General features: G+C 34.7%; 2 protein-coding genes across 2 annotated transcripts; both read right to left on the bottom strand.

Annotated features, from left to right (window-relative positions):
• Nucleotides 1–16610: 16610 nt before the first annotated feature.
• Nucleotides 16611–46237, bottom strand: LOC149419683 (uncharacterized). The gene is made up of 4 exons (XM_089636987.1): nucleotides 46080–46237; nucleotides 42680–42791; nucleotides 26977–27170; nucleotides 16611–17129 (listed from the first exon to the last, which is right to left on the bottom strand). Exons 1-4 carry the CDS (start codon nucleotides 46117–46119, stop codon nucleotides 17086–17088), a joined length of 390 nt encoding a protein of 129 aa, XP_089493113.1. The 5' UTR covers nucleotides 46120–46237; the 3' UTR covers nucleotides 16611–17085.
• An 8620-nt stretch (nucleotides 46238–54857) lies between these two features.
• LOC149419682 (uncharacterized) lies at nucleotides 54858–69172 on the bottom strand. Its single transcript, XM_089636985.1, has 4 exons — nucleotides 69033–69172; nucleotides 65167–65287; nucleotides 58120–58253; nucleotides 54858–55088 (listed from the first exon to the last, which is right to left on the bottom strand). The coding sequence occupies exons 1-4, from the start codon at nucleotides 69061–69063 to the stop codon at nucleotides 55009–55011; spliced, it is 366 nt and encodes a 121-aa protein (XP_089493111.1). The 5' UTR covers nucleotides 69064–69172; the 3' UTR covers nucleotides 54858–55008.
• Nucleotides 69173–72089: the final 2917 nt, after the last annotated feature.

Genomic DNA, 72089 nt, shown 5'->3' with positions numbered 1-72089 from the left:
AACTGTTTTTCTAAACTGTCTGCGAAAGATTCGGCTTTGTCGAGTGCGTCAAAAACTAGTCCGTTTTCACCGTGTATTGGGTGGTTTGGGGTCGGTGTAGATTTTAATTGTCTTGATAAGCGCCAGAGGGAGCCGTCCTTTGGGTTAATTTCTTGTATTTTTTTGTTCCAGGATAAGTTTGTGTTTTCGGAGAGTCTTTGTCTAATTTGTTTTTGTAGTCTATTAATGGCAGTCTTTATTCTAGGGTCTGGAGTTCTAGTGAAGCGTCGTTTGAGAAAGTTTTTGTTGGAGATGAGGTCGGTTATGTCTTTTGGTAAGTCGTCGGTCGGGCTGTAGGGGAGGCGTACGGGTAAAGGTTTGGATGCGTCATTTATGGCGGTGCGTATTTTGAGGGCTAGATTGTCAACCGCAGAGTCAAGTTCGTCGGTGCTATTAATGTTTGATTTTATAGTGATGTTTTCGTCTACTTTCTGCATAAAGGCCGTCCAATCAGTTTTTTGTTTGGCTTTTGAGGGGGGGGGGGGTTGGTGAATTTATGTAGGGTTAACAGCACGGGGTTGTGGTCGGAGGAGAGTTCGTTAATGGTTTGTATGCTGTACGCCCAGGATGATTTGTGTATGAGGGCGATATCTAGTACGTCTGGGGTGTGGCCGTGTGACGGGAAATGTATGGGAGTCACGGGGCCGGCGACTACTAGATCGGGATGGGAAGCGGCGAATTTGTGAAGGATTCTTCCGTTTTTGTTGGTGCGCCTACTATTCCAGTCTGAGTGCTTCGAGTTGAAGTCTCCGGCTAGAATAGTAGGGGTTGGGCCATCAAGAAGCAACTCGAGGTCTTTAGGATCAATTTTTTTTTGGGGAGGGTTGTATATTGAGTTGATTCTTAATGGACCGGAAGATTTTGTGAAGATGGTAATGGAGGTGCTCTCTAGTGTAGAGAGGGTAGGTGTAGTATTGTGTTGGTGTGTGATTTTATTGTTCACGTAGATGGCTGTGCCACCACCTCGTGAGTGTAACCGGTCATTTTTGTACAGTGTGAAGTTGGCAATTTTTGGTGCTTGTGCGGCTGTGAAGTGTGTTTCGTTTATGAGTAGTATGTCTAATTTGTGTGTGTTGGTGAATAGGCGAGCTTCGAGCAGGTTTTTGTCGAAACCATTGGCATTCCAGAATGCCAAACGGAGCGCGTGGGGCTGGGTGGTGGTGTTAGCCATAATTTAATTTGAAAAAAGGGCAATAATCTGGGGGGCTGCAGAGAGCAGTATACTGATATAATCTGATGGATTTTGAGCTGAGAGAAATTTTGGTAAGAGGTCTGCGAGGAGTTCGCCGATTTTTTGTAAGTTTAATTTTTTAAGGAAATCTGTAAATGAGAAGGGTGCTGAGTTTATTGGGGGGGGGTGTTTGAAGAACCTGAGGGGTTGCGGGTGGGGGGCGGGTTCATGGACTGGGCGTAGGAGATGGAGGGGTTTGTGGGCTTGGATGTAAAGGTGACTTGTGGGTTTACCTCAGGTCGGCGAGCGTGGCGGGTGGAGGGTGCGGGGCGCTTTGGGCAGCCCTGGTAGTTAGCGGGGTGGGGTCCGCCGCAGTTTGTGCAAGTGGCGTCACCGTCCTCCCGCTTGTGGGAGCAGGTGGCTGAAAGGTGATTTTCGGGGCACTTAACGCAGCGGGGGGGCAGGTGACAGCCCCTCGCGGAGTGCCCGAAAAGCTGGCAGCGGTGGCACTGGGAGGGGGCGGTTTTCGGGTTTAGGTATTCCACCTTGATGCGTAGCTGGAAGAGTGTTTCCAGCTCGAATATTTTTCGTCCAGCTTCGCCGTGGTTTAACTGAACGAGGACCAAGGGGGCCGCAACTCTGTTGGGTCCTGAGCGCATGCGGGTGACGCTGATGACAGGGAGGTTGAGCTCTTCTAGCTCCTCTTTTATTTCCTCCGTGGGGGTAGACGGGGGTATCCCGCGCAGGACTGCTTTCGTCGTCTTGTCTTCATAGAGTTGGAAAGTGTGGAAGGGCACTTGGGATTCTTCGGGGAGGCGGGTGGCTGTGCGAAAGCTTGTGGAGTCTTCTGTGTTTAGAACGTAGCCTGTAGGGATTGCCTTCGAGTTGGCGACTTTCACACCGGCTGCCTGAAGTTTTTGGCGCATCGAGTTCCAGTTGGTAGTGGTTCTGATGATGATTGGAGGGATTTTTGCCTTGAAAACTTTCGGGGCGGCCGCGGCGGTGGGGTCTGAGTCTGTGGACTTTGAGCCTGCAGTCGTGATCGTGTCGCTTGTCGTTGAGGCTGGGGGTGCGAGGGCCTCAAAACGGTTTTAAGAAACGGATGCGACGGGAGAGATGGGGCGAGGGGAGTTTGCCTTCCTCCTTTTGTTATTTGTTTTCCCGTAGGGAGTGATCCAGGGTGGCGGCGGGAAGTTTGGATCCTGTTCGTAATCCTCCTGGGTGGTGACGGGCGAGGCCTGGGACGGGAAGAGGGAAGCTACGTCCCCGATGTTGAAGTCGTCTGCATTATTTTGATATATTGACGAGCTGGCGGTGGAGCGGGGGTCTTTTTGCGAGTAAGTAGTTTGTGTAACCCTTGTATTTGGCATTGAATTGAGGTACTCGATGAGAGTCTCCCTGGATGGGTTGAGATTCCTCAGGTCGGCCATTGTCTCTTCCATTATATTGAATTGTTGTTTATTTCACTTTTAAAGAAGAAAAATGATTCATGTAGCAACTAGAAATTTAAACTTTGTCTGATGACTCACTTATGGAAATAATAAAAAACATGTAACAATAATAATTCCTTTGAAAATTTCACTTAAAAACTGTTTTGTGGCACGGCCGCCGCGCGGTGGGCCGCGCGGTCGATTTTGTTTGGTTTCACTTGTTAATTGTTTGTATGGCACTTTATTGTTTTACACTAAATCACATGCCCTGCGGAACATGTAGACGGGGCACAAATACTTAAACTCTGCGTTTAAAGCGGCACAAACCACGAGAAAACTGTTGTCACTAATTTTATTTTATTATGTGGCTGCTTATATGCAATAAGCATGACTCGCACCCGACATTGGGCTGTGAGTAGAAAAGTGGTGGGGGATTCTATCCGCGCCAGTAATGTGTTTATATGCCCCGGCAAAATGTTGCATATTCATTTTGCCGGCAGCATGGTCGAAGGTAGTCGCTTGAATTTGCGAGTTAGAAAAGATTTTGAAGGCTTACAAGAATAACAATTACATAGTTTAAATGCATAGTAGTTATAAGAATGTGTATCTTGACAACTAGATTTTTTGTTTGTCAAGATACGATAAAAAATAAGAAAAAGTTTGTAAATAAAAGTGTAAAAATGATCTTGAGCGATCAAATTTGTAAAATATTGTAAAGTTAGCATTTTTCCCAGGTCCCCCGTAACATAGCGCTCAGAAAGAGATAAGATTCACTATGCTACGAGGTTCCTGGATTTTTGTACACGCAAAAAAGGTAAAAAACATTGTTCAAAAATGGTTATACATATATGTGAAAAACAGCTTTTTTTAGTATCTCCTCAGCGGTAATACATAGCAAATAGTGTTTATTTAACTACCGCCGAGGGGATGTACACGTAAAATACAGACATTTGCAATATTTAAAAATTGATTTTTTCTAGTAAATTTTACATAGAAAAAATGGAACATCGATCCGCTCGGCAATGGTAGACGCGCGATGCGGTATCAATGCCGTTCGGGGTCAAAGTTTTCAGGCCGCCTGGGCCGAAAATTGGAACAAAATGACCAGTGGCGGGGAGTGGTGATTTTGCCAGTGGCGTGGGGTAGGCACATTTTATAAATGTAAAACATTTTGTTATGAAATAAAATAATGTGGCCAACTACGTCCGTTACAAATATCAAGGATATTACAAAGTTATTTTTATAATGTAAAAAAATTAATCATGATTAAAAACGCCTCCATGGTCGAGGGGTAAAGCTCCCAACTAGCAAGCTGGATGTTGCGAGTTCAAATCCCGGGATGCGCAAGCAAATTTTATTTGATTACTATGTTTTATTTCACAAAAAATATAATTTGCAGCACGTTCCAGAGTGGATGATGCCATCAGTATCGCTCTGATGTAAGACTAAAATTCTAAATTGAAACGTTTCTTGAAATGGCTTTGGCCGTGTTTAGTGACCAGATCTGAGTAGCCAGATTTCTCCCTATCTTCCTGTTCCCATTCTCCTATCTCTTTCCACTACTTTCAGCCTAATAACATGCCCCAATTCGGGAAGCCGTTCTACTGGTTCCAGATGGTTAGGAGCCGTAGGCAGTCTTGTACAGTTTTACACAAAGAATAATTAATAATAATTACTATCATACTAACTAACCATCTCGCCGTTTCCCCACTTGGGTATGCAAAGAGGATGGACCGCCAAACAACTCGGTCTTGGCACACACTCCTTGCCTCATTCACATTCGTACATCACTAATTTTATGCTCTCCTGAATTATGAAAATACGTAGTAAGTATCCTTCGTACCATGGATATCACGTAACAAGTACCCACCTATTTTCGCCATGGTAAAAGACACAATTCGGAATCAGACCGTTGCTTTGAATGACTTAATCCGTATTTGGTGCAGATCTGAACAGCTAGGTATTCCCCACCTTCCTCTTCCCCAACTCCTTCCCCTCTACATATTCTTCAGTCTCACAAAACACCCCAATCGGTATGGGTTAGCAGGGAGCAGTTTGAACTCTATTTGAAGCATCTGAATTTCCGAACAATTTAAAAATTATCCACAGGTCAGGATTTAGGTGCACATTTTTTGGCACCCATTGTGACTAAATAAACAAGTTAGTGTGAAAATATAAGTGCTGCCAAAAATTCACTTTACGAATTCTACAGCACTGCAACCAACGACACACTGAATTGTAATAGAATGAAGGTTTTACGTACATTTTCGTAGATAGAAATTATATAATATGTGATCTTGCTATCGTGACTGTAACGTATGTGAATCAGAATGGAATGAATACAAAATATTCATCATAATATGTACAATATTTCGTCAACAGGTCTTTTATCGATATATTATGTTTGGTAAAATTCTAAATGATTGGCTCTGTTTTGGGGGTTCCATCAAAGCCAGAGGTAGGTCAGCCTTTTAGAACCTGGTCGTACCGTAGAGGGCCCACAGATGCATTAATAGTAAACGTTACTTGAAAACGCTTTAGCCGTGTTAAGTAACCAGGTCTGAATAGCCAAGTACTTCTCCACCTTCCTCTCTTCATCTCCTACCATGCCCAATACCTTCTACCTTACAACATTCTCCGAATGGGGATTTCATAGTCTCACTGGCTCCAGATGGTTGGGAGCGTTTAGAACCTGGAAAAAAAAACCTAACCTTACCCTGTGAAATTGCAAGGGCGCCCTACGGTTGAATTAGACAGCCACCTCTGGTCTGAACTAACTAAACAAAATACCTGAAAAACCCCCGACTCCGTGCAGAAACAGGCAGTCCTTTTTATGGATTCTCTTATCTTTAAAAAACGGAGAGGAATCTTTGAGCACCAGGCGTTGCGTCGGGTTGGAATGCTGTCCTTGTTCTACGTGTATTTCAATGAAAGATGCTTCGAGGAACTAGCGTCATTGTTGCAGAGTCAGGAAATATGCCAAACGCTTGCCCAACATGTGTATTCAGTTGACATCTGTCACATGAGAACGCTTTGTTTCTTCGACTCGTTCATGAGTTCAACAGCTCAGATCTGGAATGATTTGCCGGCGTCTGTGCTTCCTCCCTCATACATCATGGGTCTCTTTAAAACCTAGGTTCACTTTTTCATTGCCATGAAAGGCCATGAAAGAAAATATTTTACTAGGTCCTCCTGCATGGATTTGAATGATTACCAATATGGTGCCAATTTATAAATAATGGGCTCTTCATGTATGATTATCCAACGCTGATCAATATTAATATTAGAATTTCACTCGACATGCGAAATTCACATTTCTATGCGGATATACCTCAGATAACAATAATATTAATACTAGCGCGGAACTTTAAAAAATAACGGGGTATCATAATTTTACGATTTGTGAAGAAGAAATTATTTAAATCATTGATTTTCAAAAGAAGAAATTTAAATTTCGAATGTTGAAAAATTACAACATCTCTCAAAAATTTCAACGAAAGAAATACACATTTCAGAAAAATATATATTAATTAAAAATAATCATGCTACCTACTTTATAGCTTGTCTGATATGATTATATTTATCAGTTCCAATTTTGAAATATATTTTTTTCTTTCTTTTATATTTATATTCCACTAGCGACCCGCTCTGGCTTCACACGGGTGCAATGTACTAATGTGGCTTCATCGGTGTGCGAGTGATTTACGCACATGAACTATCCGCTCCTTTTTTGGCGCTTTGACATTGACAGATTATGATTTCAAAAAGTGTGTCAATAAATAATTTTACTCTACATAATGCAATTTTTTTTTTTTATTACTATTTAACAGTAAACTTTTTTACACAGCTTAGCGATTTAGCGACTTTATTAGATAATATTAGCTGTAAATATATGTCAAATTTGTTTCTTGAATACGACTACACTTCCAGAATGTCTTTATGTAAAATGTTTACAGCTTTTTTTTTTCATAGACAGCATGAACAGATTTTAATTAGAAGTTACACGCAAAAAGGCTACATATAGTCGTCCGTGTGTGTTGTGTTCCCATAAACAGTTCTTCAACTCGTCGTGGAAGGAGATTATAAGTGGTTCCATGATAACTCAACATAGTAACATTTAACACAACTTTAAAAAGTGATGTACCTAAAGTCATTAAAAGCGATGAAATTTGTTTAAATTTTAACCTAACCCATAAATATACCACTCTCTAGATCGATATCTTCCGGCTTTTTGTATCCAACAGAATTATACAGTACTTAACCACAGATATACAAGCAGTACCTACCGTGCGGAGCAGAGCAGTAGACAAGGTAGAGGAAACTCAAGGCCATTTAAAAAAAGATGCGACCATAGACAACATAATTGCTCTCAGCCTACTCTATTCACTAACTAGCCCAAAAAAACTATTATAAAAATAAAAATGTCCTTGAAGCAGAAAAATGTCGAAATGTTTTCCAAGGGCAAGGTTCATCTGACTAAGAAAATAAACTTTTACAGTGCATTTCCTTAAGATGAAACTTGTTAATCTGAGAAGAAGACACCCAAAATGACAAGAAATTTGCAAAAACACTGAAGAAAATTTCCAAAACATGATTGTCCGACAGTACGACGAAACATTCCGACATTTTTCAGCCTCATGAACTCATGGTTACATATGTTTAAAAATCTTTAATTTCACCAAAACAATAAGATAATACAGGATAACACTAATCAATAACATGAATAAGTTTATCGATATAATAAATAACATTTATACGTTGTGGAGGAAGACATATGTCAAGTATCAAGCATTGTTCAAAAAACCGAACGAATAACCTAAAACTGTTAATTCACTTTAAACTTGAACTTACGTAGGTAGGTTGAATATAATATGTTTATAACTCGCTAACACTATACTGGCTTATATTGTATTTTTATCACGAACAACTTTAACACGCAATATTTTCGACGGAAATGATAGTATTTCGGCAGCAAATGACAACCCGCGTGTATAAATAAACCACTGTCATAGTGTCATTTTGTTTGAATGATTTGAAAACTGTCAAACGGCATAATTCCGTCATCTCTTTCTGTTACACGAGTCATTATGGTAGAGAGCGAGAGATCAAACCAATCCTTCTGTTCTCACCAATGAGATCTGAGCTTTTAGCCATATTATTCGTTTTCTATAAGAATTTTGAGGTGGGCGTGGCGGTTTCAAATGAGTTTCATGGCCAAAGCTTAGTTAAATGCCCCTGACCTAACCTAACCTAACCTAGCCTAGCCTACTTAACCCGATAATAAAGTTTTTGTTTCATCACTTTCCATGACTTTATAAAACTTTTAAAGATTTGATGAATTATCATTTTGATGATTTATCCGGTCTCCCCGGTCAGTATTGTACACTCTCTTTGTAGCCTTAAAAAATCGTTTATAATGCCAAATCAATAGTTATATAAACAATCAAGATGTTTTATATTTTACACATTAGTTCGCTTCTCCGGTGACTGAAATAGTTGTTCGTCATTGTAATCAATCTGACACGAAGTGTTTTTACATAATGTATGCATGAATTGGAATAGTGAATTGGGTAGTTACGTTAAAAAGAAAACATTTTTATTGTATTTTTTTTTTTTAGTTTAACATATTTATGTTTTTATATAAAAGAAATATATTTAAAAAAAAATAAAATAAAAAATGAAGGATTAACAGGGTATCTGGATATTTACCAATTTATACTTACTTTTCAATCTCTTGTGAATTTTCGCTTTAAACAAATCGTTTCTCAGGAAAATTTATAGGACACCTTGACCAGATATTATTAAAATTATTCAAAAATATTCATTGAGTTCGCACGGCATAATGTATGCTGTGACCATTCACATTGTAGTAAAGTGTAAAATAATGTAGTTATCTACGACACTGAATTTATATAACCCCTTTATTAGAGTTCGAGACAGCAATTTTCCTTTACGAGGTATGTACTTTATTTAAATTTCATTTCAGTTACATAATTTCGGCATGTAAAGAAATGACAAAACTAATCAACACTCAGCATAGGTCAGCTCAGTATCGATGGACAGACTTAAGAAGATAAAATCACAAGCTGAAAAAAATGCTACTTTACGTAGATACATACCCTGTTTTATAAAAATATTTAAATTATTAATTATCTTTGAAGAATAAAAAGAAAATACTTATTAATCTAAACGAAACATGAAACAGAACAAGACAAATAAAATACGGTCTTAACTGGGAATCGAACACAGAATCTCTGTCTTACCGGGGCAACGCCCTTACTAACTTGACCACTAGGACATAAATATTTTTAGTCATTTTTGTCGATTTCATATTTCAAAATTAGAATTTACAATAATATCTTCAACCATTTTTTTCCATATGTTCTGGGTGCTATTTTTATGAATGTTTACAAATTTCTAACGAATTTATTTCTAAGCTAGATAGTATCCATAAAAAATATCCTATTTTTATACCTATTGACTTTTTAAGACAGTCTAAATGTTTAAACTTTTAATATTTAAATAATGTTATTTCCAATAAAATTGAATATTTGTTATCCATTTTTTTAATCATAAATCTTATAAACATCATTAAAAAATAATAATATTTGACAAGTCAAAAATATTTCTCCAATAAATGAAAATATTGTACCTATGTCTCGACGCCATCTAGCGAGAAATTTAGCACTAACAAAGCCTTCCCTACAAAAATAAAGTTGGTTGTTTACAGGTGGAAAAAATATAATAAGCATTAATTGTTGATTGAGGTACAAGTACATATTGAATCATTTGGCGGGTTGGAAATAAGCCGACATATATCAGTGGTTTCAGAGCACCTGACCGGACATCAGAAGGTACGGGTTCAATTCCCGTTGTCGGCATTTATTTTTACTCGGGAGATATTTTCAATTTGTATTGATATTTCAGGCGACTAATTATTGCTTATAATTATTTGTTATCATTTATTATCTGCTTCGTACATTCGTTTTTTTAAGGACACTAGGATGTTTTCTGATATATGATAGTAGGTATATTGGTTAATTCAAATAAAGTCAGTTTGAGGTAAGCGGAAGCCACCAAGTGAAAAGTCGCAATTTCCAAGGTTTATGCATAATTCATTCGCCGTTGCTTTCCGACACTTCCATATAGTGCACCGATAAATCGTGACTTTTACTTCTGCACACAAAGTGGGTACTTTGAATTCTGTTCAGGGCCCGTTTACAGATTTAATTTTGGTTTTAATATCGAGCTTTTACAAGTAATAAAAACTCAGTATCCAATTAATTTTACAATCTTAACAAAACTGTTTACAATACTTACCACAAATCTATGTTTGAGACTAAAATTAAAAATCTTATTTTTGGGATAATTTCGTCGAAAACTTCCAGAAAAAACATTAATAGCTATATACAATTACATTTTTGCTCCACATCTTCAGTACTGCTCAATGAATATTTTCAGGTGTAACGTCAAAGAAACAAATAAGTTACAAATTCACCAAACTAGAAAAATACTTTGCAAAAACAATTACATCTTCAATAAGGACTCACAAACATAACAAAAGGACGATCAATGAAATCAGGCTATCACAAAAGAAGAACGCGAATATGCAAAATGGTTTATTTTCACGGTGGTTAATATAAATTTTGAAAACTGATGAATGGTATACAATATCTGACAGGCACTTACATTACTAGTTAATAAGAATGATCACAGACTCGATTGAATTCATCACTAAACATAAAATTCACCTTTTCAGACAGTCATATCTGAAAAATCAGAAACCTTACACCTTCCACGTTTTTGTAAAAAATATAAACGTCTAAGAATTTTGAAGGCTTTTAAGGTCATTTCTTACAAAAATCTATAGTCCTTATGATTACAAAATTCTCCAGTCTTTTAAAATAAATATATTCTCTACTTTTGCCACTAATATCCCAATAAATGTAATAACGGTAATTATTCGGAATCGCTAGCCAAGGATAATACGAAATATTTTTTAAATAAAACCTTCTGATTTACCAAAATTTGGGAAATTTTTTACTTTTTATTAAATGATAAAAATTCGCTTTCTCTATGTGGGATGACAGCCAGAATAATTTCTGTTGATGACATTTTCTTATGTTGGTATTTATCGCTGATACCATATGAGGGGCTAGAATTTTTACCATTTACTCTATGCAAATACTAGGTAGGTCACAGACATAGGAATTAATAGACGAGAAGATAATGGCGAGGGGTAAAATCAACTGTTGAAGAACGAAGGGAGTGAAGCTGACTGTGATTCGTCAATAAATCAATCTGACAGTAAATAGGCATCTCGCATTATAATATCACCATTTACTTCTTAAAAGTAAAATCTGCTTTTGAATGAATAGACATTTTTACATGGGAGCGCAAATTACTCGCCGCATTATGAACAAATTTGCGAAGTCCAAATTCGGCAAAAAAATTCGGTTGTATTTTCAGAGTCGAATATTTCGTTTAAGTATTTAGTTAAGACACTTTTAAAAATGTTCATAATTTACTTCCCAGCAACCAACCAGCTTTGTGTTTCGCGTCCAGACGTTTCTCGATGTGATAGTAACAACTGATTCATATTATACGATGTGAATATGCTTAAAATAAAGTAAAATAATGCTTATATATGGAATGTAATACGACAATTGGGTTTATTCTCTTTTTCACATCTATTTTTACAAGTTTTCATAGTACAAGTCAACATTTTGCCGTGTTATTTCGTAAAATGAACCGATGATGCCTCGACCATAGTTCGCACAAGAATGATGACGTCACGTTTTCAAATTTCACTTGAGGCCATACGCGAGCACAGCCGGCTCCAATGGAACCGGTATGGGGAGTGGGGATAATACGCTTTTAATCACTTAGGGCAGGTCTACTAATATTCATATGTCTATGAGGTAGGTACTATTTTGACCGAACTCGAAAAATTAAATAAAGGTACTTAGCCTTGTTTTATAAATAAAGTTTTTTTTAAAGGTTAAGTTTATAAAGGTAAGGTAAAGCTAGGTTATTATATGTTAGGTTAGGTTATTATAGGTGGCCAGCGATCCCAAGTATTTACCGTAATATCAATAACAATGAAGAGTAAAATAGCAAATACAAAATCAATGTCTATTGTTTTTACTTTATTTCCTTTGCGGGAAAAGTCCTAAACACTTAATCAAAAATATGTTTATCTGAAGAGAACTGCCAGGTTAGTATGTGTTTTTTATATCTGTTTGTAAATAATACAATTACAGTAAGCCTAGAAACTCGTAATAAATTGTAAATCGCCTTGAGGTGATTTTTCATAAAAACAGTGCTTTACGAATTATACAAATATTATTATTATTATTGAATATCACACACCCAAGTTCTTGCTTCTTTCGTAAAAAATACTATTTTGAAAATTATATATAAAATACACCACACACAGTTTTCGCCAAACAATGTGATGTCACTTCTAAGAAATCAGAGCTGAATATCCTAGCACAATAAATTCATGGCAGCAGCTTGAGGGTAAGCTACAAGCCAAAAATGTGTATATTATTGCTATGCCTTATATTGTTACAAATATAGGTAATAGCCATTAAAATCACTTGGCAAACGTAGTTAAGAAATGCTCGATTTCAAGCAAAAAAGTGGATTTTATTTATTTTGCAAACAATTTTATAAGAAAGCAAATAAGTTAATCAAGGGAAACTGTCACAAATAATCTTAGCCATAATATTGTATTTTATTTAACTTGTTTATTTTATGTGTTCATATGTATCTTTTTAAAAAATAAAATAATAATGTAAACCAATTTGTTATAAATATTAAACGAAAATGATTTAGATAAGTGATTTAGCATTAAGCCTCGCCATTTACACGCAACTTCGGGTCCATTTTATGTGGAACAAGTCATCAACACAAAAACATAATTAACTTGAAGAAAAGTCATGAGCAATTGGGTACTTATACATAACTTAGATAATTACTCAATGTTACCTGTACAAGTACAAAAATCGTAACATGATACTTTCCGAGGTCTTTGTTGATTTGCTGAAAACAAACTATTTCTTTAATTCCCCAGATAAAAAACTTTTTGGAATAGGTCCCGTTGATTTTTTAATTTATTTATTCCATATTAAAATTTAACATTTTGTTTCACTAACAAAATCTGTTACTCAATTTTAAATTGATTTTTAACCCTTTCCCTTAAATCAAATTGAATGCTGATTTTTGCTTGGTTTAGGTACCTTATTAATACTTATTTTCTCATTTCTCTTATTATTTTAAGCTACGCACACTTCCTTTACGTTAATTTAATTAATAATTTTATAATGTAAAAGCCCTAAGGATGTAAATAAAAATAAAAATGATCAATTAATTCATTATTAAAAATGGTATGCGCAAAAAATTGGCGAATTGTAATCAAAGGTCGTTCTAGTTATTCAATCGTTGTTATAGCGATAAAAAACCCTTATTAAAACAACAATACTGACCAAATTTGCAATCAACAAAGGTTTTATTAAATTGGCTTCCGTTCATCCTGTAACGCGGTTGAAAGTTGAAAACCTTGATTTAAAAGCTGGGCTCAATATATTTATGTATTCCAAGATGTAAATTTCTTACATTTTTCAATGCCGCTGTAAAAAGCAGCTGTTTTTTAGTTTATTTCCCGTGAAAATTTTGTTACTGGAGAGGTTTTAGTAGTTATATACGAGTTTTTTTAATAATGTGGGCTATTATGTTTAAAATAAATTTTTAATTTTACAACGTCTATTTATGAGTGAAAATCTATACTTACCTTTTTGTTTTGTCCTGAATAATCTTTTTGCTGACAAAAAGAAACTATCGGTTGAAAAAAATGGTACGAGATTATAATTATAGTAAAGTTACCTACTGTCTATTTAGAATACCAAACATGCATATCTATTGACATATAATATGACTGAATTAATTTTCAAATAAAGCATTTAATTTTTTTTTTAAATTTGAAATACCGCAATTTTATTTATTTATTTACTTGTTGTACCTTGCTTCTCGTTGCTGTGGCACAGTACGTCTGTGCAGATAGAGAAACAATAGCGCGTGTTGCTTTCAGGTCCAACAGATGGCGCTATTTTTTCTGTCATAGGCGACATCTATTCAATATAGGTGTATAAAAACACACTCATATTCGAATGCGTTGTGCCAAATTACAAAGCAATCGGTGAAGAATTTTCGGAGATTTAAGATTTTAAACAAAAATACATTAATATTTGTATTTATATAGACTAGCTGTAGAACAAGCCAGTTTGCAGATAGAGAAACAATGGCGTGTGTTGCTTTTACGTCCAACAGATGGTGCTGTTTTTTTTTAAATTCATGTTTGTCCAACAGATGGCGCTATTTTTCAAGAAAGCACTTTTTTAACTCTTTCAGGGGACATATATTTATTACAGGTGAATAAAAACACACGCGTATTGGAATGCAACGTTACGTCAAAATTTCAAAGCAATCGAGGAAGAAAATTTGGAGACTTAAATTTTAAACAAACGAACATTCACATTTTTGTGTATAAATACAGTAGGCTACAGTTTTTACATACTATTTTCATACGAACATCAGTTAGATATTAGTATTATAATATGCTTCTCAGTTAGATCAGATTATCAAAACAGTAGAAATGAACGAAGAGAATTGTAAGTACATAGCTACACCTCAATCCTTTTAACAACTCTGCCATTTAATTTGTATGCAAATCTTTGATTTTTCTAATTTACTTCGCCAAACATATTCTTATGGTATAAATAATTTTGTGGAGTACATGGCGCAAGTCACGCATCCCCGTACTGCTAGAACTAAATGCTATGAAATAGTTAGTACTATTACTAGTAATTTTTGCACAATTAAAAAAATGTACGTTTGCAATTACGGACATCATGTTATACCTCTAATCAAGGTTTAAACCTTTTCATAAATGGCTTTTTTTAGTTTCCAAAACTACCGTAAGGTTATCGGCTAACATGAAAAAAGTTTTTTGCCGTGCCGCCATCTCTGGAAAAAACAATGAATTAACAAATCTTTGAATGAAGTAAAATATTACCTACTTTAAATCTCGAATTCACATAATAATGTTTTGATGCAAAAACAATATTGCCATTGATTGTATTTTCTGAGTATGTCCTACTACTTTAAAATTCCCGAGGTTTATAATTACATAGATATGTAATATGTATGTAATTATTATAATTATATACACACTAGTCCTAAGTGTACTTGAATCAAACTCGATCATCTGTGCTCCACATGAATTAACATACACTTTACGCATTGAAAGAGTCCATAAAATTTTTTTAAGGTTTTTATTCTCGCGGCTCTATGGACGTTACCCTTGGCTTTACCCATCGATTTATATATTAGGCATGACCAATTGCCACTCCCTAGAGACACGTAGAGGTATTGCTTTGCTTAAATATTTTTTTAAACTAATAAACGGTCACTTATCTAATAATGAGATACTAGCCCAATTAAATTTTTTTGTACCAGAGTCTCACTCTCGAGGACGTCATCACAATCTTCTATATAGTAGAGCAAGCCACACTAATTTATTTATAAACTCACCTGTGGGGAGAGCTACGTGCTTTTTGAATGCGGTAGATAAAAAAATAGATTTATTTTTTGTGTCCTATAGCGCATTTGCGAGATTTTTGGCATTGCATATACACTGCATAAATGGTACAATTATAACGTCTTAGGTTATATTACCTGTAATTGTTATAAATAAATGTACAAAATATATAAATAAATAAAATAAATAAATGTATTGCAATATATCCAATTAAAATATTTTAACCCGAGTTTTGAAAAATTGTGACAGTTCGAATAAAAAAAACCGTCATAAAACTACACCTAAACCTTAGTCATTGAGAAATGTACGCCACTGCTATTTTGCAATCCATTTTCAAATATATATGGTAGGCGTAGGGTAGGTACCTACTGATGTCTCTTTTCTAGGGAAATATTCCAAGGAAAACATTTTATTTACGTATTTAAATACCACGCTATCTTCCTACCCTAACACTTAGTGCGGTGGGCATTAGGTACCTTCCATTAGATAAGATATACATTTTCTCTGCATTACGGTTAACATTCTGTTTGCTTGGAGCGATAAGAAACTCGTTTGCAAAGGGTTGAATTATCCTCTCCATTAGCAAACACTTCTGAGGAATAGTTGTTGTTAACGTATGTTTAACCCTTCCGCCGCTAAAGACAGCGTTAATAAATATATTATGCTTTGATAAATGGGGCTCAAAAATTCATTATAAGTAAATCAAAACGATGTAAACAAAGTGAAATAATTGAAAAATGTGAGGTGTTCGTTGGAAAGGATATTTTTAACTTGTATTGTTAACTTGGAGTTAATCGCAGTTACCGTAGCTGATAAAACCGTTCTTGTCAAAATATTAGTTATTTAAAAAAATAACATTAATTACAACAAGCATTATAATTGCGTTCATTTTAAATTTTGATTTTTTCAAATGATAAACTAATTTTTAAAAGACACGGTTTTTTACAAAAGATAATCAATTATTATAAGCAATAAGTGGCCCGAAATATCTTCTGATATCCGGTCAGGTGGGCTGGACTACTGAGCTACGTTGTCTTAATTCCAACAGCCAAATAATTCAATATGTACTAGTACTTCAATCAACAATTACTGCTGACTATATTTTTTTCACCTGTAAACAAAAAACTTCATTTTTGTAGGAAAGGATTTGTAAGTGCTAAATTTCCTACTAGATGGCGTCGAGACATATTATATCTACATTTGTAGGTGAAATATTTTGACTTGTCAAATATTATTATAATTATTTTTATTTTATTTTATTTTAATGATTAACTAATGTTTATAAGACAAGGTTTTTTATGTATAGCATAAAGAATAAAAAAATATTATAAGCAATAATTAGTGGCCCGAAATATCCATTCAAATTGAAAATATCTGCTCCATTAGTCGGCGGCATTTATTTTTACTTGGGAGATATTTTCAATTTGTATGAATATTTCGGGCGACTAATTATTGCTTATAATAATTTGTTAAAATTAGTTGTATATTTATAAAAATAATTTGTTGTTTGAAGTGTGTAAATTATTTGCACATGTCGAATAATCATTGGTGAGCATAATTAGTTTTGAGTTTTCAAGTATGTAGGCAGATAGGTACCTACGGAAGTCACCCTATATTAGGGACATAATATCCTACTCAGAGAATTCTCATTCGGTCGTTGCTTTGAGAACATTGTCAATGCGCAGCTATATCTTCTATATAAGAAAAATGTTTGTTTTATCTTTATCTCATCCCTTTATTCTAAATATTTACTATATTTATTACTAAAAGATAAGTTGTATTTGAATTTTTAAATGTGTTTTTTTTGCCACAGTTATGAAGTTGGGGGTTTTATCTTCATTGAATCACACTGCTTCTGGACATCTTCCTCTGCGTCGAATTGTGAGATCTGAAAAAAAGAAAAAAATATTTGAGTCGCTTAGTTACTTTACACTCTAATGGGATAAGCAATTACCTTTAAAATGTACACACATAGTAAGAAATAGACAGAGCTGCTAAGGGCGAGAGGAACAAACCAAATTGGGCGGAGCAGGGGGATTGCTTGAGCATCTTCCTGTCGGTGATTTGTCAATAAATGAATCTGACAGTATATAATTTTCCCACCGCACTCATTTTAAAACGAAAATTCAGATCCTGCGTAGAAAAGTCCCACAATGGCCTGCGCTGCAAACCGTTGCCTTACTTAAGGGAACTTTTCTTCGCATGGCCTGGTTATTGCGCGCTCTTCGGCGTTCACATACGACTGATGTAGTAGATTATTTAAAGCATTCTCGAACCCTCATGGTGCCAATAATATGTTCACGTGGTTTGTCTCCAGCTGGTCAAAACGATACCCAGATTTAATTTTTATCCCACAATCAATAATTATGCTTTTGAAATCATCCGTATTTTTGTATATCATATAAGTTTTATAACGACATATTTTTACTGAGCGACATCTGTATATTTTAAGCAGAAACTTTTCTGGTTTATGCAACCCAGTAAAAATGCGTTTTTTTAATAAAATAAACATGTTGAACTGTCTTTTTTGCAAATACAGATAATAAAAATTAATCACACGTTAATTATGCGAGGCAATTTGATTTGAAAGGTGTTTAGGGTATTCAATATTTTCCTAATTAGTTGTCCTACCTACAATAAATGTGAAATAAATTCCAAAAAATTAAAAGCTACAAAAAATTAGATTATTTTGTATATTTTTTTGAAAAACTATATAATAATTAGTAAAATAAAGTAAATAACTTCAAAAATGCAAAACTAAATTTAAGCCTCTTTTACTGTCCCTTTTCCAACAGTAGAAAATATGTTAATGTCTGACAAAGCCTCCCTTAAAACACGATCCCCCAACCCCACCAAGAGTGTTAAACTATGCGAAAGCTCAAACTTAATAACTCGAATTCTGAACGCTTCAAATTTCAATAACACCCTTGCTGAAAACTACCCCCAAGTCTATAGCATTCTACGAATATCCTACTGTTCTAGTCTCAATTTGAATTTAGTAGAATTACCTAACACTTGGAGCCAATGGTTGAATAATAATTACTTTATATAATGTGTCCCGTTCATGTACGACCAAACTTCTGGGCTTGGATTTAGGGTTATTTTCAATGTTTTGTGAAGTGAACGAGTTGTCGGACACGTTTTAATTTTTTATATATATATATATATATATATATAGACCGGTCAGTGGTTGAGTGGGCATAGCGCTTTGGTCTCACCCGAGCGTCGCGTGTTCGATTCCTCGGCTGGCTAAGTCCTCCATCACAACACAAGCAACATTTTCGGCTTTCTGTGGTGGTAGTAGGAGATTTTCAAACATTTTTGGGTTATTCGTGACCCGGGAATGTTTGTCTTTCTTTTAAAAAAAAAATATATATATATATATATATATTATAGGACCATTTGCTTTTTTTACAAAAATGTACATAATACTCAGTGGAACAAAAGTTGTAGTAAAAGTTTCTTTAATTTTATATAGATCTTATCCAGAAGAAAAGTATTTTATTTATTTATTTATTCGCTAACCTTAATTGAAATCATTACTGAGATATGTCATTATAGCCTTCTTGAAACTATATTCGTGCAGTATCTTTTATTATTTACTACACATCTATAATTTCTGCGAAAGTTTTGCCAACTGCACGCGATCTACGTTAAAGTGCTTATCTAAATGACTCAGTACTGATATTATTGTTGCAATTAAATAAATTTTCGGTCAGATAATTCTAGTTGGTATGTTGAAGGTGATTAGACTCAATAGGTTTTAAAAATAAAAGTCAAGTTGGAAATAACTCTTCCGTCTTGAGAGTTTCAATAATTTTAATTCTTTCATCAAGTGGTACTTCAATTTATAGTTTCTATTGGTAGACCGCGTTTATAGGGGATTTTAAAGTGATGGAAAAATTATACTCTACTTGATTTCGAACTTAAAAAGAGTACAAAATTTTTAAAGTTCTAATATTTTTAAAGTCTTCACCATTACGGAGAATGAAGCCACGCATTCTTAATCCTTTGTTTGTTTCTGTATTGTTGTGAGAAACATAATAATATTTAAAATTTCAATTGCTGTCACTTTATTGATATTGTGCATTTTTTTAAAGTTTGTTTTTAGTTCGATAATGAACCTCTTGATCCCGAAAATCCGTAATAAAATTACACCACTAAACCACATAACGCGTTAACCTTATTCATACACGAATATGACTTAAATTCACAAATGTTACTTTGATAGTGATAACAGAGGCCTATCTCTAATTATTTGGCTTACTACCTATGCCTCTGTGATCGTGAGCCCAATTGGTTAGTTGCATTTGTGACTCTAATTCTAACTCAGATGGCTATCGGTAAATTGCTTCCATATATCTGTCTGAATTGATCGTATCCAAGGCGCACATCGTACTGAGTTGTTTGCGTTATTTCTAAACGAAAATCCCTTAATTTAAAGTGGCAAATACTCTCAGTAACACCCTGGTAAAAGATCGCCATTTGAATCGAAGCTTTCCTTCAAAAAGGAAGTACGGACGACATCTGATGAATCAGATACCTCCCAACCCTCCCTATTCCAGTCTTATTTCCATCCCTACACCCACCAGCATCTCAATATACCACAATTAGGGATGTCATAGTTACATTGACTTCAAGCTGTTGACAGTCTATGCGTTTTTAATGAATTAATTCACAATTTTTCATTTCTAGGAATTTATTTCTGGCACACAGGAAGTTATTCTACATTAAAATGATAGTAAAAAAGATAAATGACAACATTCTAAATTCATATATTCGACTTTTTATACTGAAAACTATTCTATGATGTTTCAAATTTCTAAAAAATATTTTTTTACTTGTACTATGATGTTCTAACACCTCCTATTAGTTAGTGGACTTCACCCCTGGACACCTTGTAAACGGTTCCATGATAAATCAACACATCGACAATTCAACACACCTTTAAAAAGTGATATAAAGTAATTAATTCTAATTAGAAACGATGAAAAAACATTTTTTTTAACCTAACCTAACCTAACCTACTCAACCCTGTAAATAAAATTGTTTGTTTCATCACTTTCCATGACTTTATATAACTTTTTAAAGATGTGATGAATTATCATTTTAATGATTTATCCGGTCACCCTTTTATACAAAAGTCACAAGAATAGTCAAACAGATACATAAAAAAAAGGTCAGAAATTTTCGGCGAAAAGACCAATTTTAAAACGTTGATTTATAATGCAGAATCCGAATAAGCTTTGACAGCCTCTAAAAGATAGATAGCCCTTTACAATGGATGCCGATGATTTTTGGCAATGCACCATTAAATATTTTGAAAAGTAACTTAATCCATTTTTACATTACTTCTTGTTGTTGAAATGGTTTCTTTGATTAGAGATTTTGTGCTTCGGAAATTAAGCATCTGTTTGCAAGAAAACCACTTATTTTCTGTTGACGTAAGTGACATAAAACTATCAAAGTATATTTTTCTTGTTTGTCACTGAAAATGAGATATAAAGTAAGATAATGTAAGAGACAAAATGAACTCTGTATTTTAGAAAGCTCCGGATATTGATTGCTCGGAGCATGCAGTGTAAGGAAGTTTATTGTTAGAGAGAAGAAAACGTATATTCTTAGAGAGACAAGGAATAATTGGGAGTATATTATGCACGAGGAAAATGCTAATCCAAGATTCATAGAGTCTGTAAACACCATCCGTATTACATTGTATCATTAAATGTATGTGCAGTTTAGAATTTGAGCGTATTATACGAAATAAAACTTGTTTATACCTTTTGTAACTTTGTAGTATGGTGAGTTAACGGAATTAGTTGTTAATTTGGGAGGTGGGTGTGGGTACCGCCGCCCCAGGAATGATTAATTGGCTAACCAACACGTCTGCCATAGGTCACTCCAAGTGATTTGCTACATTTGGTAACTTTGCAGGGTTTCCCGGGTTAATGATAATGTTAATGATAATGTTGGTGACCGCAGCCTACCAGCACCAAGCGCCACTCCTGAGTGAGCGCTGGGCCCAAGCGCACTCAAGACCACACTCTGAATAGATGTCCTTATTTGTTAATTTTCATGAATTCATTGACGATTTTTTATTTTTGTCACACAGGAAGTTATTCTTTATTATAATGATAGTAAAAAAGATAAATGAAAACATTCTAAATTCATATATTCGACTTTTGAAACTGAAAACTATACTATGATGATTCAAATTTCGAAAAAATAAATTCTTACTTGTACTATCATGTTCAAACACCTCCTATTAGTTAGTGGACTTCACCCCTGGACACCTTGTAAACGGTTCCATGATAAATCAACAAGAAAAAAATAAATCAATAAGCATCAAGAAGAATCCAGATTAATTCATTTATAATAAGCAGCTCGAAGCTACTTAGGTACGTACTTGCAGGTACATACTTGCAGCCGAAATCAAAAACAAAGCAACCTACCTGCTTCAAGTATCTACCCGCGACAAAACGATCGCAGTCCGTCTGGCACATTATGAGAACTCGCCAGAAGGTTTGAGTCTACCGCCTATGCATAATTTCCGCGCTGTCGAAGATTCCCGAAAGGCCCAGACTGTGCGAGTGCCTCGAATTCAGTTGCCATTCATCTACCTACTGATGCCACCGGCCGAACAGTATAAATAAGCCCGACGCAGCGAGTCAGTCAGTCAGTCATCAATCTGCCGCCAGTGGATAAATCTCACGAGTGATAATCCGCGCGCTTTTGCGCGAAGGACAATATACCCGGCTTCGCACGTACACATCACGGACTCCATCGGGACATCATCATAGCGCTTTGGCCCAGATCGCCATCCCTGGCCAGCGCTACACGGATTACAGCGCCCTGGTTCCAGCGTCTCTGACCAGTGCTTCATCCACGCATCATAATCACCACGAGGACACGCAGCATTCTCACTGGTCTACGCAGCTCCCGTTCAACCGCCTACAAATCAGCACTGGAGTATTGATTCCCCAGATCGCCAGTGCCTGACAGTCATCGAGTCCCGATCACCAGCGCCCGGCGTCGACTCACTGACTCGCGCTTGACCTGCCAACACAGCCAGCATCCGGTGAACACATCTGTCCTACGTCATCTCTTCATCACGTCTCAAACTGACTCACCAATAAACACAGTGACCTTCACGACACGCCTTTCATTTCGTGCCTCACCATTGATCCCAAAATATCTATTATACAAAAAAAATGTATATCTATATGGGACGTGTGGGATTGCACTAACCTCCACACATTCTGGAATAAAATTATATTATTATTATTAATTGGGTGAGAATTGTCTAGTTCTTGGTAACGTCCGTCACTCCTGGACAGACTGATCCTCAAGTTCCCACCCACCCCTTATACCCTTTTCCTTCCCAGATCTTCCTCTCTTTCATTCCTCAAAAAAACGTTACACACGGCATTCCCAAAGATGACAGGCCCAGAGAGAAATTATTTTCGTCAGTTATTTACTTCGATTTACTTTAAATTAAAAACAACAAATAATTAATTTGTTGCCAGTGAAACTCTCGAGAAGTTAATCCAACGAAGTTTTATAACCCGGATTTCGGAAGTGCCATTTCCGCTGATCGGTCCAATAATTTGACCATCGGAGCACTAACCAATAAAGTTAGGATTTTACTTCAAGTAATCCTATTTTCTCTAGCCGAGCACTTAATGTTGTAATACACGTAGCCAGTATATTTCCTGAGAGTAAACCAGTACTTGTTATACTCGTATATTGCTCGTTGTCGATATCTACGCTTTTGGACCAATATAATTTGATAGGTCTGCTTCAGATGATTATAAATTATTAGATCTTTTTTATAATTAACCCTTCAAACCTCGGAAGGACATTACTAACCACAATCATCATATTCGATTGGAGGACAGATCTGACCGTGGCGTCCATAAATCATAAAAATATCTTTATTTAAAAATTATTTTTTTCTATAATTCGTAGATATGTGATTTTTCGATAGTTTATCTCAACAATTTATACACAATTACATGGATAAAATCCAAAAAATTGTCAAAGTGAATGCTGCGCATGTATACAAATTAATGATGTATATATTACCTTCATTCTTGCAAGCGGCTAACCGACCCGTGAAGGAATGGATTAACTTCTGTCAGAACTCGCCGACCAATCACAGGGCGTTTGGTTTTAACCACTTCATAACATCGAATTAAACAATAATCAATTTTGTAAGTTTAAGAAAAAAAAACAACTGATATAAAAAACTATTTAATTCTTAATTATTATCGTGCGAATCAATATTTGTTACTCCATGTGATTTTTTTAGGCAATAATGTTTTCAAATTATTGCTTATAATAATTTGTTATCCTTTGTGCTATGCATAAAAAACCTTGCCTTATAAACATTACTTTATCATTAAAAAATAATAATAACATTTTCACTGAAGTTCCTTATTGTATCCTTAAAATCATTTGATAACACAAATCGTTCTCACCTAAGTATATTTTTTTTAAGATCATCCTTAATGATTTATGGGTCGGGGCATGAAGACAAAGATAAGCCAAAAATTCAAAATTAAGTTTTTGGTCTCTCAATGGGAGGATGTAGAAAAACTAAAAAAATACGTGGTTTCAAAAGAAATACACCTTTCTGTGCACAGAAACCTTCACAACATCCTTATGAAAACAGAAGTTGTTTTCAAATTGATTGATTTTAAACAATTCCGCTTTTCTCTGATTTGTTTTCACACCCCGACCGTCGAATTTTCCTGTTCGTTCTGTAGGATCTCATTTTAATTTTTATAACGTAAAGGCCATAAATAAATATTACACTTAATATTTATAATATCGGCACATCTAAACGAACAACATACTTTACCATTCCTATGCTGTTAACACCTAGGCATTCCTTGACACCGCAAGAATTTAATAAAGGGGGTTCGCTCGAAATTCACATTTTAATTAATTCTGACGACTTCGGGCATCTTTTTAATCAGACAGATGCCCACGGAACGTAAGTTATTTGTATTCAAGATTAATAAGAACAGTATGTAACTCACCTTTTTTAACTACAAAATTAGCGGTGAGCCCCAGATTTTATTTTTCTAGATGATGAATTAGTTACTTCGTGAGGCATTCAGTCAGAAACATTTGATTTTAGTTATGTTTTACAGAATTAATAAAAATATGCCGTTAAGACAAATTCGACCATAAATCAGTCCACTACGCTGGGGTTGCACGCCGTTATTTTTATACACGCCTTCTTCACTTACGTCGTTAAGATTCCAACTCTATTCTAGATACTTGGAATTATCACGCTCGGCCTTGTATTCTTTTTGGAACTTCACATTTATAATTCAGTCAACCCGCCTATCGAGGGTATCTATTTACTAATGCATTCGACCTAGTTTCATTCTTCCGCTACCAGTTCATTTAATATTGCTACTCTCGTTTCCTTTCACAAAATTTAATTAGCGACTACTAGAGTCATTTTTGTTAGTTAAATTTTCCACAATTACCCCTTTAACTTCATCTTTGTTAACCCTCCGGTAGAAGATATATAATTTTGTTTTTTAAAGTTATACATTTCCGGGTTACGAATAACCAGACAATATAAAAAAAATTCCTACTACCATCACAGTAAGCGAAAAATATAACGTGTATCGTGATAAAGGACTTAGCCAGCCAAGGACTTGAACTCACGACGCTTAGGTGGGACGACAGACGCGATGCCAACATATCGTGCAAAATTTGAAATAAGGCCGTTAACCATAACACTCCTTATGAAGATAAGGATACCTTTGCCTTTTCTAAATTATGCAAAAAAAATCGCAAAAAATTGTATTTTATTTTATTTCAGGCAAAAATATTAAAACATTTTAATAAAATGAAAATCACGATAATTTTCTAAAGAACTTCATTTTCCACATTGTACAATAAAATCACAGCCTAAAATAGGTTCTTAAGTAGGAGACTTTGATCTTTAAAGCAGTTTTTTAAGGCCCAATACTTTATTTTTTTGAGCATAATCCTTTTTATAAACAAAACGCTGAATTATTTCAAAGGTCGAGGTGTGTTCTATTTGCACTATTTGATTAAATAATCTAAAATTTTCTAACCAACACACGATTTTCATTACTTCGTAGTTCTTCATCTTAATGCTAAAAGTCAGTAATAATCAATTCTTGTTAACGAATGCATATTAGGGCCTATTTCAAAAGTCGAAATTTTCGTGAAAAACGGGTATAAAACAAATCCAATTCATCTTGAAGTCAGAATCTCTTGAATCTCAGTTTCGTAATCCTACTATTTACATACCATTTGCATCGTTGATCACTACTTTATCGTTAGAGCGGAATAATCCAAAAAGTGAAAATATCGGTCGAATAAATAATTTATTTTTATTTTATTGACTCAACACGACAAAACTAGGATGCTGTGAGGAGACAAAAAATAAACAACTGTTTGTCACGCGCAAAGTGTTAGGAATCAACTTTCTTGATGTTTTCATTTATTCGCCAGGGCCAAAGTGGTCAACGTCACTAACTTGTTATTTGTTGAAATTTCCTAACTTAATATATTTTAAATAATGTACACATTGTTGTCTTTGTTCCAAAGAATGTCAATTAACTCGAGGAATTAGATTAATTAGTTTTATCGCAGAGCCGGGGGTAAAACAGGCAATTCACATTCACTGGCATTCTTATTCTAGAAGCCATATACTGGCGATGCATACAAAATTTAGTAGAATATATTTACAATAACTTGTAAAGTTTGGAGCCCCCAGGTTATGCGCCAATGTAAAAGGCGCCAGTGTAGTGTTTGGAGCCACGTAGGGTTTTGGTGCCCGCTGTACAGCTTCAGAGGTAGAATCATGAGACTCTAATTATTAGCTCAGGTAGGGTTGGCAGATTATACCTTTACACGGGGGACATTCACCAATTCAAGACTCCATTCGCTCGTATTAATAATAATAATCTTTCTAATTAAAAACTATTTGATAATAGACGAATAAATTAAACTAATAGATAAGCTAGCGAAACGTATCACTCAGACCACAAAACGAAACGAATTTAGCTTGATCTCACTGTCAAAATTGACCCAGTTCCAGCCGCCCACACGAGCGCGGTTTATCATTTGGGTATTAGAATTTGTGATTAATAATTCAGTACTTAAACCGATGAACTTTCATTAACACTACAAAATGTAATACGTCACGGGTAGCTCTCATTTTCATAAATGATCCCATTGGAAAGTACTATGGATAGGAATATCGACTTCGAAGCTCGATTAAATCTGGCTTCCAAACAACTGGGCGTCTTGTAGAGGACTAGCAGATTCTTTAGTAGTGACCAGCTGCTAACCCTATACAAATCTCAAGAGCCTCACAATTATACTTGATTCTGTGTTAAGAAGGGCCGTGCGTCTGAGTGACAATTCATTGTTAACAGACCGATTGCCACCTCCAATGTACAGACGTAATTTGAGCTTGATGAATCTGTTCTACAGTGATTATAATGGAGCTTGCTCTAAGGATCTAGCAACTTGATTGAAACGTACCGGAGAACTTATTACTCACTCTTATGTGGAACGAGCTACCGACATCTGTTTTTCGTCCTTCATCTAATCCATTATAGTAATAAATCCATTCCTAGGAGGTCCAGCTCTCAAGGAGTAACATAAAATTGGGTTAGGGGCTATTGTGGTCACTGTTATTGGTATGTTATAATTGATTGAATCGTATAGCTCACCGCTTAGACCGCAGACCACAGCACAGTTCAGAATACTCTCATTGTTGTAAGTGATTCCGTCAGTGCCGCACACGGGGCTGTATTGGGGTAAGTTGACACACCTCCTCACACAAGCGGGGTCGGGTTCTCGAGGGGTGGTGGCCAATGGGGCTACCGTGGTTGATCTGATTTGAATCGTTGTTGAAGTTGGAGTCCTGAAAATATTATATATATTATAAAAACAATGCTGCAGGTAGACGGAGAAAAATGATCCTCTTAAACGAGTGAAAGCATGCTAACTTCCGGATAAAATTTGATTCATTCCGAACGTATTGAGAATAGGTGTTCTTTTCCAAATATATATCAAATGCTACAAAATAAGCATGTCAGTATCAATAGCAGTATTTGTATAAACACGTGTTCCCCCATCCTCGTAAGATACTTTGTTAGGAACTCTTTCAATTTATTTATTATAGGCCATTTTTAACAGGAAAAGAATATTTTTACTACAATTAAAAAAAAATTAACAGTATTTTAGGTATTATTTTCAACTGATTATGTAATGATTTTCAAGGCTTTAGAGAAATAGATTGTAGATAATTATAATAAGATACTAAAAATAATTGTGGGTATAACAATTTAGCAGGGGTGCCCCAGTTTAACGGGTGAGGTGTGTTCAGGATTCAGGTGTGCCCGCCAGCTGTTAGAGGCTGGTTTGGGAAGACCAAAATATACACATTTTGGCTTGTAGCTTCCTCTTAAAAAAGACCATACAGCATCTTAAAATGTAAGGTAAATATAAAAAAAGATGATACCATAGTCCCACTGACTTCGGGTACGTCAAACTGTTCTGTGGTGTGTACAAAAAAGATGCAGCGAGCCTTTGTAAGGGGTTTGTGCCTTGGTGGAAAAATTTGTGTCAAATATGAACTGAAGTAGATGATTTTTAACGTAAATAAAAAGTATTAAATTAAATTATAATTTTATTTGTATAATTAATACGCATACTTGGTGTCGTTAACACATCAGTGCAATGAAGATAAACAGTTTTTTTTTCTAAATTAATCTTAAACATACAAATTACATGTAATTTGAAAGTTTTTTTGTTTATTTTATAAAACGAAAATCGTGATCAAACCTTTATAATGAGCAAACCCCGTGTTTAAAAGGCGAATTAACTTAGAAAGGTTAAATATGTCTCAACATAATTTTTTAAAGAAACTTTTCAGAAAAGCTTTAACAAAAACGAAAATATAACAGATATTAGAAATTAAAATAATAGACACGAAGGTAAAAAGTGAAAAGAAGAATAGAAAATTTAAGAAAATGTCTAAAATTTTGTAAATTTGTTTATTGAATATTTTGATAAATTTTGATTATTTTCAAAAATACCTAATCTTTTCGTAGTACGATTATGATTATTTCTGTACAGAGTTTATTTTTTAATCATAGCCCTGTCGGGCTTTTACAGATAAAATTGACAATTTATGTATGTAAGTGTAACATAATACATGGATAATAGCATAACGATATACAAAAAAATAAAAATTAAATTCTAATACTAAGATTACCATCAAATCCAAATAAATAACACCTAATATTGTAAATAAAGCCAAATATAAAGTAAGTATACGCATATAATTATTCATGTTTGTTGCAAACCAGTAAAACTGAAAACAGGAAAATAATTTACTCGTAAGGTAATTAAAAAAATAAATATTTATAAAATACTGATTTGTATTATAAAACAAATGTTTAAAAAAAAGAAAAAAAATAATGTCTGGTGCATCTGTAGAAAAAAACCAAATAAGTAATGGCAAAATACCAACGCCGTAATTAATATCGAATTTAAATAATAGTACCTACTTGAAAAAGTAAAGTAAATCAAAGTATAATATACTATTATTATTTTATATATTATGCAAAAATTAAAATGATTAGGGAGCGTTGCTTTCAAAATATTTTTTAAACAAAAAACTGCATTAAATCGGGTGAAAACAATTCATTTTAGCATTAAAATAGTTGATTTTACGATAGTCTCCTTTATCAAGAGGCCATCAGAGAGGGACTCGAGCCAGGCAGCCATGCCATAACAAAATAATGTCGTTGGATTTCCGTTGTTTGTCCCATTTGCCCTATTTGTTGTGGGAAACGTGCTCTAAAATGGGGCACTCATCCTTCCATTCATGTTTCAGTTGATGCCATTATTTAACTAGTTAATTTTGATTGCACCGCATGCAATAATCACCACTCTAAATGGTTAAACCCGCGAAATGTGTGCTGTTAGTGCAATGAAGTATTTTCGGTATGCAAACAATTTCAAAATGCTAAAGCCGACGGAATTAATTTGATTACTTGTCTATAATGTTGAAATATTAAATTATTTATTAAATTGACTGTCAATACTTATTTCGGCGATTTGATTAACCATTCCATAATAGTTATTTCAAAAAAATAATAATTCGCTTGTTTCCACCATAGATGAATTAAAAGAGAAGATCAGGGTTACTGGTTGTGATATGATGCACTTTTACTGAGATAATACAGGCGGAGACCTCTAGCGGCAGAGTCGAAAAATAGGTAATTACAATCAAATGGATGGGTGGATGAAGCTTTACAGGATCGAAGGCAGATGTCTCTGTGAGGTAGAGAGATGGACCAATCGTAGGCCTCGATTTAATCTCCCACCAATCAAGAGGATCTAGAGGATGCGGGGCGGCAAGTGGGAGTGGTTTACCGAAGCAGACAAAAGAATGGACTTTGAACCGGGAGGGGCTATCTCGATTTATTACAGGAAAAAAACGGAACCTTGGTAGAGGGTAGTGCGATGACGTCATGGGTTTGGAATGCAAGGGTGTGGCGGAAACGGGATCGTAAACCATCGACGAACGAGGGGGACGTGTTTCAAGAAGGGTAAGGGACATAACGCGAAACGAACTGGGGACTGAGAGAAATTGGTAGAATCCTACGTTAAGACATACCGGGAGTGGAAATCATTGGGGGAGAGGGCAGTTACACGCGTCAATTAAAAGAAAACAACAGAAATAAGGGAAAAACAGGCAAATTACGTAAGAAAAGTGGAAAAAAAAAGCAAACATTGAACTTCTATCGTAAGCATGACGTGGAACCGCAAAGAAACGGCGTTGAGGTTACAGGAGAATGATGGCGCGAAGTTAGTTGCGAGAGGGATACCAAGGGAAAAAAGGTTGGCGATGTCAGACACTTGAAAGCACTGATTTTGAAAAAAAATACGGACATGATTTTGGGCCATTAGGACGCTAATAACGATCCAACGAGGTGATAAAATTAACCCGCGTCTTATGGAGACGAAAATACATTAAAATTAATGTATAAACAATTAGTGGGGAAATTATGAGAGAGTACGTTCGGGTTTGTTGTGACAGGAGATTAAGGCCTATGATCGATGCGAGATGAAGTAGGAGAAAAGGACAGGAGATGGGCGTTTGGAGGTACCACCCGAAGTTACACCCAGAATTACAGAGAGGGGTTGTAAGAATCCAGTAATAATTCTTGGGATAAAGTTGGTCGAAGGAATAGGCAGGGTATCAAACCGATGCGGACTAAAACGTGGAATAAAAATATAAACGAGATGATGTAAACTGGGACGTCTCAACTAAAAGCAAGTATCGATGGGAGCCTTAAATAGAAATAATCGAAAAAAAAATAGGATAGCTATATTAGACCGTTTGTAAGGGAAGAGAACTAAATGTTAGAAGTGGGAGACGATCGTACGCGGGAGATTTAACACACTGAGAGGGGGAAACGGACGTGTACACCGTTTGAATTGTCGGGAGGAATTGGTTTGGAAGGTAGAGGGGGAAACGGACGTGTACACCGTTTAAATTGTCGAAGGCATAGGGAAGAAGACCAAAACTAAGTTCGTGAAAGCGTTAAGGACAAAGCGTATCACACCATAAACGACGGCCATTAAATAAATTGTGTGGACACGGTAGCATTTAAAAATAAAAGGCCGGAATTCACATTACAAAAAGACAGTTCGCACTAGAGCGTAATATAGAAAACGCCGTATGGGAATACGGGACCGCTTCCTAGTCCGCGTCTGATCTTTCTGTCACATGAGACGAATGCCAAGGTGTTAACTTTCTTGGAATGATCAGAATGGCCTAATTAGCATGATGCGACTATGGACGAAATAGAAAAGAACATACGAGTCGATAAAGGTTAGAATAGCATGTATTTGACGTGATTAATGAGGAAACGGGACTATAAAAGGGCTGATTTTAGAAAAAACGGGAAGTCCTTTCGTGAATTTTGAGAGAGTTGAAAATCGCCGGGAACCGTTCAAACACGTCGCGCTGCTTGGTAATTATTTGTGGACTTAGGAAAATTCTCTAGTCAAAAACGTACAGTTAGATTCAGTTTTTGGAAAAAAAAAAATAATATTAGCATCGGACCTTAGAGGATTTTAGAATTTCAAAGAAATAGTTAAACACAGTATTTGGCGTAATAATAAATTAAGGTTGAAAAAATTTAATTAATTTAAATTCAGTGAAAAAAAAAAATTAGAAACGACACTACGGTGTCGCGTTATAAGCCGAGTTGTTAATACGAAGTGTTGAAAGGGAGAGGGGAGACGGCTATAATTCGAGGTTAACGCGATCTTTCGTTGCCAGAAATTTAAGCTAGGAAAATGATAACAACAATAATTAAAGATAAAATAATCAATATCGGATTCAGAGAATTTCGGACCTCGGAGAATTATTCAGATTCAGTGTTCACGCCAACCCGCGAATTCAATCGAAAATGATAGAAATAATAATAATACTTTAGTACTGGTATGAAAAGGGAAAATTAAATCGCGTACTCCACTTCGTGCGCTAAATAATAACCATACCTCGTTATAGCAAATAGTAAGAACAAAAAAAAGTTATTACTGAGATTAGAGGACTCAATTCAGTGAGATAATCAGGGCGCGCGTTTAAATTAGGCATTTACAATCTGATAGAGGAATTATTGATAGGCGGATGGAAGTATAAGAACAGGTTGTTTTGCCGTCGCTATCCCGGTGGATTAGAGGAGAGGGGCTCAGGTAAGTAAATTGCACGAATATAATATATTTGCAGGACAAAGATGGAGGCTGCTAATCCGGCAGTTATTTTGAAGGCGCCAGTTGGGACCGTAATTATGTACGTATTATCAAATAACATATGTATGTGTATGTACGAATGAATGCATAAGCTGATAAAATAAATATCATTTATTCCATGACAAAACAATTATCAATTATTCTATGGACTAGGGACGTAACCGGAATTTGTCATTATAGTTCATTGTAGGTAAAGTACCTATTTATCGTGGGGATAATTCAAATAAGTGGGTCGACCGAACCGGCTTTAAAATGGATAGGGCATTGACTCGAGTTGTGCTGAAAAACAGGTTGATTTATTAGGGTCTGCAGGGGCAGACGGCCTTGAAGATTAACTGAGACATTAGAAACAGCACTGGAATGCGGAGTTGGTTTCAAAAAAAAAATACGGCGGCTGAATGAATGGCCACTTGGGTAATAAAAGGTTTGCTTCGAGGATACGTACATAACTAAAGTCATTCAACGGGAGGATCAAAAAAAAAATCAGCTAGTGTCTGAGAATAATTGAAGTAATTATGAGCAGCAATTGAAAGTCTACGAACATAGCTAAATTCATTCAACGGGAGGATCAAAAAAAAATAAGCTAGTGTCTGAGAATAATTGAAGTAATTTTGAGCAGCAATCGAGGGTCTACGAACATAGCTAAATTCATTCAACGGGAGGATCAAAAAAAAAATAAGCTAGTGTCTGAGAATAATTGAAGTAATTTTGAGCAGCAATCGAGGGTCTACGAACATAGCTAAATTCATTTGACGGGAGTATCCCAAAATCAGACAGTGCCTGAGGGATAATCGAAGTAAATTTTGAGTTGCGATTGGAAGTCTACGAACATAGCTAAATTCACTTAGCGGGAGGATCCCAAGATCAGGTGGTGCCTGTGGGAAAATTTGAATAAGCAGGGTGGCAGCCAGGAGAAAGGGGAGACTGGGGACATGGCCAAAGGTCATATCTGAGTTGGTGATCTCTATAAATAAAATCATCAAACAAACAAAACCGTAATATATTATGTGTATCGTAATTATTAGCATTTATATTAGTATTTATGTATCAAGCGAACTGGTTGGAATTCACAACTCCTTCTCGGCGATGCTTGGTCTGGAATGTACTGTATAAATAGTACATTGCAGATTATAAAAACAAAACAAAGTAAATTTATATATATTTCTTGATATGTACTGTCTGCAGGGGGGATGTATGTGGTCTGGTAACTATCGCGATGATACACTACGGCTGCATACACGCCCTCTCAGAGGATGGGAAGCAGCCTAGGAAACTGCTCTCCACAAAGACCGCAAGTATATTTTTGCATATAGAACGAAACCGGTTCGTACTAAGTAGACGTAATTCTCGGAGGAGTTGGAATCTGGGAGCGTGAGACCCTGTTGAGATTTGGACGTAGTATGTGACGACCACAGGAATGGTCAACTAGGACACGGTGACTTAGGCACCAACTAGGAGATTGGGTCGAGTGATCATGCCAAACCCAGATCGATACGGATCATTTTCACGTCTTGCAGGAGGAAGGGGCCAGATTTTTGCTAGCAAAGTAATATTCCGAGTTCGTCATATATGCAATAACCGAATCGTACTAACACGCTGAAAATTAGTCCCATGTTATCCCATCTAGTAGGAGAGGTCGGCGATCCAGAGGTCCCGGAGGACAAATTATGATTGTAATGTACTAACAAATTATGTTTGACTTTCGTTTTGTGTATTAAGGTTTTATGGCAGGTCGGGAGGACGGCTTAGATGAACTTCTAAGGAGATCAGATTAGGGAAGGTAGACAGTATGGAGAAAGCGGGGGTTTCAGGTATTTTGATCCAATTTCGATTCGTTAACTTTGAAATTAACAACTCTGACTTCATCCCTGTCCTAAAGAGAACTAGGGGTTACCAAACAAAGTAATTAAAAACCCGATACCATAAAGCAAAAAATCACACAACGTTTGGTGGGATTTAATTACAACTAAATACGAGGGAGTTACGTTGAAGGTCGTAACCGGCGTATTAATTAACTAAGTACATTTGTCTTTATATAAATGTATATATATATTACTTGAGAACCATGAGTAGCCTTCGTAGCTACCGAAGGGAGAAAGAGTTCTAGGGATATTTTAATGCCAGTGGCCTAAGGTCACTTAGGTATTACAAAAAAAATTAAATTCAAAGGATGAAAGGAAGAGTCATCTCAACTGCGGCCAACATGACCAGGAGAATGGATAGGCATACCTAGAGTGGGGAAAGAGTTGTTAATGAAAAAAAAATAACGAAAAGAAAGAGTTCTAAATATTACGAAACAGAAAATAAATCACTGACAGCGGTACAAGTCTAGACAAAAGCGGCCGGGCTGCGAAAAGTATAAGCAAACCATAAATTAAGTTTAGGGCCCAATCGTAACAACCATAAGCGTGCGTACCTGCTTAAGAAAAAAATAGGGTTTCGCAATACACAAGGAAAGAATGTTAGGACGTCTTACGAACACTGAAAAATAATTTTTGCAAATTCAAGATAGAAATCGCGCAAATATCATGATAGGGATACGCCTATTAAAAGAAAGACGTTAAATCGTAGATAAGGAATTGTTAGTGTTCAAACGGTAAATCACGGGATATTCGTTAGCATCGCGGCAACAACAATCATTAATAATAATAATAATAATTGGATAATTTGTGGGGCGTCGTTTTTGTGAAAAATCACCTCAAGGGCGCTGTACAATTTATTTCCTAGGATTGCGAGTTGTATCAAAGAAGATTAGATACATTCATTCGGAATTTAAAATACCTAAATAGAGAGATAGACTATTTAGGAATACGGTCGAAATTCGGATTGATTAGGTATCGTTAAATAGAAATATAACGTGGTTATCGGGGAAGAGCTTCCCCTTCATATAACTGTGTAAAAATAATTATATATGTGTATAGATATATATATGTATGTGCACATACATATGTATGTCCTGTATACGAAATCTTAACATCACTTATCATCATTTGAAAAAAAAGGAATATATAAATAAATAAATAAGAAAGAAAAAAAAAATAGTATTAGAAAGGCAACATACATAAAATAACTAAGTAAATTTATAACATCACAGAGCGGGTGAACAAAGAGCTAGGTCGCATTTTTCGTATATACTGCCACGAGAGTCACACGACGTGGGGGCACTTTATAAATGATATTGAACAGACATATAACAATACTGTACATTGCTCTACGGGTTTTTCTCCGAACGAGGTGGCCTTTGGGAAGGTTCCAAAATATAGTTTAGACAAATATACGAAGGAATGCAATCGGCCGGCGCGAACAAAGGAAGAGGTGCGAGAAGCAGTCCGGAAGAACTTAGTGAAAAATGCGGAGAGACGGCAACATTATTATAATCTAAACAAACGATTAGTGACTTACGAGATAGGCACCTTGGTAAAACTCAAGAAGATTACGCAATCAAGTCTACTGAAGAGGCAAATAAAGAAATTCGCATTATTATATGAAGGGCCGTATGTGATAGCCGCGGTGAGGTATAGTAACACATACACATTGGCGGACCCGATAACCCGAGAAATAAGAGGAGATTACAATGCAATCCATCTGGCGAGATATTACATAGAGAAAGAGGCGCGTAGTCCGGGGGTGATAATCACCGAGATGCATGAATAAATGGAAAAAAAACGGGAACACCCCCTGTTCAAGAAAACAAAAAATTTTTTGAAAAATTTCTCCTGATGCCTCAAGCATGCTAGGTAAGGATGCGACAAATTAAGTTCAGTAAGAAAAAAAATTCTAACGTCGGGAGAAAAAAAAATAAAAAAATAAAGAGATAAATAAATCCTTAGTTAAGAGAGTTTAGAGCTATCTAGATGTAGGGAGTTTGTAGGGATACTGTTAAGAAGTTAATGCGTTTCATTAGGAATAGAGATTATAGAAATTAGAGAAAAAAAAAAAAATGTTACAATATAGGCAGATCCAGGGGGGAGGAGATGCTCAGGTAAAAATTTAGAGGTGGATGGTTATCCGACTAGGTTTAGCAAAAAAAAATGTGTTACCAATGCAGTGTTTAGAAAGTCTTTTTTTAGTTTATGGATTGCAAACGTAGGGTTAAGAAAAGCTGCTGCAACTAGGATTTAGGAGAATTTAACAAAAAGAGGGCGGGGCATGATTGAGTGAATGAACGATTAGTTTAAGAAAATGAAAAAAAAAAAAAAACAAAGCTAGACTCAACCATGTACACCGATTGTGTGACGGGAGGGCGCGGTTTGTACGAACTAAACATTCATGACAAATTTAAATTCAAAGTAAATGTGTGTGGGAATACACTTATATACCATCAATAGGTTGTACACCAACGCCACCCGTCATCCAAATGGTCAGATAGGAACCGCGAGATTGAATATCAATCTTTTGATTTGAACCATTTGTAAGGGAGATCTCGGTTCAACCAGGTTGGAGATCACCACAACACGCGAGTCGAGGGAGGTGTTCTCAAAAAAAAAAAAAAAATTTTTTTTTTGATTTGCAATGGGAGAAGGGTGTCTCCTTGCGTTCATGAGGGCCTGAAAAAGGTTGCATTGGCCAACAAACGAAAATAACGTTAGAATCAACGCGAAAAGAAAAAAAAAAAAAGACAATAAGGTTCAAATTCAGAGATTGCGATCAGTCCAGAGGAATGAGGAGGGGGAACAGGGGAAGAGGGCGTAGGTGAGGACAGGAAAAGGGGATGAGGAGGGGGAACAGGGGAAGAGAGGTGAGAGGGCGTAGATGAGGACAGGAAAGGGGATGAGGAGGGGGAGTTTAGTTTTCTCTAGATGTTGTCCCAGTTTCAGTGTCTACCACGAAAAAAAAAAGGGGAGAGGAGAAAGAAAAACATAATAGAAAAAAAAAATTTTAAGAGAGAGGAAAAATGGTGAGAGGAAAGCGAAAGAAAAGTGGTATACACGGCAAACTGCGACAAGAGGAGGGTGTGATATGATGCACTTTTACTGAGATAATACAGGCGGAGACCTCTAGCGGCAGAGTCGAAAAATAGGTAATTACAATCAAATGGATGGGTGGATGAAGCTTTACAGGATCGAAGGCAGATGTCTCTGTGAGGTAGAGAGATGGACCAATCGTAGGCCTCGATTTAATCTCCCACCAATCAAGAGGATCTAGAGGATGCGGGGCGGCAAGTGGGAGTGGTTTACCGAAGCAGACAAAGGAATGGACTTTGAACCGGGAGGGGCTATCTCGATTTATTACAGGAAAAAAACGGAACCTTGGTAGAGGGTAGTGCGATGACGTCATGGGTTTGGAATGCAAGGGTGTGGCGGAAACGGGATCGTAAACCATCGACGAACGAGGGGGACGTGTTTCAAGAAGGGTAAGGGACATAACGCGAAACGAACTGGGGACTGAGAGAAATTGGTAGAATCCTACGTTAAGACATACCGGGAGTGGAAATCATTGGGGGAGAGGGCAGTTACACGCGTCAATTAAAAGAAAACAACAGAAATAAGGGAAAAACAGGCAAATTACGTAAGAAAAGTGGAAAAAAAAAGCAAACATTGAACTTCTATCGTAAGCATGACGTGGAACCGCAAAGAAACAGCGTTGAGGTTACAGGAGAATGATGGCGCGAAGTTAGTTGCGAGAGGGATACCAAGGGAAAAAAGGTTGGCGATGTCAGACACTTGAAAGCACTGATTTTGAAAAAAAATACGGACATGATTTTGGGCCATTAGGACGCTAATAACGATCCAACGAGGTGATAAAATTAACCCGCGTCTTATGGAGACGAAAATACATTAAAATTAATGTATAAACAATTAGTGGGGAAATTATGAGAGAGTACGTTCGGGTTTGTTGTGACAGGAGATTAAGGCCTATGATCGATGCGAGATGAAGTAGGAGAAAAGGACAGGAGATGGGCGTTTGGAGGTACCACCCGAAGTTACACCCAGAATTACAGAGAGGGGTTGTAAGAATCCAGTAATAATTCTTGGGATAAAGTTGGTCGAAGGAACAGGCAGGGTATCAAACCGATGCGGACTAAAACGTGGAATAAAAATATAAACGAGATGATGTAAACTGGGACGTCTCAACTAAAAGCAAGTATCGATGGGAGCCTTAAATAGAAATAATCGAAAAAAAAATAGGATAGCTATATTAGACCGTTTGTAAGGGAAGAGAACTAAATGTTAGAAGTGGGAGACGATCGTACGCGGGAGATTTAACACACTGAGAGGGGGAAACGGACGTGTACACCGTTTGAATTGTCGGGAGGAATTGGTTTGGAAGGTAGAGGGGGAAACGGACGTGTACACCGTTTAAATTGTCGAAGGCATAGGGAAGAAGACCAAAACTAAGTTCGTGAAAGCGTTAAGGACAAAGCGTATCACACCATAAACGACGGCCATTAAATAAATTGTGTGGACACGGTAGCATTTAAAAATAAAAGGCCGGAATTCACATTACAAAAAGACAGTTCGCACTAGAGCGTAATATAGAAAACGCCGTATGGGAATACGGGACCGCTTCCTAGTCCGCGTCTGATCTTTCTGTCACATGAGACGAATGCCAAGGTGTTAACTTTCTTGGAATGATCAGAATGGCCTAATTAGCATGATGCGACTATGGACGAAATAGAAAAGAACATACGAGTCGATAAAGGTTAGAATAGCATGTATTTGACGTGATTAATGAGGAAACGGGACTATAAAAGGGCTGATTTTAGAAAAAACGGGAAGTCCTTTCGTGAATTTTGAGAGAGTTGAAAATCGCCGGGAACCGTTCAAACACGTCGCGCTGCTTGGTAATTATTTGTGGACTTAGGAAAATTCTCTAGTCAAAAACGTACAGTTAGATTCAGTGTTTGGAAAAAAAAAATAATATTAGCATCGGACCTTAGAGGATTTTAGAATTTCAAAGAAATAGTTAAACACAGTATTTGGCGTAATAATAAATTAAGGTTGAAAAAATTTAATTAATTTAAATTCAGTGAAAAAAAAAGATTAGAAACGACACTACGGTGTCGCGTTATAAGCCGAGTTGTTAATACGAAGTGTTGAAAGGGAGAGGGGAGACGGCTATAATTCGAGGTTAACGCGATCTTTCGTTGCCAGAAATTTAAGCTAGGAAAATGATAACAACAATAATTAAAGATAAAATAATCAATATCGGATTCAGAGAATTTCGGACCTCGGAGAATTATTCAGATTCAGTGTTCACGCCAACCCGCGAATTCAATCGAAAATGATAGAAATAATAATAATACTTTAGTACTGGTATGAAAAGGGAAAATTAAATCGCGTACTCCACTTCGTGCGCTAAATAATAACCATACCTCGTTATAGCAAATAGTAAGAACAAAAAAAAGTTATTACTGAGATTAGAGGACTCAATTCAGTGAGATAATCAGGGCGCGCGTTTAAATTAGGCATTTACAATCTGATAGAGGAATTATTGATAGGCGGATGGAAGTATAAGAACAGGTTGTTTTGCCGTCGCTATCCCGGTGGATTAGAGGAGAGGGGCTCAGGTAAGTAAATTGCACGAATATAATATATTTGCAGGACAAAGATGGAGGCTGCTAATCCGGCAGTTATTTTGAAGGCGCCAGTTGGGACCGTAATTATGTACGTATTATCAAATAACATATGTATGTGTATGTACGAATGAATGCATAAGCTGATAAAATAAATATCATTTATTCCATGACAAAACAATTATCAATTATTCTATGGACTAGGGACGTAACCGGAATTTGTCATTATAGTTCATTGTAGGTAAAGTACCTATTTATCGTGGGGATAATTCAAATAAGTGGGTCGACCGAACCGGCTTTAAAATGGATAGGGCATTGACTCGAGTTGTGCTGAAAAACAGGTTGATTTATTAGGGTCTGCAGGGGCAGACGGCCTTGAAGATTAACTGAGACATTAGAAACAGCACTGGAATGCGGAGTTGGTTTCAAAAAAAAAATACGGCGGCTGAATGAATGGCCACTTGGGTAATAAAAGGTTTGCTTCGAGGATACGTACATAACTAAAGTCATTCAACGGGAGGATCAAAAAAAAAATCAGCTAGTGTCTGAGAATAATTGAAGTAATTATGAGCAGCAATTGAAAGTCTACGAACATAGCTAAATTCATTCAACGGGAGGATCAAAAAAAAATAAGCTAGTGTCTGAGAATAATTGAAGTAATTTTGAGCAGCAATCGAGGGTCTACGAACATAGCTAAATTCATTCAACGGGAGGATCAAAAAAAAAATAAGCTAGTGTCTGAGAATAATTGAAGTAATTTTGAGCAGCAATCGAGGGTCTACGAACATAGCTAAATTCATTTGACGGGAGTATCCCAAAATCAGACAGTGCCTGAGGGATAATCGAAGTAAATTTTGAGTTGCGATTGGAAGTCTACGAACATAGCTAAATTCACTTAGCGGGAGGATCCCAAGATCAGGTGGTGCCTGTGGGAAAATTTGAATAAGCAGGGTGGCAGCCAGGAGAAAGGGGAGACTGGGGACATGGCCAAAGGTCATATCTGAGTTGGTGATCTCTATAAATAAAATCATCAAACAAACAAAACCGTAATATATTATGTGTATCGTAATTATTAGCATTTATATTAGTATTTATGTATCAAGCGAACTGGTTGGAATTCACAACTCCTTCTCGGCGATGCTTGGTCTGGAATGTACTGTATAAATAGTACATTGCAGATTATAAAAACAAAACAAAGTAAATTTATATATATTTCTTGATATGTACTGTCTGCAGGGGGGATGTATGTGGTCTGGTAACTATCGGGATGATACACTACGGCTGCATACACGCCCTCTCAGAGGATGGGAAGCAGCCTAGGAAACTGCTCTCCACAAAGACCGCAAGTATATTTTTGCATATAGAACGAAACCGGTTCGTACTAAGTAGACGTAATTCTCGGAGGAGTTGGAATCTGGGAGCGTGAGACCCTGTTGAGATTTGGACGTAGTATGTGACGACCACAGGAATGGTCAACTAGGACACGGTGACTTAGGCACCAACTAGGAGATTGGGTCGAGTGATCATGCCAAACCCAGATCGATACGGATCATTTTCACGTCTTGCAGGAGGAAGGGGCCAGATTTTTGCTAGCAAAGTAATATTCCGAGTTCGTCATATATGCAATAACCGAATCGTACTAACACGCTGAAAATTAGTCCCATGTTATCCCATCTAGTAGGAGAGGTCGGCGATCCAGAGGTCCCGGAGGACAAATTATGATTGTAATGTACTAACAAATTATGTTTGACTTTCGTTTTGTGTATTAAGGTTTTATGGCAGGTCGGGAGGACGGCTTAGATGAACTTCTAAGGAGATCAGATTAGGGAAGGTAGACAGTATGGAGAAAGCGGGGGTTTCAGGTATTTTGATCCAATTTCGATTCGTTAACTTTGAAATTAACAACTCTGACTTCATCCCTGTCCTAAAGAGAACTAGGGGTTACCAAACAAAGTAATTAAAAACCCGATACCATAAAGCAAAAAATCACACAACGTTTGGTGGGATTTAATTACAACTAAATACGAGGGAGTTACGTTGAAGGTCGTAACCGGCGTATTAATTAACTAAGTACATTTGTCTTTATATAAATGTATATATATATTACTTGAGAACCATGAGTAGCCTTCGTAGCTACCGAAGGGAGAAAGAGTTCTAGGGATATTTTAATGCCAGTGGCCTAAGGTCACTTAGGTATTACAAAAAAAATTAAATTCAAAGGATGAAAGGAAGAGTCATCTCATGGTACAATACGCGTGGTTTCACTGAACTGGGTCCCGTGGACATACTTGAGATTTACTGCGTTTAGTATTGCATATAAATTCGTTGTTCAGATAAGCTGTCACCGGCTGCCACGAACACGTCACTCTAGGCTCTTTTTGTGAAAAAAATCCTTTCTGTGCTTTTTGAAAGGTGCACAAATCATTCACGAGCAAAAACCAAATCTAATGGAGTTTCTTTCCATTTACACGTGCTCAAAAATCGTTTAAAAAACAAATATTCACATGGATTTTTGCTGCATGCTCGCCCTTTAGTGGGCCGCCATACGGAAACGACGGGTGTTCTTTAATATAGCTTTTTCATCTGTTCATTCATTTCTCTTTGTAATGCGTTCCGTTCCATTCTAGGTAGGCAGTTATATGTAGATATTTTTTTGCTTATTTTGATAAGTTTGTGATAACGCGTATTTGTATTTATGTCAATGGCTTCTACTGACATAATATATATGTATTACACGAAGAATTTTTATGGAATTTAGTAAAAATAAACAAATATTTGCTTTAAGACTATAAATATATAACTACCCATATTAATTCATTGGTTTTAAGAAAAAATAATAATTGTGCGTGCTTGTGAATTAATAAAATAGTCAGAATACAAAATCATTACTTTTACAACATTCCTCGAAATAAGTATTTTGTGGCTTACGTACTCTGATTAGATTAAATTAAATAAATACCTTTATGCAAGAAGGATGCTTTCGACATTAATTATTATTGTACAGTCATCAGTTGCAACGTACAAAAATTGTGGTTATGACAAAACAATTGGAAAATTTAAGAAAAATATAAAAGACATACGATCTTGTCTCGCCAAAGAGATCTTCAAGAAGTTGTTCAAAGTCGTCCTGTCGTTTGACTCTTCTCTCGGTGGGTGATTGGTAAGAAGGACACAGTTGAAGAGCTAGAAACACTGAAATAGAAGAATTTATCAATTATCTGAGAGAAAAAAGTAAAAATATGATCCTGGACCTACACTAAGAAAGGTCTACTCGATAACATAAAACCTTTTAAACGTTGTCGGTTTAAATTAAGCAGTTTGATAATGCTTTCGGAAAGCCTAAAAGTTCTCACGCGAGTTCACGGAGAAAACTTGCTGATGTAAAATATTGTTAATTTATTAAAAGTATCGTAAAATTATACGTTACCTGGTTAAAAACGCGATTCCTAATAAACTTTCAGTAAAACACGAATGTGTTATCGCGATGTCGGAACACGTGTTCATAAAAATTCAAAGATTTTCGCATTTCGTCTTTAAATATTATCAGGGCAAATGCAGGTACATGAATACATGATCCGATTTATAAGAAATGTACTAAAAGTTTATTTTAAGACAGCCTGCAATCCCGTTTTTAACTGGATTGGAACAAATCAGCAATATTTTTAAGTTAAAGGTTTCTGGGTCGAAAATACAATAGGTCCTGGAAAAATAGAAAAAAGTAAAATAAACATTGTTTATAATACAGTAACTAAGTTCAAATGTCCAGCACGGTGATCTATGCCAAATTTTGGAGGTCAAATGAGATAATATTTTTTCATAATATAAGTTATTGTACATAATTTTTTATATGCTTTTCGACTAGCACGGTAGGCAAATTCCCGTATTATGGTAGTCGCAATTCGTGCATATATTTATTTGTACGTAATATCTAATCATACTTAAATATAACTGCGTAATGAACTTAAATTTTTCAAAATTGGAATTGATAAATATTTGAAGACAACCAATAATGTGTAACTACTTTTAATCAGCAAGTGATTTTATTTATTACTCTATATTTGAAATGTGTATGTCTTAACTTAAATGTTTGAGAGATGATTTTTTATGTGTGCTAACGATGTTCAATCAAATGTTCTTTTCCGATATCTCGCTAATTTATCAACCAATACATATAATTCAATTACGAAGAAAATTGCCAATATTTGTTTTTAAAGGGCAATGTTTTCTTAGAGAATACTTTTAGGATGCACATTTCTTACAATTATAATTTTCCCTGATTTATCGCAGGTCTTCGCCAGTATAATTGTTATTTTTTTAATATTCATATAAAACGGAAAAATAAAAAGGTAACGGTAGTGGCCCAGGTAAAATGGTATCCAAAATGGTAATTACCTTACCTGGACGATGCATTTAAATACTCGGCCATTGGTATCCCATGTGAATAAAAATTGGATGTGTTTATCCGAGACACTATCCAGGTTACAAATAAATTCTTTAGACCTTTTTAATCATTCAAAAAGATCGTAGTCAAAAATATGGCTAAAATTAGTTGAAGTTAATATTGTTAATTCTTTATTTGAAATATGAAATCGACAATAATGACAACTGGGTAGCTATATTCGTTGTCCCTGCAAGTAAGATATGCTGGGTTCGATTCCCAATTAAGAGCGTTGGCTTTTTGTGTTATGTTGTTTTATGTTCAATTTTTCGTTTTATTAGTATGATCCTCTCATTCAACGATATATTACATTGATGTTTTACAAGTGTTACACCCAAAGTTAACAATTTTTACCGGTCGGTGGCCGAGTTGACATCGCGTTTGGGTTCCACCCAGGTGTAGCGTGTTCAATCTCTCGGCTAATTCCAATAATGTCGGGTTATTCGTAACTCGGTAATATTTGTCTATCTTTAAAAAAAAGTTCCTAGATAATATCAAACAGTTCAGGGAAAAATAATAACCTTTTCTTTATTTTCTAGATGGTATCCGGTAAGTAGTAAACCTTAAACTGTGAGGCCATAATTGTATATCTTGTTTTGTCCCACGCTTTTCTAGTTATTTTTTTTAAATCTTCGTCAAGTGGGACTTTTAATAACCACAATATTCCATTTTCGGAACAGCCTTGGGGTACCCCATCAACAGTTGTAAGGTTATCCACCACTTTCTCCTAGACACCATGTTATATGCTGTAAATTTTTATAGCATTGAACAGAAATCCTTTTTTTTATAGCATTGACCAGAAATACTTGTTTTTTTCAGCTTCCAAGGAAAATACTTTGTTTAAATAATTACGCATCTTACTGAGAATTTCGTTTCTAAAGTGTGTAATTTACATCAAAAAATATTTTTAAAAAAACGTAAATTGACGACAAAAAACCGGATTTTCGTGGTATTTTATCGGTCTCCTTGGCTCGCTTCTTGAATCATGATTAGCATAACGATGTTTGCTGACTCTCAAAATTCAAATTCCGTTAATTTTCATTAAAACACGAAAGGGTTATGTTTAATGTTTAACATGTTTAATTTATGTTTAACACTACTAAACTACATTTTTGACAAAAAAAAATAAATTTCCACATACACAAAATAACACTAACAGACCATTTAGACAAGCGTACAAAGAAAACATAAAAACTCCGACAATAAATTCAATCTTTGGACAAAGACACTACCAATACCATGCAATAAAAGCTTTCAACAGTTTAAAACTTGAAATTAAAATTGAGGAAAATAAAAATAAATTCACACACAAAATTACAAAATGGATTAAAGAACAAGAAAGACAATATTACCAAAATTTCATAGCATAAAATACAAATAAAACCTTCACGTAACACACAAAACCAATATAAACACACATCACTCACAAACACACAAGATTATTTTCAATGTACTATTTTTTTTAATTTTAAATATATTATTATGTATTTTTAATTTTAAATGTATATTTTTCTCATTAAATTTATTATGTAGTTTATATTTCATATTATAAAATGAAGGCCTCAGCACGGGTAAGCCACCCAGTGAGGCCTACATTACTGGAAAATCTGAATTGTAAAAAATATTGTACCTAATAAAAAAATTTTAAAAATAAAAAATAAATGATAAGGTATACTACGGATCACAGTACTAAAATTATCTAAGATATAATGTAAAATGCAATCCTCTAAAAGTATTTACGAATGTAACCTTTTATAATCTATATATAATTCAGTGACATATTCGTTTTAAAAATTCGCAATACTAGCAAAAACACAAAGATCTTATGACAAACGATACGTCATCGTTTGATATGGAGAACAAAGACTAGAGTTTTTTTGAGGGCACAAAAAGATCGGATGGTTGTCATTGCAATCAAAAATAAAACAGATATAATATTGAATCTCTTCATCTTGAATAAAGCATTTGATTCATTTAACCCAACAACAACAAACTTCATAAGACGATAATGTGTATAATAATTTATGTTTGTAAGTACTCACCGCAGAATATCGTAATCACAAAGGCCTTTCTTGCCATCATGAATAAATGTAAGTTTTTTTTGCTAACAGAACACGGTCACACAATATAACGTGTGATCTTCCTCCCAGCCGAGTGTAGACTGTGTTTCCAAAACGATCTTTGTACCTATATTAAATAGCACGAGCAAAACAACTCTGCACTTAAGAGTCATAAGAAGAAAGGATAAATACAGCATCCAAGGTTTTTTCTCCTGGGGCTCTATTCCTGAATCGAGGGCGCTCGTAATCGCCGTCGAAAGTACGTACGTTGGTCGTCGTTGCTATTCCCGAAATTGGTCGAAGGTACATACTTCGACGCCAAACGTCAAAAGTCATTCCACACAACAACTACTGGGTATAACCAGTAGAAACAGGGTAGCGAGTGGTAGGTTGTTGGCGTTTCTATGGAATTGGCTGTCAAAATCTAGTCTAGCTGTCAATTTTCGTTTTACCGCGCGGATTCCGCAAATGTAAAAGTAGGTGAAAATTTCCCACTTACTAAGTCTTTATCGGAGCTTACAAGCTCAATTAAGAGTTGCTTTTGGCAATTTGTAATATGTCCCGCAGCCATTTCTGTTTTGAATAACGAATAACTGTTGTCTGTTTGACAGTCACACCATAGAAATCCCAAAAACATCAGGAACATAGACAATATTCACAGGGGTGCCAATATAATCATCTCTTCTACCAACTTCGACCGTTCGACGCTCAAGAATACGTAAAATTGAAACATTCGAAAAAGTTAGTCGCGACGACTAGTAGTTTTTCACTCGAAGACGGCGCATACGAAAACGATTGATCGTTTAACTCCAGAATCGCAGGCCTGGTTAAGTCTTCTGCAAATAGTAATATTGATGGTGGTCCTATAACCGCTCGAGCGATTGGTTGTATATATAATTATTTACCATATTCAGGAATAACTTTTTCTTTTTAACTTTTTTGAAGGTTATCCCCAACAATGTAATATATCTTTGAATAGGAAGATAATACTTATAAATCTAAACGAGACATGAAACAGAACAGGACACAGCAACATAAAACGTAACAGATTCAACTAGGAATCGAACCCAGGATTTCTTGTCTTACCGGGACAGGTGTCTTAACCAACTTGCTATTGGGACCTATTTATTAAACGTCATATTTCAAATATCATCTGGCAACTCATTTTTCTAATGTCTATCTTCTTAAATGGAAACAAAGTTTCTTATGAATAACCTAGATAGTGTCACGGATAAACATACCCGATTTTAACCCTTAAATGCATGACTTTTTTAATTTAAAAAAATATATTTTTTTGCATTCTTTTTATAAATTAAAAATAGGGAAAAATAATTAAAAAAATATTTATCCTTAAATTCTGTTTATTTTGAGAAAAACGTTATCATATCATATGTGAAACACTATGCATCCATGTCTAAAATGCTCTTACCTAATTTTACAAAAATAATTATCAGTGAATAAAGCGAACTAATTTATGACTTATAAAATGAAGACAAATAAAAACAGGGGAAAGTATTAATTTAAATGAAATGCCGTAAAACAGTTTTTGTTCTTATTAAAACATAGAGGGACTTTGTACTTTTGGCAGTTGCAGAACGTCAGACCATTGCAGGTAGGAAGTTGACACCTCTGCCCCTTTTCGTGCCATGTTGACCAATGAGATACCTCATCGCTTCTTATGTCTTTTGGTGGGACATTTAATTTTGGGCCTTTTTTCTTCTTTTGTAAAACGGGCTCTAAACTTCCACTTGGCCGACCAGTTCGTTTGTTGGTAAACTTAGAGTCAACGGTGCATAAAGATCGAGCAATTAGGGTTTAAAATTGGGCGAGACGCATAATATTTTTTGTATTGGCATTTTTTAATCTTGTACTCTTCTATATAGAAACCAAGAATTTACTATAGTCATATCAACTAAGTGGTATAGCACACTCATATACCATCTATTGCTTCTCATCGCAATTTTATATCTTCCCATGACACTGTCTAGTAAGACCTCCCATATGTCTGTTGTACTCTATTATAGCAAATGGGCAGTTAACTGTGACCTTAGTTTTCTTTTTTTTGTCATAACGTTTTCATTGGAAGTTCCCCTGCAAAAGACGATAGTAATGTGACCACCTTGTTATCCTTCCAAACAACATTAGACATTTCAACGCCTTGATACGATCCATTAAATTCTGAGCTTGTTCCTCGTGGAGCATTTTTCAGGGATTCTATTCCTTCTAGCTGTCCCAAGAGATTGAATGTCTATGCAAGCCAAATGGCTTAAAAGTTAAATTGAGGTGTAATAATTGTCAAAATAAAGTCTGTGGTTCAAGTTTTTTGGTACTACGCGACATAGATGCACAACAATATTTCCACAGGCTCCCAAGTCTGGTTCACTTTCAAGTCTTGGCAAGCAATTCTCTTGTCCAGAATAAAATTCAAAATTATAAGCGTAACCAGATACGCCACTCAATACAAAAAGTTTAGAACCCCATTTGTGGGGTTTCATGGGCATGTACTGTTCCATATAACTTCTTGCTTTAGTTGAACACATTTGTTCATCAACGCCGATTATTTCGTCCAACTCCTTTTTGGATAAACCCCTCTTTGCCATTTTGAAACTACGTCATGCTATAATTAGTAATGACTAAATACAAATATCAAAATATTGTCTCAGTGCATAGTGTTACATATATGATATAATAACGTGTTGTCAAATTTAGACTGTCAAAATACATAATACACATAAAATTTATGTTTAAAACACATAAACGTACCTTATTATTTGTAAAATAATATAATTACGATCCAACACGTCGAAAAAACACTATATTTTGATATAATACTGGACATAAAAATGCACACAATCTGTAACCTCCAACTCTCAAGTTTAAAATCAAAATTTCAAATTATTGTGTGTAATCTATTGTAATTTTTCGACAACATTATTATGCAGAAATAATGTAAAAACAATACTGTAATACCAAAACCCACCAACAGATGTCAAAATGAAAAAAAATTAAAAAAAAGCTAATTATATCAGATGTGTTACACTATGCAGTTAAGGGTTTTAATAAATATTTTTTTACAGTCAATTTATCAAACAACTTCTTTTAAAAACTTTTAAAGGTGACATCCATCAATACAATAAATCATTTAAGAAGAAAATAATACTAACAAATCAAAGCGATAGATGAAACAGAATAAGACACAGAAAAAAAAAAGATAATGGTCTCAACTGGGAATTGAGCCCAAGATCTCTTTCTTACCTGGGAAACGCCTCTAACCATTCGTCCAATAAGACCTAAGTATTTTAAACATTACTGTTAATTACGATTTAAAATTTTCACGGCCAAAAGTATTTTTGTTATTTGTTTTTGGGGTGTTATGCCGTGTTGCGCTAACTTCTTCTTTAGCCAACGTTTCGGACAGCGTTGCAGTGTTTCAACAAAAAATTTCTTTTTATATTTGTACATTTTTTGATTTCTGCAGGTAACATATTTAAACAATTTGGTATCATGTAGTCTAGCGTTCTTTGTCCATATTTGTTTACGTGCTTTGGTACGATTAGTCCTTCATTTAATGTAAAACGAGTATTGTAAGTGTGTTCCAGTCTATTTATGTACATAGGGCTATTTATGTGCTGAAAAATTATTTTATACCACATAATTGCTCTTACCGAGAGGATTTTCAGATTTTGATAAAGGTATGGAACATTATGCCTTTGTTCATATAAACTTTTATGAGCTAATAATTAATAATTTCTTCTTCAATGATGTTTTATATTTTTAATTATTTCCACTTACACACCAAACACACAACTTTCATTGGCTTTGCCGCTTTGATCGTTCCTTCCAGAGTGGAAGATACTACCAGTATCGCCCTGGTGTAAGACCACCATTCAGAATTGAAACGTTGCTCCAAATGGCTTTAGCCGTGTTTAGTGACTAGATCTGAATAGCCAGGTACTTCCCCACCTTCCTCTTTCCCTTCCCCACTTACCTTCAGCCTCACAACATCCCCCAATTGGGGATGCCATAGTCTCACTGGCTCCAGACGGGAGCAGTTGGGACTCTTGTGAGGTATTCACTATAAAAAAATAAAAAAAAATTTGGTCATACTAGCCTGGCGTGAGTTGGTACGCCTCCACGCCATATCTCATTTATATTTGAAACTTTATATTTGAAATTGATTGCTTTCATTGCCGGCAACCCGGGCGTTAATTGTTTTATTTATCCACTTCCAGCAGTAAATTTCATATAACGGCAGTGGACAATGTTGCAAATAGCAAAAATATTTGACACAACTAAAATCCCCGGCGTTACGCGGGATTTACGAAAAAAATTTGAAATCAGATAAAGATAGTAATTTTTCTCTTATGTTGAACGTCATGTGTACAAAATTTCATCAAGAAGTGTAAAATTTTGCATTAACCCTAGATTCATAACCTTATCTAAGAGAAACATTATTCATAAACATTCATCTCACAGACGACTAAATTTAAGTGACGAGTTTTCGGGTACTTGTAAATAAAATAAATAAATTAAGTATGGCACTCTTTGATATGTTTAATTAGGTAACAAAAAAATAATAAACGAGCTAAAATTAAATTTAATCGGTACATTCCACACACATGAAGCCGCGATGGTCCATGCAAATATATACTTTTTGCATTGCTTGCATTGGAACCTTGTCATTTGCCGTTTTTTATAATCACAATAACCACAAACCTTTTTTTGAGTACCACTTGGACCAGGTGTGGCAATGGTAGGCATTTCATCTAAAACTTCGGCGATTTTCCTTTTTAGGCATATCTTCAAAGTTGGCATTTCGTGTCTTTTACGTAACCATATCGTTATCACTGTCGGAATTTGTCGGGACCATTTCATCTAATTCCACATGATCTTCGACATCACTGATTTCTACATCCTTTTGCTGACTGGTAAAATCATCATCACCAGAATCACATAAACGATTAAAATAGTCATCAATTTGCCGATCATCCATTCTAAAATAAAATAAAAAGATATGATGTAAACTACACACAATAATACATTTTGAACGATACAATAAGATGTAACTATAAATAAAAACTCATCTAGAATAATATCATATACTTACTTTTACTCTGTATAACCAGAACTCGTCTAAAACAATGTTTTCAAAATAGCTTGCAGTCTTGTCAAAAGTTACAGTATTCATAAACATTCGTCTCTCAGACGTTCAAAGGCCTATAACTTGTACACAAGACTTCACTGCGAGGAAAACGCACCCGCGTTACTAATGAACAAGCAATCTAGGAAGGTACTTGAGAGGTCATCATTCTCTTTCACTCGAGACCCTAGAAACAAATTTACGTTTTGCGCGGTCTGTGGGAAGAATGGTTATGAATCTAGGGTTAAGGGATGAGAAAAGGAGATGGGTGTGGTTTTTTGAAATCTCTTGTTATCATTGACATTTCTCTTCAATATCGGAATAAAACCGTAGATTAGTTTATAGTAGATAGTTCAAAATTCAAATCCACGCCACACGCCTCAGACACTTATATATAGACACGATAATTTCGAACTTTAGTTACTAATGTTTCTCTGCATGGTATCCTATTTCTTAAAATAAATTATAATTATATTTACAGTTGTGAATATTACATCTTGTTTGCAATTGTGAATATGTGTTTAATCATGTTTACGGTTGTGAAAATATGTTTCAACGAGTTTTAATGTTAACGAAACAACATTCAATTTCAGTTTTTTTTTTTTAATTCGTAGAACTCTATTTAATTTTTTTAATGCAAAGCAAATATGATGTTCTTCGAGGATTTGTGTTTATTTTTATTATTTTGACAGCTGTTTGCGCTTGTATAACCATGAAAATAGCCATGGCCACAATAATAAATATAAATACTAAAAATCTATGAAGAACTTAACATTATAATATTTGATTAAAATTCAATTTAAAAATAACGCTTGAATTTTATGTTTAAAATACATTACAAAGAAAAAACAGGAAGAAAATAATATTTGTCATCAATTTACTCAGACGTGGATGACCTTCGGGGTAGTGCAGTCGACTTCAAATCCAAAGGTCACTGTTTTAACATATTATTTTCCGGTGTTCGCAAACTAATTTTATTTAATGATTTGTTTTATTTTACATTTAATTAACATTAAATAACACACTTATATTCACCGACCAAGGTAATGTGTTCAATATTCCATCACGACACAAGCAGTATTAGTATTCCATCACGACACAAGCAACATTTTCCGCTTACTGTGGTGGTAGTATGAGATTTCCAAAGATTGTCGGGTTATTCGTAACTCGGGAATGTTTGTCTTTATTTTAAAAATATTTATAATGTTAGATGAAGGGTATCCACGGGATCGAACCGCGTAAAGAAATGTAATATATATTCAAGAATACCTGGCTAGCTCAAGCAGGGTTTCATGTTTTCAGTTCGTTGGTATTAAGAGAGAACATACGCCTTCTAGAAGTGGGTAGAACAAAAGGGTTTCTTGGAAATAAAACACTATTATTGTGGTGCTTTTAAATGCCTTCAAGAAGACCTATATTACAGCACGGGAATCTACGCGTAGGAAAAGCTTAAATCTCTTTGTGGACGGTTAAAACAATGAAAAATGATATTAAATTAATGGGAAGAAAACAGAGACAAAAATTAATATAATAAAGCATGGAACGATACCGCAGGTAGTTTTGTAGACGTTCAGGGGGCAGGCAGTAGAAAAAATTAATCGAAATATACTAGTAATTAATTGACAAACACTGTTTAGCAAAGCAAGTCTCGAATTCAAAGCGGAGCACGTAACACCCTCTCGCTACCAGAGCTAAAATCAAAGAGAGCGTCTACCCTTCGTTCGGAGCTGAGGACTCCCTCGCCCCGCCTCTCCCGATAATGGTCAACGCCCCCAAGGGGTTACCATATGAAAATATTTAAAAATACAAAGTACTTGATTTTAAGAAAATATTACGGGGTTGAATGTTTTAAATTTAAAGAAAGTTCATTTCATAACAATAATACCTACCTATATATATGCGGCACATTCTAGAGTGGTAGATACTTACTCTCAGTAACGCCCTGGTGAAAGACCACCATTCAGAATCTGCAGAACATTGCTTTAAAGTACGTTAGTCATGTTTGGTGACCATAGTCATCTGAAATAAAAGATACTTCTCCACCCTCCTTTTCCCCATCTCTTTCCCTTCACCGCTTTTCCAGCATCACAACATACCCCATTTGGGGATGCGGTATTTAGCTGGCTTCAGACGCATGTGCGCAGTTGGGACTCTTGTGAGATATTCATATAAAAATTAAATTGAAACAAGAAAGTACCACTATTTATTTCTGAAAATTTTTTTTTTTCAGAAATGTATTTTTAGTGCGAAACACACTTAACAGCCCCCCACATCAACAACCAAATTCAAGTAAAAAATATCTTAATGTACGATTCAATTTAAAATGCAGGTATACTACTTACCCTCACATAATTATGATTATATTTGAATGATTTCTATAACGTATTTTTTGTGCAATATCACCTCAAGGGCGCTGTACAAATATATAATACATTTCTACAATGATCTATGTTTTTACTAACTATATATGGAGATGATATACAGTACCATACTTACCTGGTAGCTCACTTACGATTCACTTAATTAACAAAAAATATTTTTTTATTAACGAAATTTATACAAGATTTAGGACATGATTGGAAAATTGGGTATAATTGGACTTTCTCTCAGAAACCGTACATTTAATTTAAGGCTATACACATAGTGTATGTTATCCGTTTTGCCATAGATTTTAAATTTAAATACTATTTTATGTTCGTCAAGCCTATAAATGAACACCTTAGCCATAGCGACACTAGGTATATAGAAATGTTTACTGTTAAAAACACATAAAATGTATTTATGTAAGTAGGGCATAACTGCAATATTGATTTGTATCCATTTACATCTAAAAGATTCAATTGAATTTATCTCCCAAAACTTGTAAATACATTTTGTCGCTGGTGTGGATGACGTTTAGCAAAATGATTTAACTTTTATGTTGCATTTAAACCTTTGATGTCCTACTCAATTAAATGCTTTGTTAGTAATGCTCCTTAAATATAGGTGCCAGGAAAACTTGAGTCGAATTTATCATCACCATAGATGTTGAGGGAGCCAATCCACAAAATCATAAAGCTGACAAAGATTGTTTGGTGACAAAAATGTTACATTTTATTTGTTTTAATTTTTCGTTTTGTTTTTAAAGATAGAGTAGTGAAACTTTGAACATAAATATTTTGTAGTCTTATCTTTTTGAATAATTCAAAAAATTGTATTTTGGAAATTATGTGTGTATCTCTTGATCACTAAATATTGAAAGAAATAGATCGCCAGGATAGCACACTGGTGGGATAGATGCTTTTGTGTACTTAGCACAGTTTCTCCAAATTTGTAACTTTGCTACCTTGAAATCTAAGTTGACGATATATATATTACATGAATTCCGTGCAAGAGTCCCAACTGCTCCTAGTCGACTGGATCCAGAATGCTGTACATATTATTTTAAATAAATAAATAGTAAAATACCCAAAATCAATCAAATAAAATTTACTTGCGCACGTCGGGATTTGAACCCGCGACCTTTGACTTGCTAGTCGAGAACTTTGACCTCGACCATAAAAGCGTCATGCAGACAGTTGTCTTTATGCGGCATTCCCAAAACAAACAATAACAACAAAATTGTTATAACAAAGACAAAACAGAATCAAGTTGATATATTTTAAACATGGTAGATATAGTCAAAAGATTTGATATTATTTTAGGTTGTGGTGGTATTTTTTATACTGTTTGGTAAGTAAATTAATTCATGTGTCTTAAATAGGTTGATTTCAGGATTTTTTTAAGAATTGTTTAGTTGCCTTCCGTAACTGCTGTATCTACAGTATCAAAAACTGGCAGTCTGCATTTCCCGGGGTGTCGCAATTGTACACCTAGAAAAAAAGAAAAAGAATAATATTTCAGAAGTCTTATTACAGATACATCGAATTTTTTATAAATCGAAGAGTAACAATGGTCCACCACGTGCAACTATTAATAGTAACATAAAAAGTTACTTAAATGCACAATGTTCTGAGCTCAAGCGACATGTAAAAATGTTTTTTTTTAAATATATTTTAACGCCATATAGGAAGACCTATAGAAAATAATTTCCCTCGTGGCCTATGTCATCTTTCGGGATGCTGTGTGGAGGATCTCTTTAAGGAAAGGAAGGAGAGGAAGACCTTTGAAGGCAAAAGGTATGATGGTTAGATGGGAATCTAGGGATCAGTGTGTCGAGGAGTGACGGAATTATGAATCGATATGAGTCGAAAGACCAGTTGAAGAGGTCAAATGGTCTCCCCAAAACTCGGGCGCCCTTGAGATGATGACCTATGGCAAGTGTTGGTTATCCAATAAATTGTTCCTGGGGAGGCGGCACCCAAACCTGCCTCACAAATTAAAATTCGTTAATTTAAAGTTAACCACGCCACGTGGAGATGTAATTGCAGGTCAATAAAATTTTGTAATTTTTCTCATATAGTAGAGGGTCATTCAAAAATAAATAAAAATTCACCCCGCCTTACTACATATTAATTCTTTTAAACGTAAAATGGTGTCTAGAATACATAAAATAATATTTTACAAGAATATAGCATTTGTTTTTATAATGATAAAAGTATTAACCGTTAATGTGTCAAAAAATCCACCGTGGATTTCTGACTTTTGTACCCGTTGACTGCCATTGAATCCATCGTGAAGTTGCTAGAAGTTCAGTTTTATTGTATTTTGTAATATAATAGCATATTAAAATGAATCGAAATGAAAAAAGTAATGAATCCACTTCTATTTAATAGCCTTCCAGATCACATTAAATTGTCATCAATCAATTCCTTGTAACATTTAAAAATAATGTTAAATTATTTCTGCCATCCGAGGATTTCCAACATATTCTTTCATCTTTGTCCTTTTAAATTGTGGCATAATATATTTTCATTTTTTTCTTTTATAGTATAAATTATTTTTTCTCTCTTTCTTTCTTTTTTGTTTTTAAAAATAATAGTTTATTATCATTTTTCTTGCAATTAAATATCAAGGTCACCCTACATGTTTACAACATTATTCTGTAATGAATAGGCTTATAGGTACCATATAGGTATCCAATTCGTAGAAACGTCAATGTAACAATGTTGTTATCTTAATATATAATCTTTGTGTTATTTTTTTTATTATTTTGTAAAATTATAAACCTCAACACAGGCTTGTCCTAGTGAGGTTAAAAATTCTAACCTAAAAAATTATACAATGTAAAGAAACGATAAATAAATAAATACTTAATATTATTCTAGTCTCTCGTTTCGTCAAGTGCAAATTTATTATATTTTACTTTGAAATTTTATATTTGTGAGTGTGAAAAATATTTACGGTTTCTAATGTCAAGTATTTATTGACTGAAAAATCTCATTGAATTTAATTTGTATTGTGAAAATCACTTATTACGTTTTATGGAAAAATTTTCGAATTTCTTTATTATGGTATTAGAGAGCGAAAAACATTTCACTGAAATGTTTTTCATTTCATTTCTATCCTGGGAAAAAAAAAATTGTTTATTTATAAATTATACAAATATTATCTGTCTGTGATCATTTTCGGTATTAGAAGTGTTTATTAAATAAGCGATAAAGTTGCTACTAATAATATAATATTTTTGACGGAAAATTATTTAAATTTTCATTATTGAAATTAAAAAGGATTTGTCGAGATTTTAGACTGACTTGTATGCGCTAGTAATATTAATAAATTGCAAGTTGCAATCGGAGTTCCTTAATTAATGCAACCTGAATAATTTGTGGTAATACATTGATGTGTGTGGCAGACGCGGCCCGTGACTGTAATTACCAGCAGTGCATTTCACTTTTAACATGTACCTAGTCTGTAATTTAGGTGGAGCAAATTAATGAATGGGAACACCTACTGAAATTCATTCTATCTTTTAAGTTATATTTGTAAAATAACTGATTAAATAATACAAAATTTTGTTGAAAATAAAGGACACTCAATTCATCGTTGAAAATATAGCGAAACCGTTTGATTTCACCGCGAACGAGTTCCAATGTGTTAATGTTGTTGCGTTAACATTGAACATTAGTATTTCTAAGCGAATCCATTCCAAACGCATTGGATTACGCATGATCAAAGTGATGCAAAATTCACTCGCCGTCAAAGCACTTCGATAATGCACGGATGGGTTATGTATCTGCACTGCTCTAACACGTAATTTGACGTTAAGAGTGTAATCTGTCTCGCTCATGTCACCGTTTCGGCTACTTCGGGCTGTCTCGATACTGCCCGACGCTGTTTTAGTAGTATGGTAAAAGTTGGTTTTGTGCATATCTGGGTATGCACGACCGCTTGCTTTTGCGCGGGATTTTTTTACTAGAAGATAGCTCAAATAATGACCTGACGGGAATTACGAATTTCTTACATCGATCACTGGGGCACAGATGTCGTTGTAATTTGTTATGTGGAGATTGAAGACAAGCAGTGCAATGCACAAATGCACGTACCAAGGAACCGCCTCTGGTGTGTGGACGAGTCTCGATGAGTATAAACAACACACGTCTGTTTGGTAAAAAGTCCGTTTATTTGTGTCTAAAAACAAGAATATAGTGAATGACACACCCAATACCCATGGCCGACTAGAATTACGACAATTTTAACCATTATGCTTACTTGATATGTTTGCGGTTAAACAACATACAAATCAGATGTCACAACGAGAGCCAACAACAATCGCCGCCATTTGCAAATAATCGTTGATCGATGGCACTGACTTGATTATGTGACATTCAATATCCGTCACGACCTAGGCCTGTACTATATTCGACTTTGCGTAAAACCATCATATGAGTTGACACTTTGGCAAAACCAAGTAGTATATCGGTAGGTACTTATTTGAAGTTAAAAATAATATTTTACACTTACCAATTAGTCCGCATTGTATGCTACATTCAAGTTTTCTCTGATTGTCGTAGTTTTTTTCATCGGTCCCGCATACCGGATTATACTCGTTGGTTGCACAGGCCGCAACGCAAGCGGGGTCGACTGGGGCAGGGGTGCTAAAACATATTTCTTAAATATTAAAACATTATAAAACATGATTTTTATAATTCACGGCGCTAAACTTGCAACCTGCAGAATTCACACAAATGTACCAATTAGAGTAAGAAACTTCAATATAATATTCACTTTTTAACTATTTACAATATTTGAAAATCTCATACCGGTAAGCAAAAAATGTTGTTTGTGTTATGATGGAGGACTTAGCCTGGGTAGGATCTAAGTGTGATACAAACTCGGTGACTGACCGGTACATGATTATTAAAAACTCCAAACCATTTACAATCCTGACTAAAAAATGAATCATGGGTCAACTTACCTAAATCTAATGATAAAATCTAAGCCCTTTACAATCTTGACTAAACCATGACGAATGGGTCAACTTACCCATATCTGAATGAATAAATCTAAACAAATTACAATCCTGACTAAACAATGAATCATGGGTCAACTTACCCAAATTCTAATGAAAAAATCTAAACCATTTATAACCCTGACTGAGCAATGAATCGTGGCTCAACTTACCTAAATCTTGATTTAAGTTATCTTAAAGACATATACAAACCTGATTTAATTAGGTCAAAATTGTATCTTAAATTAAACTTGAAACCAATGAATCATTGATTGTTAAAATAAAATTTTATTTTTTAACAACTCTGTCTCGGTACAAGATATCCATAGTGGTACAAATACAGTAAAATATGTGTAAACCTTACTTGTAAAGATATACTTTTATTTATTTTTTTTTATTTTTTTTTTTTTATTTATTCACATTTAAACCCGCTAAACTACTTATGTAGTTTGTCAGCAGGGACATAGAGACAACATTTATACATTCATAAGATACAATTTGAACGGTACATAATTACATAAATTGGTTACATTGCAGAAAAGTTTAAATAGCAGCATAAAAGCCTTATATAATAAGCAAGTAAAAATAAATGTATGAACAAATTAGTATTATCAACAAGTACATCAATAGTTTCATAAATAGAGGTAGGTAGTCAGGTATTACAAAATAATTGTTTTTCCATTTTCTAAGAATATGAATTCCATTTCAGGGGCATCAGTATAGATCATTATTATCCAATAACCATTTCCTTAGATTATATTTAACATTAGCAGTATACATGTTATTATTTTTAATTGTCATTGGTAATAAGTTAAACATTTTGGGTACTATATAGTTTAAAGTTCTTTCACCATATTTATTAGTACATTTCGGAACTACCAGTCCTTCATTTTGAGTGAATCTTGTGTTATGTTTATGGCAAACTCTTTCCCTATACAATGAATCAGACAATATAACATGTTGACTTACAATATTATAAAACAATAATCCTCTGACAGGTAAAATATTCAGAGACTTGTATATTAATTTAATGTTACTTCTGTGTTGATTGTCATATTTATGGATTAACAATTTTATAATGGAGTTTTGTAATGTTTGTATATAGCTTACATTAGTTTTACAAGAATGTCCCCAAGAAGTAATTCCATAACGTATAGTGGATTCAGCCAGAGATAAGTAGATTAACTTTAAAGTACTTATAGGCACGAAATATTTTATTTTATAAATCCTACCCACAATAGCTCGTAGACGTTTACAAACATTAGCAATTTGTACATCCCATTTCATGTAGCAGTCAATAGTAACACCCAAATATACATAACTTTTGACAAAATCAATGGTTTCACATGAACAGGGCTGTGCAACATTTTTATGTATGCAGTCAAATGTGTGTGTATATAATGAAGGAATTACATTACATCTGGCGTGTGGAGATCTGATGTGCATAATTTTAGTTTTTTTGGCGTTTATAAAGAGGCCTGCATCATGCGACCATTTCAGTAGGGCAATAAAATCATGTTGCATAAGGTTCATTGCAGTAACCAGATCTTCGTGCGATATTACGAGCGCCGTATCGTCTGCATATACAAAATGTTTAACAAATGAAAACAATTTTCTCATAATTGAGACATAAATAATATAAAGGGTTGGCCCTAGAATTGACCCCTGTGCAACACCTGTTGAGATATATTTTCTTTTGCTAAATTTTTTAAGAATTTTTACTCTTATTTGTCGATCAGTTAGTAATTTTTTTAATAAAACTAGCAGCTTTCCTCTAATTCCTATTGCCTCCAGTGTTTCTAATAGTTTATTTGTATCAATGGTATCAAATGCCTTAGAGTTATCTATGAATAAAACCAAAACTTGTTTTTTTAGATTTAATTCATAATTTATGTGATTTGAAAATTCCTGAAGCAGCATTTCCGTACTTTTTTTCTTTTGAAATCCATATTGGTTGGGATCCAACAAAGAGAAAGATTCTAGATATTTATTAAGTTTTATGGAAATGTATTTTTCAAGTATTTTTTCTAGGGCTGGCAATATGCTTATTGGCCTATAATTTTGAATATCTGTATGTTTGCCCCCTTTGTAAATTGGCCTAATGATGCTACTTTTTAGTTCATCTGGTATTACTGCTTGCGATAAAATTAAATTGATAAAGTGTGTTATAACAGGCCCTAAAATATTAATATGTGTCTTAATGTCAAACATTCGAATGTTGTCAATCCCTGGTGACTTTGAATTGTTTAATTTGCTAACAATAATATTGATTTCTTGGCAGGTAGCTCTGGGTAGGTACATACTATGTTGCACTTCATTTGGCCTGACGGTCGATGCTAAATAATCACATTTATGTATCATAGAGCTAACACTATTTGTAAAATATTCAACAGACTTATCTGCTACGGTTTCTTCACTTAATAATGGTAATGTGTTAACCTGCCACTGACAGGTCGTTCAAATGTGAACATTTCACGTCCGAAATTTGCTAGATTTTTTTGGGATATCATTTTAACCTTTATGACTTTAAAATTGTATTGACGCCTCGATCTTGCTAAAAAAATGACACTTCCACTTTTATTTTATCAAAAAACAAGAACAAAAACCAACGAAAAACTTCAAAATAAAACCAAAAGAACAATTTTCTCAAGTTACTATTATAAATTTTAAAATTCTAACGTTTTAAGGCTGTTTTTAGGTTAAAATAAATTGTTTGTATGAAAAAATATATATTTTACTATGAAATATTTTTGTTTAGGAAAAAAACAATTTATTTTCTAAAGAAGTTTTTTACTTCTACCAATATGTAGAATCACCACCTTTAGATAGTGCACTTTACCCCCAGACACCCTGAACATCATTCGTAATATAAAATATTACTATATTTATATATTTTATTTACATTTCTTGAATAGCTGATAATCGAAAAAAAACATTTTTTTGAATCTGGAAACTGTTTTGTAAATTGTGTAAATTTAGATTTTTAAAGAAGATATCAGCATTTAAGTACCTATTTCGCTTTGTCGTAATATTACTAGGAAAACTTTTATATAATTTCTGTAAGTATATATTTTCGTTTTGCTTTACGGAAGATTTAAAAAAAAAAAAAATTGAAGGTTAAAAAAGATTACGTTGGTTGTCAACCTACGTCAATCCTTACAACTTCCAGATTCCTCTTATTTATTTTGATAACTGTCAACATATTTTTTTGGTTTCTTTGTTCTGTTTGGGAGGCGATAACAACAACACTTCTTCCATAGGTCACCCCAAGTGGTTCGATAAGCTTGGTGATTTAGCAGGGGTGCTCGGCTTCATGGGATGTGGCTTGTTTTGGTTTTGTAGGCGGATGCGTCTTCCTAACAACTGCATGGCGGGACTGATTGAAGGAGTCCTTATTGACTCTCCAGCTGGACTCTATAGCATCGCCTTGCACCGCAGTTCGAGGGTTCGATTCATACGTCCGTCACTCCTGGATACACCGACCACCAAATTCCTACCACCCCTCATCCTTTTTTCCTTCCCAGAACTTCCTCCCCTTCCTTTACATAAAAAGGCCCTGCACACGTTACATTACATTAAAAATGCATGACGTATTTGTTCAATCATTTCCGGGTTACGAATAACCTGACAATATTTTAAAACCTCCAACCATCAGAACGGTAAGCGGAGCATGCTGTTGTGTTTTGATGGTGGACTTAGCCAGCCGAGGAATTGAACACGCTACGCCTAGGTGGGACCCAAATGCGATGTCAACTCAGCTACATGTTAATAATATTATTGTTTTAATGTTACGTTTATGTTATCATATTGTGAACTGTAGACAGAATAACTTTCCCGTAGCTACTTCAAAAAAAATAATATTAAGCTATTTCTTCCCATTAGAAACCACTGTCCACATTTTAACGAATGTTAATTTTGTACGAGATAATGGGCTTAAAAGCATACTTGCTTAAGTTTAATTTAAAGCTTCTTCTATTCACCAGAATAATAACAAATGAAGTTTTCGTTGTTACCCCTTCCTTCAACATGGTAAGCAAGAAAACAGACTTGGAAATCTATTTATCGAGTGTTCATAAAATATTTTTTTAGTGATGACGATGATTCTCAACCCGAAGAGCATAGATTCCCAGCAAATGGGACGCGATATATATTATATAGCAGTATATACCCGGATATAACGTGTATATATATTCACAAATTATTTATTTAAAATAATATATAGTATATTTGCGGCACGATCACCACTCAGAATGGAAACGTTACTCAGAAAAAAATGGCTTTGGCAGTGTTTTACCTTCTTCTTTTCCATCTCCTCCACCTTCTCACTACCTTGAACATCACAACATACCCCAATTGGGGATGTCATAGTCTCACTGACTTGAAACGATTGGGAGCAGTTGGAACGCGTTTGTGGTATTCACATTAAAATATATATTTTTTTAATTATACAAATACGAAAAGTTATGTAGTAACGAATACTCATTAGCTATTCTTTGATCATTTATACGATATACGATTTGCTCTAGCGTAGACGTCCCATCAGCCCTTTTCCCCTCTCACAAAAAGTTGGGAACCCCTGCCTTAATGTTATAATAATGATAAATCTATAAATACCAGACTCATTTTGACTTGAATGCATTTTGATGCAGGCTGCTAAGCATGTATTTGAAGATTTCCCTCTCCACCAATCAGCGATGAACTGATGACTGGTGAAGTTTACAACAGGCTCAAGTCTTAAGACGTTCAAATAAAAAGAGTGCCCATACAACTGAGCCCTTGAATACTTTTCTGCTTCACTGCCCACATCAATGAAGCTTCTTTTCTAATAAATACAGCACCTAAAAAAATTTTAAAAAGCTGAAACCGTGGATTACAAACGACCTTATTCTCTGTATACGTAAAAGAGATCTAATTCGTTAACGAGCCCTCAATTCTTACGTTTCTGTAAAAAGTATCGTATTATTTGCAATAACCTAATAATAATATCCAAACAACAAAATAATGAAGATTCGGGATATGACAGTAAAGTAATTTGAAACATAGTCAGTGACATCTCAGAAAATATAATTATAACACAATCACAGGATATTATTGGCAAAATATTCTAGTCCACGAAGACCCAAAAAACTTAGCTGATCATGCCAACCTATACTTTAGTGACATTGAAACGAACTTAGCCAACAAAATTCTCAAAGCCACTAATAAAACTCAATCTACTAACAATAAGTGTAAAACTAAAAAAAAAAACTGGTTAAAATCGGCATACACGGAAATCTGCTTCGTTGGTTAGAATCATATTTATCACATAGAAGTCAATTAGTTACTGTTAACGGTTTAACTCTTCCCCAATCTTTGTTACGTCAGGCGTACCACAAGGATCACACACTGGACCTTTGCTTTTCTAAATTTTTACTAACGTCCTTACAATTGAACTCCGCTGTAACTTTTCTCTATATGCTGACGACCTCAAGTTATATAAAGCCATTAAATGTATGGAAGATTGTGAACACTTACAACAAGACCTTAACACTTTATCTGCTTGGTGTGTTGACAACGAAATGGAACTGAATATAGATAAGTGCTAAATTATAAATTTCACTTAGAACACCAACAAAATCCTATATTCAAATAGCATATGTGGTCACAATCTAGTAACAGTTGAATCGATCAAAAATTGAGGAATTATATTCGACAAACAAACTAACGTTCGACAACACATTGAATACATTGTAAGTAAATCAAATAAATTACTTGGTTTTATTGTAAGATCAACTAAACTGTTCAAGAATTCTAATAGCCTAATAATTCTATTCAATTCGTTAATCCCCAGTGTTCTTGAGTATGGGTCAACAGTCTGGAATACACATTATATCAGACAGGTATCTAGACTTGAATCTGTCCAAAGAAAAATTTACACCGATTTTGTCTTATTGATCAGGTGTCTACCATCTAATAGACGGTTACGAACAAAGATTTTCATATTTCAAATAAGAGAATCTAGTTAAAAGACGAAACATAAATGACCTATTTTGAATAATTAAGTAGATAGTAACATGGTCCATCAAATCAATTTAAACGCCAGGCCCAAATTCACAAGAAACCTTAACATATTTTGGACCTAAATTTTTACCAATAACTCTGGATACTTGAATTCTATGTCTAGAATGTCTCGATCATACAACGATATTGCCAAAACATATCCTTGCATAGATATTTTCGTCAATAATATAACTAGTTTTAAGAGATTTCTTCACGATTTCTGTACCTAAAAATAAAAAATGAAAAACAAATATTTTTTTTTGATTTTTGATGGTTTGATATTCTATTACACACCTAAATAAGACATATTTTTAAAATGCCTTGTAAATTTTGTAATTATAAGCTTTGTATAAAAAAATACTGATATTGTTGTGATAGTGAATGTGCAAATGTGATTGCTGCAGACACATCTAGGGACATTTATATTTGAATGTAAATTTATTTTATACAAACCACAAGAATGTACTTTAAGTGTCCTGTTTGTGTCTTAAATTCTGAGAAAATGGAGGTGATTCACAAACCTTGAGTTAACATTAACATCTTTGAATAATTCAGCAATAAGCGTATCCAAATCCTCAGCCTGTCTGCCTATTCTGTTGCCAGGAGCCTGGTGAGATAACGTTATTTGTAGGGCGAGCAACACTGTAAAATAAACATTGACAAAAATCAATCATTTGCATACCTTGCGAGTGGCATCGAGCCAATTGTTTTTATCACGTAACTTCCAGTAAAAAACGTCAGTAAAAATATTGAATCAATGATTATTAATTACTAGTGCACCCGCAATGCTTCGCGATTACTAATCACCAATTCCACCAATCACTACTGTATACCACATTGTTACTGTTACTGTTAAAAAACTACATTACATCGAATTTCATTCGACTCCGTATCTTATTCCGGGGCAGTTCACATTGCGTTAAGTATTCCTCGAGCATCCCTGATTTCTTCTACCATTCTACCACCCTCTAAGAACTCCCGGCTTTAATAAGAACAAACTTTTTGAGTCGACTTTGTGATATGCATATTTTTTGAGCTGTCATTTTCGAGTAAATAGAGTCTGAATTTTTTTAGGTTAAATTTGTACGAAATGGTTCACTAGTGGGATAATATCAGCTGTTTTGTCTATGAAAATGTGTTGCAGCGTAGACCTACCTCCAAAGGTTCCATGATAACTCAACACAGTGATGAAGTCATGAAGTCATTAGAAACGATGAAAAAAAAAATTTAAACCTAACCTAACCTACATAACCCAGTTAATAATTTTTTTGTTTAATCACTCTCCCTGACTTATATAACTTTTTAAAGATGGGATGAATTATCATTTTGATGATTTATCCGGTCACCACCTCCAAAAGTTGTATTATCCCTGGGTTGCCGAAAAAAAAATTATCCATAGAAATAATTTATTTTGGGTTCTCTGTGTGATCCATACTTAAACCAGATTCTCACTTCTACTACGAGCTGTCTTTATTATTATTATCTATTTATTGTTCTTCAAAAGTACTATCCGTTAAAATGTTCTAAGCAGTACAACAATATTGTTATGACAAAGAAGAGGTATAAACAAATAGGTCTCTATAAACCAATGCATTAGAATTTCCAAGTGACCAAAAATCATCATCAAACAAACGGATTTTTAAATTTCAATGGCTGCACATAATTTCAGGTGATAATTTAAAGCCACTTTGAAAAAGTAATCGATACCTATGTGAGTGTAAGCTTTTCTGTGGCTACAAAAATTTCACGAAGCTGTCAACTCCTGTTGCAAATCTCTTTATGAACACATAACATGTAATTCTTCTTTACAAACATGCAATCATTTTTAAAAAGCAAGAACTTCTGCAAGACAAAATTATTGAATGGCGTACAATGAAAGAGCGGACCTGTTGTATTATACTAGCTTTTAACGGTTCCCATGGCGACCAGGTTATTGTAAAAGTTTTATGTAATCTGAGATTTACCTAATCGAAGAACATTTTTCTATCAATTTGTATGTTTTAATGTCTAATTTATATAATAATACCTTATTATGAGCATCTTATTTCATTCAGCTCTCAGAAGTAGCCAGCTAATGTTTTGATGTTTATTAGGAGTTCCTTATTTAAGGCGATGCACTACGTAGTAATGCAAAATCATTTGGTTTGTAAATAAATTTGGTCGCCTAGAAACATTTCAGATGTTATAATTAGATACTGCGACTAGAATACATCTTGGCCTTTGAAATAATCGAGAATTTTTTTAAATAAGTTTTTTTATAAGCCCAGAAAAAAATAATGTATAAGGCCTATGAAAACTGCTTTAAAGTTCAAAATCTTATACTTACGAACCCATTTTCGGTTATGATTTTATTGTATAATTTGGAAAATTATGTTATTTATAAAATTATCCGAAAAAAAAAATATTTATGCCTGAACATCCACAAAATAAAATAAAAGGCACTTTTTGGCAATGTTTCTTTCTTGCATAAATCAAAACAGGCGGATGATGATAAGCAGGAATTTAAACCTAATCGCCATCTACGTAAGGGCTGTTATTGATAGCGGATCGATTTAAAATATTACACGACGTAGTGCATCGCCTTAAAATATGCTTGTTGTGCTTGTAATTTTTCAGTAAAAATACTCATCCAATGTAAACGGGCATTGGGTGTTTTCCTTATAGAATAAGGAAGTAAATAGTAAAATGCAAATATCTGCATATATGAAAGAAATACTTTATAAACTTGTTTTTCCTTCATTTATTCAATCGTAATATCAGGAAAAGTGTGCACATTTTTCTACTTATTGATAAATAATATTTCAGAATGTTTCACGTTCGTCAGCAAAACGAAGCACATATTTATTTTTAAACTATTTATATCGTAAAAACTTGATGGAAAACTGGTTTGGTAATTTAATATTAGTAAAATCATTGATATTGACTGCTTTTTTTTCTCTAAATCAGAGGTTCCCAACTTTTTGGGACCGTTGCCAATTTTTAAAGAATATTTTTACTCAACGTACTTACCCCCTCGAAATTTTTAAAATGTACTAAGCCCAAGAACAAACCAATAAATGCTGTTGAACCTTATCGTTCGGAAAGACAGATTTAAAAGAAAGAAAGCTACTTCCTCACAGATTACTTATATCTTCCACTGGTGGGCAATTTTGCTTATGATAGGAATCACTCGTCTTTATGAAGAAGCAAAGAATTACTCTAAAAGCAAGTTCACCCAAACTATTTTTGTACCATTTCCCACAAGTTTCGTGATAGTAAAATTCCACTCTTATTCCAGTGAAAACTGAACGCTGAGATTTCCAGATAGTTAAAAGTTGTTATTACAATCTCAGACTGTTTACATATAAAGCGTTGGATATTCATCCTTGCAGCTCTTTTTAGTATCGATTCCATATGTTGTTTCAAATACTTACAATAAAAGGCATTCACTTAGACACTGCAGACCATAAATCATTTGCCAACATTAAGAAGGTTGAAGCAAAGCGTGTTTTTAAAAGTTTTTACCGTAAAGAGGTTATTATAGACAATGGTATTATATCCATTCCCCAATATTTGCATGTCAAGCTGACTTAAGAGTACTTTTTAAAAAGTTCCTTCTCTTGTTTGTGAAATAGCAGATTTGCATCACATTTATTAACAACCAATAAGTTTTTAAATATGGATTTTCATTTATTCTTAAACTTATTTTTTACTCTTCAAGCTTTTTTTAACTCTTCAAGCTAAGCCAGAATATTATTCTATTTGTAACAAAAAAATCAAAACGAAAGTAAAAAATGCTTAAAAATACCTTGAAAATACCAAAAAAAATACCATAAAAAATACTTGAAAAATACCTAAAAATACAAAAAAAATAACTAAAACTTGCTTAGATAGATTACGTGCATGTATAAAGTCATACCATTCCAGGGCAGCGTTAGAAAACGTATAAAACAATAATACTATTTTATGTTTTTAAACACTCTTTTACTTCTTTTCGCTTATTTATTTCTGACCGGACCGGTTTCACTTTATAATGGGCATCTTCAGACCTGTCCCCGTATAAGGTGAAACCGGTTCAGTCAGAAATAAATAAGAAGAAGAATGTTTAAAAATGTATTTTGATACATAAAGAAGACTTAATAATGGAAATCCAACATGAACTTATTAAAGCTTTAAAAATTATAAATAAACAAAAGAATAAATTTATATCGAATTGAAATTCTTTTCAATAAATAATTCTTGATCAAAGCACACTTACATACACCATACAAAATATTTTTATACATGAAATCATGTCATAACACCATTAAAAATTGCTATTTAGAATGTTAATGAACATTTATCTTATTTTTTTGAAAAAAACATCATTTAAAAAATAAATTAGTCTAAAAATTATGTTTGTACTTACAGCAAGCTATCAAAATTAGTTTTTCAGCCATTTTGAGTAGTATTTTAGCAATTTTAATCAAGAACAACACGGTAAACTCTATCTACTATGCGGAGCTTCTCACAGATCAATGCAGAATGTGATCTAAAATGGCGTTTGAATTATTTTATAACATATTTATTGGAATTGTTATCCTTATGACGGCTATATGAACCATTAATAATACTCACACCTGCAAACACACATACGTACACACACAAATACTTAAGCTACTGTCAACCTGTTATTATTACTCATTTATCACAATTAACATATTACAAAGAAACATATTTAAGTTTCCGCTGAAATATTTAACATAAATTAAATAGTTTCATCATTGTAACCAACTGTTTGGTTTTGTAATATAAATAAACCGTTATATATTTTATAATATAATAATATACAAGATGTCTGGGGGTAAGGTCTGGTAACTTTGGTAGGTGATTCTAACGATAGTACCTTCAATTAAAAAAAAAATATATATAATGCTTTTATGAAATTTAAGCGTAACTATTTTCAGCTAAAAATGTTAAATTGCTTGCATGTAAAAATAAAGCTTTCAATACGTACAAAAATTGAAAAAGATAGTCAAAATTAGAAAAAAAAGTTTTTTTTCTATCTTTTTTACCTCTAGATACTATCGCGTAGAATCACCACTTGAAGTTACCATTCTTTACCCTCGGTAGCCCTAAATATTCTGTTCATGTTCAAAAAAAAAATTTGTTCACGTAAGTATGTTATCATTTTTTAATACAAATTTGTAAGTAAAGCACTTAAAAATAATAATTTTTATATTTTTATCAATGTAAGGACTTTTTGGTTTTCGTTGGTAGAACATTAATTCGTCTCTTATAAAAATGTGCTCCATCTATCGACGGTAATATTTAGATGAAATAATTTAATTTAATAAAATTTGGTTTCAATCGCATTCCTGTTATTGTGGAAGAACGACATCTATGAATAAAATTTAAAAGAAGTATTTTTAATGAGTAACACAGGTTTATAAAATTAAATTCACATTCAATTTGGTTGCTTTAATTTTACCTCCTCAATTCTCTATTTCTATTAATAGATAACAATAATATCGTACAGAAACACGCTGTTAAATTCGCTCCTGTCTAAAAATTAAATAAGTAAGCAATCTAAACGCGTTTAACCTAAAACAGTGCTCTTATACACACGGAATTGCACTAGCAGTGCTGTTGAAAAGTTTCAAGCCGTTTTAAAACGTCAGTATTAACTTAAATCTGATTTCTATAAGCCCGAGTTGCTGTCATATTAATTGATTATCATCGATCGCTCTGTCCGAACTCTGTTTGTGTGTGTCGTGTGTGTGTACGTGACAGCTGATTCTACGAACTCCGCCTACACAACGCAGGGCCGCTAAACCTTTTTCAAACCACACATCTCGAAGAAGTAACATGGACACCTGTGATACATATTCCTTTATCACAGCGGCAAAAAATATTACTAACGCTTTACATACCACAATTATGGATCCTACCAACAAGTTCACGAAAGAACAGATGGGGAAATTATCACCTAAACTTTCGGGAAATATAAGCCTTATTGCTGCTAAAACGGGCTTTTTAAAAGGTGAACTGAAGACATACCAACGGATCTCAGAGAATCAGCCGCTCCAGCCTGTAATGATCTGCCCTTTCTACTTCAAACTTTTCCTTCTCTTCTTTCTACGATAAATTTTCTGTAAGTCCCATAGGAAACTTTTCCATAAGGCTTTGGTTATGTATATCCGGGGTAGGAATATCCTCCCTGTGGTCTTTATAAGCCTTTCCTCCTCTCTTTATTACACACCCCTTCAAGTGTGTACATCCTAGTTTGTCCACGTGACGTACGACCTTGAACGTACTCATTTCACGTGACGGTTCAGTATAAAAAGGCTTCACCGAACGTTGTGTTGGTTTTTTTTTTCTCGGTTTAGAATCCTAGTTATGTATGTATGTGTGGTATCCCTCGGTTCTTTTGAGATAGAGTGAGTTGAATCCATTACCGCTGTGTTTTAAAACCATTTCATAAACCTTATCTTCTAAGTCGCCTGCTCCCCCAACTAGCTACGCGATTCTATCTATCGTAGGGTTATGTGAGTATAATAAAGTGTTAGATTTTATATATGTGATATACATACGATAAATTTATGGTGTTAGTTGTCGGCGCCATCCATGTATATATTTTGGGAGGGGAAGGAGAGGAAAGGAAATGAATTTTTTCCAAGTTAAGACTGGCTCCTCCGCTTACCAAACAAAACTGATGGATGATAATTCGAACAAGGCAATCAATATCTGCGTGTCTGGATATCACAACCGGCCGGGTCTCCCCTTGTTCCAAATCGGCAACCTTCACGCCAGAATAAAGAAAACCAGGTCTCTTCACCAATTTCAGAATTGCCCCAATCTCAAACACCTGCAGGAAAATCTACTTTACTGAGTGTAGAAGGGGAAAACCATGACATCCCTTGTCACGAATCTAGTCGCGAAAATGTGACACGCAAGGTCCTAAGTTACGTGCCACCTCCAGAAAACGTTGTAACTCCCACGCCGTCGGGGATTTACATCCCTTTCTAGGTCAATACATAGGTAACACACGACGATCTTGTCGACATTTTGCCTGCTTATTAACGATAGGTTGTGTGCCTACCCATTCAGCCAATTATCATGTGAGATATATGTAAGGTCTACTCGAAATGCCAAATTTGGGATGAGGACTGTCTGTATTTTAATATTTGGTTCCAGTATTTATTTTATGAGGTTACTAGCATCCTCGTGTATTAGGTATGGGTAACTTCTACTGAATACCTATCCTCTCAGGTAAGGTATAAACGGATAATTGGTTTGATTTTTTGCATTTAATTTAAAGAGGCTGCCTACCTCTCGAAAGATACCTGTTGAGAAAAGTTGTTCGGTTGGTAGTTTTATTTCGGAGATTACCATCTCCCTCTTTCGACTTTAGATTTGTTTTTGTGCATCCCAATTCGTAACTTAGAAAGTCAAATAATAGATGAAAAGTATTAAATTAGGAAGT

This window comes from Hesperophylax consimilis, chromosome 11, assembly GCF_061612785.1.
Source record: "Hesperophylax consimilis isolate HC1 chromosome 11, BYU_Hcon_1.0, whole genome shotgun sequence".
Lineage (NCBI taxonomy): Eukaryota > Metazoa > Arthropoda > Insecta > Trichoptera > Limnephilidae > Hesperophylax > Hesperophylax consimilis.
The sequence above is the reverse complement of the archived record's forward strand: the minus strand, read 5'-3'. Positions and strand labels throughout refer to the sequence as shown.

Bases quoted from the DNA above. Each gene is read 5' to 3' on its own strand.
- LOC149419683 (XM_089636987.1), bottom strand. From the start codon at position 46,119: ATGATGGCAAGAAAGGCCTTTGTGATTACGATATTCTGCG. The intron at 42,792-46,079 runs GTGAGTACTTAC...CTTCTATTTCAG, and splicing joins TGTGATTACGATATTCTGCG to TGTTTCTAGCTCTTCAACTG. The intron at 27,171-42,679 runs GTATGTCTTTTA...TAATATTTTCAG, and splicing joins CTCTTTGGCGAGACAAGATC to GACTCCAACTTCAACAACGA.
- LOC149419682 (XM_089636985.1), bottom strand. From the start codon at position 69,063: ATGGCTGAAAAACTAATTTTGATAGCTTGCT. The intron at 58,254-65,166 runs GTTTGTGAATCA...AATATGTTTTAG, and splicing joins GATGTTAATGTTAACTCAAG to CACCCCTGCCCCAGTCGACC. The intron at 55,089-58,119 runs GTAAGTGTAAAA...CTTTTTTTCTAG, and splicing joins CATACAATGCGGACTAATTG to GTGTACAATTGCGACACCCC.